Below are 70,494 nucleotides of genomic sequence, written 5' to 3'. Positions count from 1 at the left end.
TAGCCAGTCTTCATACCTGATTTACTGACCCCTGTCCATCTCTTAGACCCATATTATTCCACCCCTAGAAGGGACATGAGAGTCCAGAGGTTCACCTGAAAGATAGTTTCCTACCCCCCCTTTTTTTTCTGAATTCCTAAGTCCAGGTTTGGGGCTGGTGGGAATTGTGTATCCCAGGTTAGTAAACTATAGTCAGTCTTTAAGGGGTTCCAGGTCACTTGATGGGATCTGTCATCATCCTCAGTGGCCTTTTTTCATGAGTTGACCCCAGCAGCTTTGACAGCAGTTGGGGTTATAAGGATAACAGGGTGGTGTCACTTTTAGACAGATTCCAGGGTCCAGGTAGAAATCCTCCTTATATAACTTCCTCCCAATAAGGAATATGTCCGGCCCTGAAAGAGGAGGAGGTTGACCTAATTTTTGCCCATTTCCAGGACCAATTTGGTCAGAGTCTCCTGAAGAACTCTATTTATCCTTTCTACTTGACCTGAGCTCTGTGGTCTATAAACACCATGTAATGTCCAATTAATGTTTAATGCCGCTGTCAGAATTTGAGACGCTTTGGCTGTGAAGGCTGGGCCACTGTCTGACCCCAAACCTAGGGATTATTTTCTAAAGTAACTGCTGGAGCACTGTTTAAGTGAGGTGGGTCTCCATCCGTCCTGAGGGGTTATCTGAAAACACCAGCAAATGTTTATAGCTAAAAGCAATAGGCCTGAGTTCAGCTAAGTCCAACTCCCAATGTCCCGGGTCCATTTCCTCAAGCCTGGCTCCCTTGTAGATCTTCCTCCCTTCTTTGGGGTTTACCCGATCACAGATGGCACATCTAAAAGTGGTGTCCTTAATCGGGCTCTCCAAATTTGGAACATAATACTCAACTCTGAGGAGATCTGGAGTTTCTGTGGCTTCAGGTGGGTGGCTTGTTGGAGGCCCATAACCTGTCACTTTCCTCAACTTACAGGAAGGGATGATGGGTCTACGGTGTATCCTCTCTGCATCCATCATCCTTGTTTATCCTGAAGACAGTTCAGAACCTGTGACCCTCCCTGCCCTGGGGGATCATTGGAAGTGGAGCAGAGACAGCGGCTGGGGGTGGCTGGGGGGAATGGGAGAGTTTGGAAGCCCTATGAGTGTGTACAGTAATGACAACATACTGGTACCAGCCTAGCTGCAGGGAGACAGGCCAACTTTACTAGGGGTGATTCAAGGGTTATTCAGTTTTGGGGTCTGTAGACCACACTGGCCTCAAACTTACAGAGAGCCAGCTGCCTCTGCCGCCCAAGTGCTGGGCTTAAAGGTGTGTGCAACAGCCACCTGGCTGTCCCCTCTCCCTCAGCCCCTTTTAAGACAGGATCTCACTGTGCAGCTCTGGTTAGCCTGAAACTCACTAAGTAGACCAGGCTAACCTCAAACTCACAGAGACAGGCTTGCCTCTGCTGGGAATAAAGGTGTGTGCTACCTGCCTGGCTCTTTACTGGCTTTGTAAGGATGTTATTAAGCAGGATACAGATAGGTAGGTGTGTGGAACAGCATGGTGGGAAAGGGTGCAGAGCTTCCATGCCTCTTGAGCGCCTGGACTCCAGGGACTTGAATATGCTTAGCTGTTGGGATGGTCTGTGAACCCCGACTTTGGAGTTTCGAGGGGCATTTACTTGTATAATAACAGCATAAGCATAGACAGCCATGTTGAGATGTGACTGCACAGAATAGGACATGATAGGTCGTGAAAGAGTCAATGAGCAAAGGGCTGTTTCTGAAGGTATATTATCTAACTGGGTGGGCAGATCCAGCCAGGCCTGTCCCAGTTAACATTTGGCCTCTCTAGGCTGTGAAGTTCCCTCCTGGGTTTGGGGCAAGATTCCTCTGGTATGAAATAAGTTACATGTATGACCTTTTGTCTTACCAGACAGGTGGGCAGATGGTTCTTTATAGTTAGCCCCAAGGCAGAAAGGCAGGAGGGAGTGTTAGAGTTTCTGTGATCTGCTGTAGGGAATTTGTAACATTTTAGTTCTTATGGTCTGTTCTGAGGAGGGAGTTGTAAGCTAGGAACCATGAATGAAGACCCATATATGATGCATATGTATGTGATGTATATGTATATGACATATAGTATATGATGTATATATGATATATATGCATATGATGTATATGCACATGATGTGTATGCATATGTATATGATGTATATGTATGATGTATATATATCTTTATGTATATGATGTTTATTATATGTATATAAATACACGTACATATCTATACACACATACATAAATGTCATATATATCAATCATAATTTCATAGCATCTGAGTAACTTCACTTAGAAAATGTAGGAATCATACCGGTGTCGAGTATGTTTAAAAATGCCCTGAAGAAAATGATTGACTGGTTCTAGGTACTGAACGGAAATGTGGAAAACTTGAGGATGGCCGTTATAATACGGGTCGGGGAGGTGGGAGAGACCCAGGGAGGCGCCTCATCTGTTGATATCCAAGGGCAGTTCTGGCCTTTCTGTTTACCTTCAACATCAAATCCCTCTTTCCTCCCCAGTCTGTCAGAGTGAACAGATCTGAGCCGTCAGCGTGTTTAGGCCAGCTCTCACTGGTAAGCTCTGACTGTCTGCCATCATTTCTTCCAAGCTCCGTGTGGGGTGAATTTCATCATGGTGTCACGGTGTCTTACTGGCAAATGCTCTAAGTCACGCCTTGTGTTTGCTCTTGAGAGCCAGTGCAACGTAGCCATGCATTCCAGCACACTGTTGGAGGGACGTTTCCTTACTGGAATACTACAAATTAAAAACAGGAAGTATGTCCTAGACAGTGTTTCATGGGGGTCAAAGGTTATGGAGGAAGAGGAAGGACGTGTAGAGAAAATGGACAGACATCTTGGAATGTAGTTCCGGGTAGTTTAACTTAGCTGAGACTTTTGACAGACAGGAAAAAACTCTGACTCTCCCCTTACCCCCCCTCTTCTTATTTTAAATTTATTTATTTTTATTTTATGTATATGGGTGTTCTGCCTGAATGTGTCTGTGTACCACAGACAAGCAGTGTCCTCGGAGTTTGGAAGAGATGTTGTGAGCCCCGACCTGGGTGCAGGGAGCCTAACCCGGGGTCCTCTGCAAGAGCAGCCAGGGCTCTTAAATACTGAAACGTCTCTCTGGTTTCATCCAGTTTTGAATTTTAGTTAAATTAAATATCAACCTACATAAAAGACACTGCAAAAATCAACTCCGGTGTGAAAATTGAGCAAATTACTAGTAAATAGTAATTTAGTATTTAGTAGTTCATAATTAGGTATCCATAATAAAGAATATCCATTTAAGATTTAGTTATTGGAATTCAAGGATAGTTCAATATCAGAACTATCAATATTAATAGAATTTTTTTTCTTTTCTTTTTTTTTTCGGAGCTGGGGACCGAACCCAGGGCCTTGTGCTTGCTAGGCAAGTGCTCTACCACTGAGCTAAATCCCCAACCCCCACTAATAGAGTTTTAAATAGTCAGCTCTTTTGAAGAAATAATTGATAGGTTATTGTAATCATTTCCAATAAAACACTGGAAAAATTGAGATTTTTGATTCTATTAGAATTAATTCCTCTTCATCAAGATGCCACATATTAATTAGACATATAATCCAGGGACAGAGAAGAATTTTGCAATGTGAAAAATATTTTTTTCATACTTAGAATTTAAAGCACACACACAAATCAGTACATATATATTAAAAAAAGGGGCTGGGGGATTTAGCTCAGTGGTAGAGCGCTTACCTAGGAAGCGCAAGGCCCTGGGTTCGGTCCCCAGCTCCGAAAAAAAGAACCCCCCCCCCCAAAAAAAAGGAAAATGTTGTAACAGGTCGTAGGGGGTGACAGCCAGCCCTAACCTGATGGCACTGCGTTATATTGCTTGCGCTAGTGACAGAGTGCTCAGACCCTTGTAATAATTTATAATTAATCCTGTTGTGATAGCTAAAGAAACTTAACTTGGTACCAGGCATCCCGGAGGGCCGCTGACCTTTGCCCCGGAATTCCTGTGAAGCCTCAGGCCTGCAGGTGAGATTAGAAAAGGATGTGTTGTTCCTGCTGGGAGGCATTTAACTGCTTGCTTTCTGCTTTTGTAAACTCACTGTGGGAATGCGGCGAAGTGGTCTTTTTGATTTCTGTTCAATGGGAAAGAAAGACAACTGAGGGCAGTGATATTTTTTAACCAAATCTCAATCGCTCGATTTTTTTTTACTGATGAAGACTTGGGAGCCAGATGCTGTGGTGAAAGCCTGCTAGCTCAGAGAGGCAGAGAATGCACCCAGCAGACCTTCCTCCTCCGCAGGCGTCCCACCGGAAATGCCTCCTCCCATCCGGTCTCAAGCAACCTCCTTCGAACTGAACTTCCCTCCTTTCTACTTCCTGTGTGTCTCTGTATCCGTCCTCCCGACTCCCTCTTACTCTCCATGTTTTTTTCTTTTAATCCTATGTTCGCCTCCTGTCATCTGGTTGTTTGATTCACCTCCTGACCTCTGGTTGATTTATCTAATCCTGCTTACAGTATTTAAGCAGAAAGCTCTTGGATTAAGGTGTGCGCTAGGGTTGAGGCACACCACAACTAGAAAGAAGTTTTTCCAGTAAATAACATAATCTCGGGGTTCACAGCGTCATCAAGCATTCTGCCATAGAGTAAAACAATTTTCTTGCTAAGCTATGCATTCAGTAGATAATTGTAACGTTCGCCCTTGTTATTCACCTTTATGTGACCTTTAGCCACGGTGGTACCACCTGCTGTCTGGCTCTAAGGCTGTAGTAGTCCCGGTAGCAGTAAGAATGAATTCATTTACTCTATATTTAAATTGAGTCTAAGTCGTTGGTCGTTCCCTATAGATTCTAACACAACAAGGTAATTGATTGAGCAATGGGAAAAACACAGTTTCATTGACAATGAATTAAATAATGCCAATTAAAATAAAAATTTAAAAAGGTTTATTTATTTAATGTGTATAGTGTTCCTCCTGCACGCATGCCTGCAGGCTAGAAGAGAGCACCGGATCTCACTACAGATGGTTATGAGGCACCAGGTGGTTGCTGGGAATTGGAACTCAAGACCTCTGGGAGAGCAGCCAGTGCTCTTAACCTCTGAGCCATCTCCCCAGGTCCCAACTAAAATCGTTTTAACGCCACCACACAGCAAGTCAATTAGTTAAATTTACGCAACAGGATAGATACCACGTGTTGGCAAAAATATGGAGCAGTGACTGGACAGATGGCTCAGTGGTTAAGAGCATCGGCTGCTCTTGCAGAGGACCTGGGTTCAATTCCCAGCATCCACAGGGCAACTTACAACCACCTATAACTCTGTAAGACTCCGCCCCTCGGTCAGTGATACTAACTTTGATACACCCCACCCCACCGACCCTGCCCAAGTGAGACACCAACATGCATATTGATGCAAAAGCAAGAGGTTTATTTTCCAAAGTGTCAGGGTCGACCCTCCATCAGTCCCTTGTAGTGAGTGACAAGAAGGCTATCCTGAATGGCTACTACAAGCAGTTTTCATACGTTTTAGAGGCACAGGCTACCTCAGCAAGGTTACAGTTCAAACTTACTGGCTAAGCGTATTGACCTTTAAATCTATTGGCAAGCAAGCATGGGCAGATCATGACCTGGCACTTTCCAGAGGGTCAGGTGACTACCAATCAGTACATTCTGAGGAAGTTTTACTCCAGAATGTTCCTGTGGGTGGAGGATGGAAATTGGCCTAGCCTTAACCCGAGGCAGGTGGGTGAAAGGCTGGCGAGAGCCTTTTGGGTCCTTCAACTCTGGTACTAGGGTGTCAACCTTTGTCACTGTAAGACACACGTGTGGTGCACACTGGTGCATGCAGGCAAAATTCTTATACACAGTAAACGAACAAAAGCAGCTCCCCACCCAAGGAAACAAAGACCGGAGGAAACAGTTAGAATTTAGCTGTAGGGTGGAATTGTGATTGTGTTGGAGAACAGTTCGTTAGCACCAAGTACAGCTAGGAACATGCATATGGTTTATTCAGCACACACTGGTTCCTCAGATCCTGTAACTACTTCTTCCTGCCTCTATCCTGGTTTCAGTGGTCGACCACGCAGTCTTTACTGGCATCCTTCCTGAACTTCCTGGGCTGGTGGGAATCTAAACGTGAGGCCCAGACTTTCGGGAAGTTTATTTAGCATAAATTCTGTTTATAGAAAAGGAAGGCTTGGAAACAATGTTATACAGGGGATAATGGGATTTGACTGCCTACGTGTCTGGCAAGAAGCCAGATGGTACAACAGACGGGGGAACTCAAGTTTATGGGGTGAAAAGGGAGAGGGGAAGGGAGGTAGGCAGATAAGAACCCTTCTCCAGTTCCTTGGGTTCTGCTAGGGCATCGTTTCCTCTTCAAACACTTGTTCAAGAGTTGCCTGCTGTCACCCATCTTTTTGTGATTTATGATTCAGGAGCCAGCATGTTGCAGTGTGGCGTTGTGTGTGCCTTATATCTTCTTACCCGAGCTGCATGTTTCCTTCTGCTGGCTGCCCCAGGCTTGTGCCTCTTCAACCACACATCAATAACTTAATCTTCACTTCGCGTGCTGGTTTTTTTGTTTTTGTTTTTGTTTGTTTTTGTTTGTTTTGTTTTAGAGGATTCAGACCAAGATAGTTATGATTTTGCCATAGAGAGAACCTTACACATTTCAGAAAGGAGAAATCTATGAAAACCTTCACTGTAGCCTTTGTGTAAAAAGTGAAGAATTATAAACCGTTAGGTGTTACTGTATTGGTTTTTATAAACAAATAACATAGCTCATGAAAACAGAAAACAAAGGCCTAGAGCCAAATATATAATGAAAATTGTTTAAAAAAAGTAAACATTGAAATGGCAGAAAAAACATTACTGAATAATCTTTTAGTAAAGCTTTAATTTCATTATTCTTGTAAGATAAAAATTTTTAAAAAGATTTGCTTTTTGTGGGTTCATGTCTCTGTGTAACTTTGCAACCCTGAGCAGGTGGAGGCCAGAATCCTCCTGGAGCTGGGGCTTCAGGTATCTGGGAGCTGCCTTCTAGTTGCAGGGAAAGAACTCCCATCTCTGAAAGAGCAGCAGGCACTCTTGACTGTCGAGCTATCTCTCCATCTCCAGCCCCATTTATAGAACGCTTATAAACATAAAGGGAACATCAGGTAATTCCCCAAATTTTTGAGGTCTGAGTCTGTTTGGTAGAAAGGTGTGAGTTTTCAGGAGGAAGAAGCACATGTTTCAAGACAGTCGATGTCAGGTGGCAGAGGCAGAAGGAATTGCAAACTGGAGGTTTTTTGTGAGTTACAGGGTGAGTTCAAAGCCAGTCTGCTCCATAACTTAGCAAGACTTTGTTTCAAAATCAAAATAAAAAGGGTTAGGGATGAGCATTAGTGCCAGAGTGATTCATGTGGGACAAGTGGAAGGGTCTTGGCTTCTGGTAAGATTGAGTGATTTCTGTCTGTCCATCCATCTGTCCATCCCTCCCTCCCTCCCTTCCTCCCTCTTTCCAGTGTCTCCAGTGGCCCAGGCTGATCTCCAAGTTGCTATGTACTAGAAAATGATCTTGAATTTCTGATCTCCCTGCCTCTACTTCCCCAGTGCTGGGAGAACAGGTGTGCCACCATGCCCAGTGTATGTGGTGCTGGGGATTGAACCCTTGTACAGGCTGGACAGGCACTGTAGCAGCTGAGATAAACTCACAGACCAATAGTCACCTTTAGGGAGACAGGAGAGGAGGGGAGGGGCTTTGAGAACATCAGTAATCCTTTGCTTTTTTGTTGTTTGTCTTTCCAGACAGGGGTTCTCTGTGTAGCCCTGGCTAATCCTGGAACTTGTTCTGTACAACACAGTCAGCCCTCTGTAATGCCCAAAGTTAACCTGTAAGCCCTACCTGCCAAGACACCAGGTCACTTCCATGAATGCTGGGAATTTGTAGTTCTCGGGAAATAACAAAGCCTCATGGGAAAAGTACAGTGGCCTATTGGTTTGTCCATATGAGCCCCTGCAACATCAGGCTGGAGGCCATTCTCAGGTGGGAAAATCTGAGTAACAGACCTAACCAAAGTCTATCCCTTGGTCAGTATTTAATATTTAATAAAGTTTGCTTCAAATTTGACCCAAAATGCTGGAGTTGATTTTTTTCTGGCGAATCTCAGGATCAACATCTCCAACTCAAGAGATCCACCTGCCTCTGCCTCCGAGTGCTGGGGATTAAAGGAATGTGCCACCACTGCCTGGGTACTACTTTACTTCTCTACCTCAGCTGCACAGTGTTCTGTGCTGAACAGTGCAGAGAACAATCTGTGGCAGATGCATTTTTTATTTCGTATGAGTGAGTTTGATGAGTCTACAGCAAGCCAAAGAAAAAGTCAAAACAGTAAGTGTTGGATAGATGGACAGTAAACCATCATCAAATCAGGTGCTCAAATTATCCAGGAGAAATTGACCGGGAAGACCCCGTTAAGGTAGCCCGCTGGAGTTCTTGATAGCTACAGGTTTGTCAGAGTAGGGTGTTTCCCTCCACCGGGCTTCCAAGCAAATAATTTCGGGAAGGTGACATCATCACACAAGGTGCTCACAACATCCAAAAGAACCTGGGGTGGTTGAGGCATCAGCTGGAGTCCCAGGTTGAGCTTTCTGTCTGTGGGCAAACGGTGTGTGTCCCCGCCCCCCGCCCCCGCATCTTTATATAACGGGAGAAAAGACAGTGGCCTCTGTAGGAAACGGTTCATCTTCCAGCTGTTCTCAAGGACACAGTGTTTTCACTTTGGGGCTGTTTGCTGCTCTCTGTCGCCATGCCACATTTTTTTTTTTTTTTTTTTTTTTGGTTCTTTTTTCGGAGCTGGGGACCGAACCCAGGGCCTTGTGCTTCTTAGGCAAGCGCTCTACCACTGCGCTAAATCCCCAGCCCCGCCATGCCACATTTAATGGAACCATCTCACACTCAGACAAGGGGCCTTGAAGAACACTTTGAGACAAATATACTCTGAAAACCCGATTTCAGGAGTCGGGATTGCAGCGAGCTTGAACAACGCATGACGATTTTCCACGAAGTATCTCACAGGTACAGAGGTTGGGAAGGGGATTTACGGATTTCTCTCCTTGTCCAGACTCAAGTCCCTCTCTTCTTGCATAGGTTGGGTCTTGGGTAGGCTGAGGCTGGACTATTTCAATGCACTAGTGAGCTTGTTTCTTGCTAGATTCTGATTGGATCCAGCTAGTGGGGAGCAGCCAAAGACCGTGGGGTGAGGTGGGGTGGACTGGAGGAGAAGAAAGCTGGGAGAGCATTCTTAAGTTTCTGTTTTGCAATATTTCCTTAGTCCACACAAGTATGCAGGAAATACCTCAGATACACATGGTGGTTGGCCTGGAATGTGGTGTGTGGCTGTGGTGCTGACTTGGCAGGAGAGAGCAGGAAGGAGAGAGAGTCAGACACAGAGGGGAAGACAGAGCCTTTTCCAAAGGGATAAAGGAAGTGATTTCCAAACCTTGCCTTCTCCTCTCACCCTCTTTTTGTTTCTTTAAAAACTAAACATTTATTTTTTAATTGGAGTGTGTGTGTGTGTATGTGTGTGTGTGAGTGTATGTGAGTGCGTGTGTGTGTGTGTGTGTGAGTGTGTGTGTGTGTGTGTGTGTGTGTGTGTGTGTGTGTGTGTAGGTGTCCAAGGAGGCCAGATGAAGGCATCAGATCCTCTAGAACTGGAGTTATAGGCATTTGTGAACCACCAGTGCTGGGATTTGAACTCAGGTCCTATGCAAGAGCAGTACTTGCTCTCGACTGATGAGTCATCTCTCCAGTCCTGTTGCTTGTTGTTTTTGTTTGTTTGTTTGGGTTTTTTTTTTTTTTTTTTTGTGAGACAGGGTTTCATGTAGCCCAGGCTAGCCTCAAACATCTAATTCTCCAGCCTCCACTTACAGGAGTATGTCATCTTGGTGAGTTTATGTTGTGCTGGAGATCACACTGAGTTCTGTACACGCTAAACAAGCACTCTAAAGTATATCCCAAGTGCCCCTCCCCAAAACTCCCCTCCCCCCGCCCCTGCCCCACAATCTTTTTTTTTTTTTTTTAAGGAGTTAGCATCTAAAGGGCTAAGGAGTGGATCAGTTCCGACCCTGTCTTGGGTACAGAGGGCTAGAGTGAAATTTCAAAGACAAAACTAGAGGAACAGGTCACACTGGGCTGCCAGTCTAGTAGGGCAAGTGTAAGAACTGCAGCTGAAGTCTGGTATTCATAAAGAAGGAGGCTGGGCCCGAGTGAGCAGAAGCTGTGGTGAGCGGAGTGGGGGGGAGGGAGGGAGGGAGTCAAGAACAGAGGTACAGCTGGGGTTTCACTTAATCCTCACCTGGACTCTTGAAGCCATTAGATCACACAGGTTCTCAACCCGTGGGTTGTGACACCTTTGGGGGACTGAATGCCTCTTTCACAGGGGTCACATATCAGATATGCTGTATATCACATATTTACATTATGATTCATAACAGTAGCAAAATTACAGTTATGAAGTAGCATCAAAAATAATTTTATGGCTGGGTCACCACAGCGTGCTGAACTGTATTACAGGGTCACTATTGGGGTGACCTTCCTCAAATTGTATGAAGGTGTGCCCTTGTCTTTTCAATTATTAATTCTGTGCCAGCAGGGAGCTGAGTGCCTGCAGGATTTTGGTAGTGTCATTTCTCTGGCCCATGGCGGGGGGGGGGGGGGGGGGGGGGGGGTGTGGTTCTTTTGTGTCTTTCTCACCTGCCTAAAGGCAAGCTAAGAGATGTATCAGGCAGATGTATCAAGCACTGTCTTACCGCTGATTGGTTACAATAAAGATCTGACAGGGAATAGCTGGGCCAGAAAGTACAAGGGCGGAATTTTTGGATAGAGAGTGTGGCGGGGAGAGGCAAACTGAAGCAAGAGATTTGGAAGCCGACCCAGAAGGGAGCAGGGAGGTATAGAGCAAGTCACCATGAAACAGGTCGCAGGCTAGAATAGTCAGGTTAAGTTTAAACTGTAGGTGGGTGACTGCCCCAGCAAAAGGCCTAAGCTTTAACTCTATAAAAGTCTCGGAGTCATTCTTTACACTGCCGGTGGTCTGAGAAGGTCAGGGAGTAGTTGCAGTGTTAGGAAGGTGAGAACTACTGCTTTAGACAGTCAGCTACCGCACTTTCAATCTTGAAATCCAATTTCCCCTCAAAACATTCTCTGTGATTAAAACAAAAACAAAACAAAACAAACCCAAGTGAATTGTTACAACGTTTCTTTCTCAACCCAGACATCTCTAACCCATTCTTGTCCTGTAGCCATTTTTCTCTGTTGTGCAAACATGATCAAGTTCAGCTCTCTCACATCTGGAAGGAAATCTCAACTCTTCCTTTTGAGATGAGGCATCTTTAATTTGTTCCTTCTGTTTTTGGGACTCTACACTCTCCCTGGGCCCCTAACCTTGTCAATCTAAGGTTATAGTTTCCTTAGAGCAGTTTCTCACCCTGGCCCTGTTCCGGTCAGACCATTTATTTGCTGAGGGAGGCTTTCTGTGTGTTGAGGGTGTTTCCTGTCTCGCTGGCTTCAACCTCTAGCCCCGGCTATTAACATTGCAGCAGCTGTGACAACCAAATCGTTTTCTGGTCACCCTAAAATCTTTTTAGGGTCGAAATTGTCTTTGATTAACCACAACTTGGGGGCGGGTAGAGTGTGCTATTCCCCAACTTTCCTTTCCTCTTCCTCCCAACTCCCCACCCCTTGCATGTTCATGGGTTTACCACAACCTGCACTTGACTCCCTCCCCTCCCCTCTGTAGGTTGGACAACCTTGAATGTAGGTCCTTGCCTTCTAGCTTGTTTGAGATGGATCCACTATTTTTATGCCAAGCTGACTACAAAGCTTCCAGGAATTTGCTCTATCTTTTTAGAACAATGGGTACTGGGCTAAAGAGATGGCTGCTCTTCCAGAGGTCCTGAGTTCAAATCCCAGCAACCACATGGTGGCTCACAACCATCTGTAATGAGATCTGATGCCCTCTTCTGGTGTGTCTGAAGACAGCTACAGTGTACTCATGTATAATAAATAAATAAATCTTTGGAAAAAAATGGATACTATTGCAATTGCTTTACCTGAACTCAGATCCTCCATTTATTTGCTGAGCCGTCTCTATAGCCCATCTGTTTTTCTTCTTCACAGGGTGATGTTTTCACTGTGGCCAGCTCCACAAACATGGCCTCCACTCAGCCCTCTGTGACTCCGTGGAGGAGGCAAGCTTGGCTGCAGGAACACAGCACGGTACCTTCTTGGCTGCATATTCAACCATATTCTAATATATTACTTGTCTCCAAGTTAGACTGAGGGATCAGGCCTTCACAATGTCATGGTTTGGTGTTCCCATTTTAAGTGCTATCCTGTGTCCTTAGCTAAAGCTGGCCTAGAGTGCTGGCAGTGTTGGCTTTTCATCTAGGCTCCGCCCCACAGTTACCTGGCAACAGCCAAGTGTGCCTGACTCACTATAAAAGGGGCTGCTTGCCCCCCTCCTCTCTCTCCTGCTCTCTCCTCTTGCTCCCACTCCCCTTCTCTCCCTCCCTCCTCTCTATGGCTGGCCTCTACAGCTCTTCTCTCTCTCTCTCTCTCTCTCTCTCTCTCTCTCTCTCTCTCTCTCTCTCTCTCTCTCCCTCCCTCCCATCCTCCCTCCCTCCTCTCCCTTTCTCTGTCTCTACCACCCCTTCAACTCTCCTCCCCATTCCCTGAATAAACTATATTCTATATTATACCATTCCATGATGGCTGGTCCCTCAGGGGAAGGTATGCCTGGGCATGGGCCCGCAGAGGCACCCCCTTCCTCCACACCTGACGACACATCCACCAAACACACTCCTTCTCTCTATATGTATTTTTATAAAATACAACAGACAGTAACCATACATGATTTTAAAATGTCTCAATTTTGAATATTAGTAAAACAGTTTTTAAAAATGACATTTAAGGGTTAGCAAGATGGCTCAGCAGGTAAGGTGTTTGCTGCTAACCCTGCCAGCCTGAGTTGTATTCCAGGATTCTACACAGTGGAAGGAGAGAACCTGCAGGTTGTCCTCTGACCTCAAATGCACACGTGCATACATGCACTGTAAAAAAAAAAAAGTAAAAATGACATTTAAAAGCCAATCGATATTTTCTTTTTCCATAGCTGATGTGATGTCTGTGACGGCCAGATTTGATTTACTGCATCTACAGTGGGTGTGTGCATGTGCGTATGCACCTCTGTGTGCAGGGCTGGCCCCTAGATCTGCCTGTCCTCATTATTGCTGGCCTCATAAGCAAGCACCGACACACTCAGCTCTTTGATGTGGGTTCTGAGTCTAACTCAGGTCCTCCTGCCTGCGGGGCAAGCTTTCTTCTGAGTTATCCCCCCAGTTCCCAAAACATCATGTTTTATATGCGGTTTGTGCACGGTTGTTTCTAGTTCTCCAACCTGGTGTTCCTCTTATTACACTGGTTATCATGGAGCCCAGGCTGGCTTCAAACTCATGTGACTAAGGCTGGAAATGAGCTCCTGACATTCCTGCCTCCCCTTTCCCGTTACTGGGATTTCAAGTGTTTGCCGGCACACGTTGCTTCAGTGTTCGAATGCAGTTTATAGATTACTTGTCCATATCTACAGTGGAAGACTTTATAGCTTTATAACATATAGCCGTTTAATATCACAGTATTTATAGAGTACGTATCATTTGCCTCTGATGATATCATCAGGCAGCACAGGACATGTGCATGCTTTAAAACACACAGAGCTGTATAATTACTCAACAGTGAGCTCAGTACTTCATCGAGTTACTTAGGACCATCCACGACTTAAAATGTATTCTGGCGGCTGGAGAGATAGCTCAGTGCTGAAGAGGACTCGTTGCTCTTCCAGAGGACCCAGATTCAGTTCCCAGCTCCCAAGTCCGGCAACTCGCAGCCTTCTGAGCTCCACCTCCAGAGGCTCCAAGGTCTTCAGTGTCTGCAGGCGCCTGTGCTCACGTATGCCTACCTGCGCACAGCCAGAGAAGCACATATGGAGTTAAAAGATAATAAAACAAGCGAAACCTCTCAAAGTCATTCTGTTCAGGAAGCTTATTGTCTATCGATGATAATTGTGAAAAATATTTTTGTAGGTTGGAGTTCTTAAGTGGTGGCTGGCTTGCCAATGCTGCCATCTTCTGGATGGTGCTGCGCACTGCACCATGCAGGGAAGAATCAAGTTCTTCCTGAAGAGTGAGAAATTTCACTCTTTTTGTTTTGGAAAAGCGTGGTCACTCTTTTTCCTATTTCCCCTATTAAATTCTTGGCTATTTGTCACGGTTCCAGCCACCTTCTGGAACCGTCAGAGTGTGAACTGGGTGGACTGCCTTCATTTTGTCCTTCAGGACTTGTGTTCCCCCTTCTCTACCCTTGTAGCATAGGCTAGCCTATAGGAGGCACATCCATAAGCCTCCTGTGTCCTTAGCGTCCAGGTAGATCAGAGCAATGGAAAGCATTAGGGCAAGATCAAAGGGAGAGGAAGGATCCGACCTGGAGCATCTCCCCCATTAGCGCCATTCCTGTGAGGATGCTGGCTCTGTCCATCTAAGGCCATTACCCAAACAGCTTGTTCTCTAGAAACGTGGTAATTACTTCCTATTCATGTCATTAGGAGCCAGAGCCAAATGTGGAGACAGCCCCATTTGAATGAGAAATGCCCCATAAGCTCCTGTATCTGAACATGTGCTCCCTAGCTGCTGGTGCCGTTGGGGACAGTTATGGAACCTTTAGGATTTGGACCTCGCTGGGGGAGGTGCCACTGGGGGTGGGCTTTGAGGGTTTATAGCCTCTCTCTACTCCCTGCTCCGTCTCCCTGTCTCCTGGATGTGTGGATGAAATGTCATGCCTCTGTCATGCCTCCTTTGCCACATGGACTTTATCCCCTTGGGACTGAAGCCAAAATTACACTTCCTTCCTTAACTTGCTGTTGGTCATGAGACTTTTATCACAACAACAGAAAGGTAACTGACACAAGTACCCGATTATTCACATGGCTAGAGGGGGTCCCCTCTGCGGTCACCTTTTATACTGACCCGTCTGTTCAATATCCCTAAGGCCCGCTGAGAAAAAGGGCCCAGAAGAAGTACCTGAAGGGAAGAAGGGCTTATCTTGGTTTGCAGATCTACGGGATGAAGCCCATATGGTGAAGAAGGTATGGATTCTGGATGGCTCTACCCATGAGACCGTGAGGCAGCTGGTTTATATCTTGGTCAAACGAGAAGCAGACTCCCAAGGCCAGAATGGGGGGGGGGGGCGGGTATGGATGAAGGGCTGCCCCTGGTGGCCTCCAATCAAAAGGTTTTATAACTCCTCCAAGCACTACCGCTAAGCAGCTGGGGACCAACTGTTCAAACGCACGTCTGTGGAGGACACCATACATTCGAATCCTCACAGTCATTGAGCACAGCAATGGGAAAGAACTGTTACCTCATAGTGCTGTAGTCTGGATAGAGAGTATCCCCTAAATGCCCAGGTGTTGGAGGTTCGGGCCCCAGCATGGGAGGAAATCGAACCTTCAAGAGAAGGGACCTCGTGGGCACAAGTCCCAGGAGCTATTCTTGAAAGGAATTTTCTGGCTTTAGGTTCGCTCTACTCAAGCTAGAGTCATCAGAGAGGAGGAGATCCTGATTGAGAAAATGCCTTCATAAGCTCTGGCTATAAGCAAGCCTGTGATTTTCTTAATTAGTGATAAATGGGGGAGGACCCAGCCTGTTGTGGGTGGTGCCCTCCCTAGGCTGATGGTCCTGGGTTCTATAAGAGAGCAGGTTGAGCAGGCCAGTAAGCAGCACCCCTCCATGGCCTCTGCATCAGCTCCTGTCACCAGGTTCCAGCCCTGTTTGAGTTCTGGACCTCACTGTTTTTGATAAAAAAAAGTTTTTATTTACTTTATGTATATGAGTACACTGAAGCTGTCTTCAGACACAGCATCAGAGGGTATGGGACCCCATTACAGATGGTTGCGAGCCACCACGTGGTTGCTGGGGCTGGGGTTGAACTCAGAACCTCTGGAAGAGCAGCCAGTGCTCATAACCACTGAGCCATCTCTCCAGCTCCTGAAACTCCTTTTTAAATCATTATTTTATGTGTGAATGTTTCCCCCTTGCCTGAGGAGGTTGGAGGAAGGTGCCGGATTTCCAGGAAGTGAAGATACAGATGGTTGCCGACTGCCAAGCGGATGCTAGGAACTGAGCGTAGGTCCTCCAGGAGAGCAGCCAGCGCTGGTCACTGCTGAGCCATCTCTCCGAAAAGTTTTATCACTGTACGACTGAAGAGGACTTCATGGGACCTGCACGTCTCATTTTATCCTGTTATTGTCACGTTAACAGCGAGCAGTGAACAAGGGTGTGAGTCCTGACAACTGGTTTCATTTCTTCTGGAGACAGTGGTGGGGTTGCTGTTCCTATGGTCACCCTATTTTTAATTCTTGAGAGTCCCCATAGTGCTTTCTAAGATAGGTCTGAGCGACCTCTCCCACAGTGTTTGAGAATTTGACTGTGCACCCTCGCCAGCACCTACTGTAATCATTTCGATCATAGTTGTCCTTCCTGGGGTCACGACAGGGACACGGGCTGTACTTCCTAGAGATGCTGACCTTGCCCTGGGCCTGCAGATGTCTAATGGGTAACTAGAAGAAGAGAAAACTTGGCACCTCTGCCTCCATTTTGTATCTGCTTCTTCTGCTTTTAACTTTGGAACAGATTCTTGCCCAACTCTACACGTTAATCATTGAGGTAGTGTTTGCCCTACGGTCTCCTCTGCTTCAAGGTTCAACGCACGGAGATCAATATCCAAGGGCTTTTGAAGATTTTTCTGGAATGTCCTGAATTCCTGGAGGGACATCCCTAGAAGTCTATATCCGTGGCCCTGCACCTTCCAGGAACAGGATTTTTGCAGGCCGATCATCCCCACGTGGATATTGTCCCACTGAAGCAGGAACCATCTTCTCGTGTGAACGGAGTTGTGTCTCCTTCCTAGGATGACGAGTCAGATGGAGAGACAACATGCAAGGCAAATGGCGTTTCCTCAGCACCAACAGGAGGTTGCCCTGATGCCAGCTGTAGCCACTGCTCACTCTGGCAAGACCGAGTGTGCAAACTTGCCTTTGCTCTTTTTGCTCCGAACAAACCCAGGCCACTCCCGCTGCTCAGGAGACAACCCTTGGACCTGTTTTCCTCCTATGGTGACACTGACTTTCTTGTCTGTTTTTGAGGTATGTCCTCACATAGCCTTTCCTGGCCTCAAACTCATTTGTCAAACTAAACTACTATGACTACAACTACTACTCCTCCTTCTCCTTCTCAAGATTTATTTATTTATTTATTTATTTATTTATTTATTTATTTATTTATTTATTTATTTATTAGTACACTGTATCAGTCCTCAGACACACCAGAAGAGGGCATCAGATCCCATTACAGATGGTTGTGAGCCAACATGTGGTTGCGGGGGTTTGAACTCAGGACCTCTGGAAGAGCAGTCAGTGCCCTTAACCACTGAGGCATCTCTCCAGCCCCAAACTAAACCTCTGACACCCCAGCCTACACCCCCATGCCCTGACAATGCTGGGCTTACAGGAATATACCACCTGCCCTATTTATACAGCACTGAGAATGGAACCCTGGACTTGTGCCTGCTATGCAAGGTCCTGTGCCAACTGAACTACATCCCCAGCTGAGGGAGTAGGAGTTAGATCCCTCATAGGCAGATAGATAAGAGGGGCCATGAATAGATTTTAAAAAAATGGGCATTTTCCACTTTCTTCTCATACTCCTGACTCGAGACAACGATCTAAATGTCTGGTGGACTTTTTCTCCTACCACTAGGGCTCCCCTGCCCCTGGGATTAGAGTTGAAATGAACCTTTATCATGAGGGGGAGGCCCGGGTGGATTTCTGTGTAGTGGAGCATCAAATGCATGCATTCTAAAAGCTTGGTTCCTGGGGGGTGGTACTGGAAGATGGCGGAACCTTTAAGAGAAAGGTCATTATTAGGTCACCGAGGTCATGCTCTAGGTCAAGGCAAGGCTGAAGAGGAGGGCTTTAGTGTAGATCTGAGGGACAGATATGAGGGAGAACAGCCAGAGGCATCTGGAAGAGTCCAGACTGAACCAGATCATGAGAGGAGAGAGAGAAGGGAAAGCGAGAGGGGAAGAGAAGAGAAGAGAAGAGAAGAGAAGCGAGGAGAGAAGAGAAGAAGAGAGAGAGAGAGAGAGAGAGAGAGAGAGAGAGAGAGAGAGAGAGAGAGAGAGAGCGCGCTTGAGCAAGTGGACCAAAGGAGGAGCCCAGGACCAAGAGCGCACAGGGCGGAAGTGGCAGGCTGATGGTAGGAGGAGCAGAGGAAGGGTAGGGGGCGGGGTGAGAAGTGCTGGGCGGAGCTACAGAGAGCTCACAGGAAGGAGCCTCACGTAGGGGTTTTTGGGTCCTGACAGTTGGCGACCCCAAACAATAGGGCACTCAGTTCTGTACTGACCACACAAAGCTATGACTCAAAAGTAAACTTGCTTTCTTTTAATTTACTTTAAAGACATTCATTATTATTTTTTTATGTGTATGTATGTTTAAAGCAGAAGAAGCAGATACGAAACGGAGGCAGAGGAGCCAAGTTTTCTCTTCTTCTAGTTACCCATTAGACATCTGCAGGCCCAGGGCAAGGTCAGCATTTCTGGCAAGTACAGCCCGTGTCCCTGTCGTGGTAAGGACAACTATTGTTGAAGTGTTTGTATGTGTCAATAATGTCTAAAATAAATAAATCTTCACTTGACAGACAGTCCAGGAATGCTGTGTTCAGCCACAGTGTATGAGAGGAGAGGCTGTGTCATGCGCGATACATGAAGCAATGCACATAAATACTCTCTACTGGTACTGATACCGAAAGACCTAGACCCTTCGACTTCATAGAAGCCAGTTCGCCTTCCTTGTTAACCCTTTCCTAACCCGCATCTTCCAGTTCTCTAACCTTCTACATTTTGAGGCCATACTCCACTCTCGGGTGATTTTTTATTGCCTGTTGGCCTATCGTTTTTGAAGCCAAAAGCGAGCTAGCTTCCTCAGATGTGCATGTCGGCCATCTTTCCTCCTTTTGGTTGGTGTTCACGGTGAGAATGGTAGTAAACATTGCCCAAGGGAAATACTCAGGGAGAGACATGTGTGTCTGCTAGCTGTGACCTTAGACACGAGTTTTCTGACTTGAGAAAAGTTGCACTCCCTCCCGCAACATCCGGGATTTTGTGGGGAGAAAGGAAAGGAATGCTGGGATGAGCTTAGGATTCCTTGGGCTCAGTTAGACTCTAGGAACGAGTGTGTGACCTTCGGTCACGTCATCTTGCTTCAGTGTCCTGGCTAGTTTTATGTCTGCTTCATACAAGCTAGGGTCCTTAGAGAACACGCCTCCATAAGATCAGACTAGAGGCATACCCGCAAGGCATTTTCTTTTCTTTTTTCTTCCATTTTTATTAAATTAAATATTTCTTATTTATATTTCAAATGTTATTCCCTTTCCCGGTTTCCTGTCCATCAGCCCCTTAACCCCTCCCCTCCCCATCCACCCCCATTACCGCCCCCCTCAACAATCCCCTACACTGGGGGTCCAACCTTGGTGGGACCAAGGGCTTCACCTTCCACTGGTGCTCCAACAAGGCTATTCACTGCTACAAATGAAGTTGGAGCCCAGGGTCAGTCCATGTGTACTCTTTGGGTAGTGGTTTAGTCCCTGGAAGCTCTGGTTGGTTGGTATTGTTGTTCTTATGGGGTCTTGAGCCCCTTTGGCTCACAAGGCATTTTCTTAATTAGTCATTGAAGTGGGAAGTCTTAGCCCATTGTAGGTAGGGCCATCCTAGGTCTGGTGGTCCTGGGTTCTATAGGAAAGCAGGCTGGGCAAGCCATGGAGAGCAAGCCAGTGAGAGCAGCATCCCTTCATGGCCACCACATCAATTTCTGCCTCCAAGTTCCTGCCTGTCAGCCCCAGCACTGACACGGTACCGAGAATCGGGCGAAAGCCTGCAGGATGAAAGAAACACACACACACACACACACACACACACACACACACACACACACACAGGTTATCGTGTCAAGCCAGGAGAGGGAGGGAGAGAGAGAGAGAGAGAGAGCAGAAGAGAGGTAGAGTGGAAGAAGGAGTGAGAGAGAGAGATAGGAAGGAGGAGAGATTCCTGTAGCTTTATTCACCACTTATATACCCAAGTTCTCCAGGTAGAAAATATCTGGGAAGCACAGTGGGAAACCCTGGCTAGTGACTTCGGTAACAAAAGACCGAGACCTGAATTAATTCAGGAGAAATCCGAGAAGACCAGCCTAAATCTCAAGGATAAAGGCTGCGGAAGCAAAAGGCAGAAGTAAATTGACCACCACCCAGGTGTGGTCCAGGTGTGTCGGTTCCACGTGCATCAGCCGGGCTCAGTAGAGGTCATGCAGTGGAGACACCGGGTGTTTACTACTTGGTCTTTTCTTCCTGTGCCGTAAATACATGGGAGAGGCCTCTGTCCAACAATCCCATGACTTTCCAGGCCCAAATCCAATATGGCTTACTACACCTGCCCTGTTTTGAGTTTCTGTCCTGCCTTCCTTTGGTGATGAACAGTGATGTGGAAGCGTGGGACAAATGAGCCCTTTCCTCTTCAACCCTTTGGTCATGTTTTACCGCAATAGTAGTCCTAACTGAGACATGTTGGTACCAGGAGAGTGGGCATTGCTGTGACAGGACTGGCTACATGTTTTGGGATGATTGTGGAAGAACTTTGGGTTAGGAAGGCTATCGAGTTTTAAGAGCTCAGCGGGCTGCTCTGTAGGAGCTTTCAAGATAAGAATGCTGAGAGCAGTGCAGAAGATGGAGGCTTGTAAGATGGGGCATTTGCAAGAAGAATCTGTGGTATTTGGTCAGCTGGAACTGAAGAATCAGCTGTGATTAATAAAGAGACCAGAATCACTAAAGTAAAATGTTTGCTCTGCTGGGACAATGGGTGCTGGTCAGCTAGGGCTGAAGAATCAGTCATGATTAAGAAGAGACCAGCATCATGGAGGTGAAATTTTTCTGGGAAGCATTACCTTAGGGCCAGCACACAGAAGCTGTGTTCTAGAAGTGGCCACGTTTGTGCTGCCTTGTGTGATAGCAGCTGAACTTGGCAGTTTAAGCCACACAGGTGGTACTGGTTTTGAAGGCAGAAAGGGGTCATGGAGAACAGCTGAGGTTTGGCACTGGGAGAGGCCAGGAGGAAGGCACGGCCCAGAAACAATAAAAGCCCCAGGATGCACGAGGTCATGCAGAGAAGTTGAGGCTCGGCACCTTGAAGAATGCCTGTGTAGCCCAGTTTTAGCAGGCGACTTCAACATTTTGGAGATTCCAGTACCATGCATGGCATGACCACCACCAACAGCAGTAGCTGGCACTAGAAGACACAAGCTGTGTGTATTGCAGAGAGCAGAGCAAGGGAAGGAGCCCCGATGGTGAGTAACTCTCAGATATTAGACCCTGAGTTATTTATACTATTGGAGTTTTGATTTTTTGTTCAGACTGTGACTGTGCCCTGGTTTTTCTTGAAGTACCAAAGCACTTATTTTCGATTTTTACAAGAGCCCGCACTTGAGAGACTTTAAACTCTCTAAAAAAGAGAATTTTTCTTTTTCTTTCTTTCTTTTTTTTTTTTTAAGAATTTGGATTTTAAAAGAGACTGGATTTTTTTTTCCTAAAAAAGAGACAGCCTTTAAAGTGGTGAATTTGTAAGGCTGCAGGACTTTTCAAGTTTGTTAAAATGTTTTTGTCTTAAGAGTTTCTATCGTGGGGCTGGGGATTTAGCTCAGTGGTAGAGCGCTTACCTAGGAAGCGCAAGGCCCTGGGTTCGGTCCCCAGCTCCGAAAAAAAAGAAAAAAAAAAAAAAAGAAAAAAAAAGAAAGAAAAGAGTTTCTATCGCTATGAAGAGACACCATGACCACAGCAACTCGTAAAGGAAAACGTTGAATTGGGGCTGGCTCACAGATTCAGAGGTTTAGTCCATTACTGTCATGGTGGGAAGCATAGTGGTGTCCAGGTGACACAGTGCTGGAGGAGCCCAGAGTTCTACACTGGGGTGTGTGGGCAGCAGGAAGACAGAGATACTGGGTCTGGCTTGAGCAGAGGAAATCTCAAAGCCCATCCTCAGTGATACACTTCTCCAACAAGGCCACGCCCTCTCCAACAAAACCGTACCTCCTAATACTGCCTAAGAGCCTTGGGAGCCATTTTCATTCAAACCACCATGGTTTTCTCTTAATGTGTTCATCTTGGGAATGAACAAGAAGGAAAAGGTTGTGGCTTCACAGTGATGTGCTTGTGTATGAAATTGGCAAGAGTTCAGCCATCCTGGTTAGTTTATGTCAGCTGAACACGAACCAGAGTCATCAGAGAGGAGGGAGCCTCAACTGAGAAAATGCCTCCATAGGGTCAGTCTGTATGCAGGCCTGTAAAGCAACTTCTTAGTTAGTGATTGATGTGGGAGGGCTCAGCCATTGTGGCCATTGTCTTGGTTAGGGTTTTATTGCTGTGAACAGACACCATGACCAATGCAAGTCTTATAAAGGACAACATTTATTTGGGGCTGGCTTACAGGTTCAGAGGTTCAGTCCATTATCATCAAGGCAGGAGCGTGGCAGCATCAGGCAGGCATGGTGCAGGAGGAGCTGAGAGTTCTGCATCTTCATCTGAAGGAAGCCAGGAAGAGATTGAGCATCCTCAGGCAGCTAGGAGTCTCCAAGCCCACCCACAGCAACACTTCCTCCAACAAGGCCACACCTTATAATAGTGCCACTCCCTGGGCCCTGCATATGCAAACTCTCACCTTCCACCCCTTGGCCTCCTTGGGCTTGTATAAACACATGAGTCTATGGAGACCACACCTAAACTTAGCATAATAAAGTACATTCAATCCAACTTTCAAAGTCTCCGTAGTCTATAGCGGTATCAACAATGTTAAAAGTCCAAAGTTCAAAGTCTCTTCTGAGATCCATCCAGTCACTTAACTGTAATCCCCAAATTAAGACCGGCAACCAGCTGGGCAAACTTCACACTGCCATCTCCATGTCTGATGCCAAAGCGGTCTTCAGATCTTCAACTCCTTTTTCATTTCTGTTGACTGCAACAAACTTCTTTCTCCTGAGCTGTTTGCACTCCCTGTTAGCAGCTTGTTTCAGTGTCTGGGATCCACACACAATCCTCCAAAGAGCTGGCTTCACTTCTCCAGTTCTGTCCCCTGTAGTACTCAGGTTGATCCACTCGACTGCCTCAGCTGTTCTTGGTGATCATCCCATGGTACTGGTGAAAGATCACAAGGGTGGGGATGACGCAACCCCCAAGAACTCACGAGAAACCGGTCTTGATGTAATAAACAAGAGGTATATTAGAGGAACCAGAGCTCTGGGGATGAAACATATCTCACACAAGAGACAGAGGAGTCGACCCCGAGCCCAATTAGAGGAAGGTATTTATAGGGAAAATTACATAGGCAGTTGGCAACAGTCACACAAAGCAATTTCATTGGTTTGTAACTTAGGTTCAGTTCAACTCTAGGCTGCCCCGCTTCTGGGGCAAGCTGACCCTAGTTCTTGTTTTCCTCAGGACTGTTGAGTCAGGCCTTATCAAGGCCAGATGGTTTGTGGTAGCTATGGCCAGGCTACCTTCCCATAACATGTTATGTTATTCTTTGCTGTGAGGTGCACTTGTCCTCTCAGCAGGGTCAGTGGGGGCTAGTTTAAAATCTTTATTCTTTCACTGGCATCTCCAATACACTGGGGTTTTCTGTTGCAACTAGGCTTCACCAATAGCCTCTCAAGGCTCTCTTCATGGTGTCAAGCCTCAACTCCTTTGCATGACCCCTTCAGTCCTGGGCTGTGAACTGTAACTGAGGCCTTTCATGGCCTCCCACAGTGCCAAGCCTCAGCTGTTCTTCATGGCCCCTTCATGCCTTCAAAACCAGTACCACCTGGGTGACTCTTACACATTACCAAGTACAGCTGCAGCACGAGGTACAACCTTGGCTATCTCTGGAACACAGCTTCTTTGTGCTCTCAGAAAACACTTCCCAGAAGATTTCACCTCAGGGCTGCTGGTCTCTTTTTAATCACCACTAATTTCTTAGCTCCAGCTAGCCAGCATCAATTGTCCCAGCAGTCCCTTCCATTATGGACTTTAAGTCCAGAGTTAAGTGGCCAAAGCTGCCATGTTCTGCTGCTTGCAGGAGCTGGAACACGGTCCCCTCGTTCTGTTATATTATCATTAGCTTCCTCTTTTCCAACTCCTTCACTGCCTAAGTTTGGCTGTCCTGGGTCTTGCTCTGTAGATTGTCCTTGAATTTAGAGATCTGCATGCCTGTCTCCTGGGATTAAAGGTGTGTACTCCTATACCCGGATTTAAGCTTTTCTTTACCTAGAACTTGCTCTGTTCTAGGCTGGCCTTGAACTCAGATCAGCTTGTCTTTGTCTCCTGGGAATAAAGGTTTGTACTAAGTTGCTTGGAGCTAACTTAGTTGGGTGGAATCTTGCCCCTGAAAGACTCCCGAAGTGGGGAGACCCTCACTCAAGTCTCGGGATGATGCAACCCCCCCAAGAACTCACCTAAGACCGTTCTTGCTGTAATAATATGAGGTTTATTAATAGGAACCAGTGCACTGGGGTCAAGACTCGTATCCCACTCAGGAGCAGAGGAGTTTGACCCCCAGTAGCTGAGAGAAGGGATATTTAAAGGAAAAAGCCACAACCCAAGGGGGTAGGGATGGCGTCATTAGAAAATGTCAAGAATACCAGAGAAAAATCACAAGGAGAAGCTTCCTGTCTCTCAAGATTGCTTTTAAGATTGTAATCTACCTTTACGCTCAGCTAGTTCCTGGAAGACGCTTCCTGTTATCTTTACTAGGTCGGGATCATGTACTAAAGGGCCTTATCCTTAGCCCTTTTATCTAGTTCCTGGGAGAGCAGGCTCAAGAAATGTGACCTTTTACCTACTTACAGGCAGAGAGCAGGGTCTGGAATTTGAGGTTTCTTAGGGGTGAGATAGCATTTCTAAAGTTCTGACTTCTTGGCTGCATTTTTTATTCTTTCACCCCAAGGTTATTTCTCCCTTCATTCAATTTAATATCCTCGAACACAGGATTCGGCTCTATTTCACTTCCTGGTGTCCCTTTAATACTCGAACCATATGTTTTGTACTTTTCCTTTCTCAACTTCCTTTTTTCCATTAAAATGCTCTTCCTAAGCGTGAACTTTAGCAACCACACAACAGAGGTTACACTAGGCCATTTTGAGATTTCCTTTTTCAAAGCAATTAGTCTAAATCTCTTCACCTTACCCTCAGGCACACTCTTTGGGCAATGGCAAGAAGCAGCCACATTTTTTCCCCAAAATACCACAAAAACAGTCTCTAGGCTACATTCTGAAATTCTTCTTCACTGAACCATCATGGGCCAGTTCTGAACAGTTCAAATTACTCTCAGTGATAAGTCTTCCCCATTCCTACTAATATAGCTAGTGACTGGTCCCCTAACAGGGCTGTCAGCTAGGGACCTAACTTGCCTCTTGCTAATAACTCTGTTCTGTTTGGTTTCTGACCCCAGGACAAGGGACTGAGGTGCATATTTCACATACCAAAGCCCACCTGCCTTCCAGCTTCTCCCAGAATCCCTTAGTCCTATCTGGCACACCCTGTTTCCCACCCAGAACTTTCTAGCCGAGGAGCTGGGCTGCCCTTCCCCCAGAGACTCTTCCCTATATAATCCAGACATTTTGCTCTCTCTTCTCTCTCACCTTTTCTCTCCTCTCATCCTCCGTTCACTCTTTTCTTTCTCTCTTCCCCCTCTCCTTTCTCACCCTTCCCATGTTGACTTCTGTAGTCTCCTTCCTTGGAGCCAGTAAGCTATCCTGCTGGAGAGAAACCTGCGTGTATATAAATTCACCGGTGAATTGGCTCATTTCACCGGTGGAATCACTTATCGTTGTTGTTGATATTCTGGGTGACACCTTCACCCCATCTTTTCCAATCCCCATTTTCTCAGAGAATAAGCCTCATGTTGTCAAGACTGTGTCTCATTTGACTCTAGCTCAGGCCAGTAACTGTCAGGAACTGGGCCTGTGAGAAGTTGGTCTATAGACAATCTGGGTAGGGATACTGATCTTTGGGGACTGTAGTGATGGGTATAAACTTGAAACAGAAAGAAAGGAGACCCTGTCATCCTGACCTCTTATGTTTAGCCATTAAGTGTTTTTATAAGTTCATGATGTAAGATTGAGATAATGATTGCGATTTCGTAGTACATGGAGTGTGTAATTTGATTGAGCCAACTCTGAATACTAAATCTTGAAAGACCTCCGGAGAGGACCTTTCCCTCAGGAGGAGACCCCAAGCGCCCAATGACCGAGCCGAGGCCACTCGGATGCAATCAGCAAGAGGGTTTATTGGAAAACACAGGTACCTGCGGGCACACAGTCCCTTCGGAGGACTTGTGCACCCAGCAGCTCCAGCATGGGGCTTTTATAGGGTTTGGGGAAGCAGAAGCGGGCGTACAGAAGCAGATGCATAGTTACGGGGATTGGTGGATTCAAACGAGGCACATAGACATGTTCACATATGATTGGCTATTTCACATGATGAGGTAATAAGGTATAGCTACACACATTGGCAGGTTTGGGGCGTCCTGAATGTCGGGGGCTGGGAGCTTATCTCTTCCTGCCAGGTGGCCTGTGAGTCAGATCCGGTACTCCTGATCTGTTCTGCATTCCTTTCCTTTTATGGTCTGTTAGTTCTAGCGGCAGGGCGGGGCTGCCTGGACTTGCTTTTCACAGTGTTTAGTCCTGAGGTTGTGAATTTTGAAACATACTCTTTTAACTTCATATTTTTAAACCTTAAATCTGTATAATTTTCCTTTCAATCTAACTTCATAATCCTGGTTCCTTTCATTCTAACGTACGCTTAGTGTCAGCGACCAGTGGTACAGCCTTTGGGGGAGTAAAGTTATTTATTGCTGCAGATTTGGGGGAAACAGAACCGACTGTGTTTGGAGTGCAGAAAATCTCCATCAGAGCTGGCCACCCATGTGACAATGATGTTATCAGAGTTATCTGGTGTCCAGTCCTACAGCTTCAGAATGGAGACTGGTGCAAGGGACAGTGGGGGATAGAACGTGGGTCATACATTTTCACCATTAATTCTCTCCTTTCCCCTCTCCAGTGCCTCAAAAAAATCCTCTACCACCTACTTCTGCTCTTCCCTTCCTCCCTCTTCCCCTCTCTATCCTCTTCCCTCTACCTTCCTTGATCCTCTTTTCCTTCCCCTCCTTTGTGAGACAGGACCTGTAACTAGGTTGGCCTCAAACTGACCCCCCTTCTCTCTCTGTCTTTCCACTGTCTTTCTGTCTCTGTCTCGTGGATGTGAAATAAGATACCTCATTCAATATTTTGCTTATAGGAATACTTTTTGAAATAAAGGGACCCAAGAAAGAAATAGATGAGAATGCTACTGTTGGAAACATCAGCATGGGGATGTGCTGCCCAGGTGTCCCTGTGGCTGAGGGGACAAAGTTCTAGGATAGCATGGGAAGCTACCAGCAAATGCTCCGGGAGGCAGCAGGGGCTCAGCCCTGTTTGAGGCCGAGGTGGAAATGTGGGCTTTTCTGTACCTTCTGGGACAATCCTGGGCAGTGTACCTTCCTTTCAGGAACTGAGCTGCAATTTCTCTAATATGTCTTTTATAAATGACATGCATGTTTATTAACACATTATGAATCATTATGACTTGATCTAGAAATATTTTCGGCCCATTACCTCATTTAAACAAATTAAGAAACACTCCTTTAAGAACATCTAGAATACCATCTCTCTCCCATTCTCTTCCCCTTTCTCTCCCTGCCCTCTTCTTATTCCTTTTCTCCTCCTTCTTTGTTTTTAAAAAAATATTTATTTTTATTTAAAATTGTGTATATGTGTGCCTTCGTGCATGAGGAGGCATTTCCAAGATAATATTTTGTGTTTTCTCCAGTTAAGAATTCTAAAATATAGCTCCTACCTTGTCTGTCTATCCATCCATCTAATTCATCCATCTACTATCCATCCATCCATCATCTACCTATGTATCTATGTATCTACCTATGTATGTATGTATGTATGTATGTCTGTCTATCTATCTATCTATCTATCTATCTATCTATCTATCTATATGTAAGACAGGGTTTTACGATATGGTTCTGGGTGGCCTGGAAATTGCTGTGTAGACTGGATTGGCCTTGAACTCAGATATTAGCCTGGCCTGCTCTTCAGAGTGGTAGGATTACAGACATGTGCTCCTACATTTGGCTCAAATTTATCTTTTTTAAAATTATTTTTAATTTTCTATGCATTGGTGTTTTTCTTGCATGTATGTCTATGTGAGGGTGTTGGATCAGCTGGAACTGGAGTTAGACAGTTTTGAGCTGCCATGTGGGTGCTAGGACTTGGACTCAAGTCCTCTTAAAGAGCATCAAGGGCTCTTAACTGCTGAACCATCTTTCCGGCTCCTCAAATTGTCTCTTAAAATGAAAATCTGATTAGTCAACTGTGGTGGTTTGAATAAGAATGGCTCCCACAGATTCATATATTTGAATGCTTTGTCATCAGGGACTGGCACTATTTGAGAAAGATTAGGACATGTGGCCTAGTAGGTGTGACCTTGTTGGAGGAAATGTGTCACTTGGAGGCAGGCTTTGATTTTTCTTCTTCCTATGCAAATGTTTTATTTTATGTTGGCCAGGGCCTCTTCCTGACCTGCTTCATAGGTTCTCTCTTGATGGGCTAGTGGGGCCATCTTCTTCTTGTCTAGCTTAGTTTCTGGGAAGATCTCATCAGTGATCATCTGGTCAGAGGGAATTATGTTCTTCATTTTCTCGAGCTGCTTCTCATTCTTCTGGATCCTGGCCTGAGATCCAGACAGAAACTCAGCACAGTTGTTCACATCCTTCTCCTCATCCACCAGGGCTGTGTGTTTATCCTCAGGCACAGGGATCTTCGGGGCATTAAACTGCTTTTCACAATCATCCGCCAAGCCAGCCTTGGCCACACTGGCCTTGTGGTAAGCCCAGTCAATTGCTGGTGGCTTCTCAGATTACCCAACCTGGTGTGGAGGGTCTCATTCCAGACATTAGAGAGTTTGCAACCGTCGTCTGGTCTTGGGGTATGATCTTCACAAAAGCTATCCAATCAATGGTTTTTAGAGCAAGTTCACGTCCAGCCATCTTAGGATGCGTCACTCTGACCCCTGGCGGAGTGCTGTCTCCAGCAGCAAGGAAGAGCGGCTTTGATTTTTCAAAAGGGGCTACCAAGCCAGTCTCTCTTCCCCACTTTCATCTTCCCTCCTCCTTTTCTCTTCCTCTCTTCACTTAAGATTCAGATGAAAAACTCTTGAGCTCCTTCTCCAGCACCATGTCTGCCCCCATGCTGCTGTGTTCCCCGCCACAACAAAATGAAAGGAAAATTATACAGATTTAAGGTTTAAAAATATGAAGTTAAAAGAGTAAGTTTCAAAATTCACAAACTCAGGGCTAAACACTGTGAAAAGCAAGTCCAGGCAGCCCCGCCCTGCCGCTAGGACCAACAGACCATAAAGATAAAGAAAAGGAATGCAGGAACCAGCCCGAGTTATCAGGACTGACCCAAACCATCTGGCAGAAGGGCACCTCCCCCAGCTTACTCAGAGTCACACCTTAACCAGACGTCCTTCAAACCCTGATACTCGCTTAGCTTCTAAAATCCTGTACGCTCCAGTCAATACATACTCTCCTGCTGTGCTGTAATCTCACTGCCATGTTTAAATGAGCCAATCACTTATAGCCGCGCCAGAAATTAGCCAATTGTGTGTAACCGTGCCAAACCCCCTAGCCTTCCCTATATAAACCCCTGACTTTTGAGCTTCGGGGTCGACACCTCTGTCTCCTGCACAGGATACGTGTCGACCCGGAGATCCCCGTAATAGATCTCCGTAATAAACCTCGCCTTTGCTTATTACATCCAAAATGGTCTCTCTGTGTCTGGGGTCTGCGATTTCCCGCGACTTTAGAAAGGGTCTCTCTTCGGGGATCTTTCAAATAATGTAATAACCCCTGAAACTGTAAGTCAGCCCCAATCAAGGGCTTTATTTTATTTTAAAATTTTTATATAAAGAGCTGCCTTGGTTATGATATCTTCTCCCATCAATAGAACAGAGACGGAGATGTTCACTCATCTTCTAAACCCCCAAGACTTTCTTTCTGTTACTCTTAAGATGAAGACCAGACTTCTAAGGCAGAGGTAGCAGGATTGTAGAGGGTTTTGTTGTTTGCTTTTGTTTTCTGAGATAGTGTCTCATGTCTCTCATGAGACTGGCCTCACATTTGCTGTTCAACTGATCCTTCTGCTTTTACTTCCTGAGCCCTGAGATTATGGTGTGCACCCTTGTCCTGGCTAGATTTCTGTCAGCTTGACGAAAGCTGCAGTCTTCTTAGATGAGGGAGCCTCGACAGAGAAAATATCCCCTTTAGACTATCCTGCAGGCCAGCCTGTGAGGCACTGTTCTGACTGCTGATTGATGTGGAAGGGCCCAGCTCACTATGGGCAGTGCTAGTCCTGCATGAGTGGTCCTGGGTTCTATAAGAAAGCAGGCTGAGCAAGCCACATGGGGCAAGCCCAGTAAGCAGCAACCTTCCATGGCCTCTGCTTCAGTTCCTGCTTGAATGCTCATCTTGACTTCCTTCAGTGATGGGCTGTGATCAGGATGTGTAAGCCCAATAAATCCTTCCTTCCCAAAGTTGTTTTCTTACCCGGTTTGTTTAACTATGGGAGCTAGAGTCAAGCACCATGTCCAACACATTCTAATTTAAAATTTTCTTTTAAGGCTAATGACCGTGAATGATCAGTTACATAATTACACACAGACATGCACACAGGTATATGTCCCCGCCAGCGGGGACCCAGTTATTTAGGGTCCCGAAGAGGCTTTCTACCTGTGGGCAAAATGGGGGTGAAGAGGAGACCAAGCAAGATTCTGTTGTCAAGGTCTCATTTATTGGGATGAACGTTACAGCTTTTAAGGCTTTCAGATAGGGGGAGTGTCCTTTGTGAAACACAGAGGAGGGGGAGATGAGGATATAGGCAGTGATAGCTGGAGGTAAAGAGGTCAGGCGGTAGACGATGAGGTCAGGCAGTGGAGACACCGGGTGTTGACTCAGGAGATAACTGGTATCTACTCGAGCTGAGGCATCCCTTGAATGTTATCTTCTTGTGCCGTAAATTCATGGGAGAGGCCTCTGTCCAACAATCTTAAGACTTATGGCAGCCATCTTAGGGGTAAATATCTGTGGCCAAACAGCCCAGAGTCACCTAGCCACTTTGAGCCATGCAGTCAAAAAGCGGCTAGGCCCAAATCCAATATGGCTCCCTACAGGTATACACATACACAGACACATCCAGATACACACACAGACACACACAGACATACATGGATGCACAGACATACACATGCACGCACACATTTTTACTTTGGGATAACTTCTTTCATTTTAGCCAGGCTGAACAGGAAGTACTACGAGGGAATCTTTGGGTGAAGGAAGCATCCCATTGACATGTTGCCATTTGGAGAACAGCTAGGCCCCGGGGCTTTCCCGGCTATCCCCGTGCAGGCATCAGGCATACAGTGCGGCTGCACTTGGGGAAGGCAGTTCTGCTTTGGTTAGTGGCAGAGGAAGTTGGAACTCATCCCTCGTACCTTCCTTTCCTTTGTTCCTATTAGTGCTACTTCGCAGGCCGAGCAGTGCGGGGCTTTGGCTTCCTTGAGGTGATATTGAAAGGTAGGGGTGGGGTTCTTCAGCAAGGGAAGCTGAAGAAAGGAGTTCTTCACGACATCAGGGGCTGGGAGGGAAGACAAAGCTTTCAACAGGCTCTGCTGCGCCCACTGGGAATCCTTAGAGCAACCTGCGTCAATGACACGTCTACAGGCTGAGTTTCCCAATCACAGCGTCTTTCTGTTTAGAGACAAAAGGCAGCTCAAGCTGGCCTAGAACTCATGATGTAGCAAAGATGACCTTAGAGTTCTGATCCCTTTTCTTCAGCTTCATAACTGTCATCATCAGGTTGTGGGGTCTTGGGGATCGAACCCAGGTCTTCATGCATGCTAGGGAATAACTCGGCTGGCTGAGTTACATCCTCCTCTGCCTTTTTCAGAGACAGCTTTTCACTACAGTACCCTGGCTGGTTTGGGACTCAGAGGTCCATCTGACTCTTCTACCAGGTACTAGGGTTAAAGCTGTGTGCCAATCACACCTGGTCCAGCCTTTTCTTCCCCTCCCCTCTCTCTCCCCTTTCTCTCCCCTTTCTCTCCCCTTTCTCTCCCCTTTCTCTCCCCTTTCTCTCCCCTTTCTCTCCCCTCTCCTTCCCCTCTCCTTCCCCTCTCCTTCCCCTCTCCTTCCCCTCTCCTTCCCCTCTCCTTCCCCTCTCCTTCCCCTCTCCTTCCCCTCTCCTTCCCCTCTCCTTCCCCTCTCCTTCCCCTCTCCTTCCCCTCTCCTTCCCCTCTCCTTCCCCTCTCCTTCCCCTCTCCTTCCCCTCTCCTTCCCCTCTCCTTCCCCTCTCCTTCCCCTCTCCTTCCCCTCTCCTTCCCCTCTCCTTCCCCTCTCCTTCCCCTCTCCTTCCCTACCCGGACCTGCGGGGTTTCAGAGGAGACCTGGGAGTGGGGGAAAGAATGGGGGACAGGAGGCGCAAAGAAGGAGAGCAAGTCTATGTTCTGATCAAGCTCTCAAACTTTAATTAAAAAACAGCGGCTTATAAAGACAAGCAGGCGGGAAGGTTACCCAGGACTCAGGACCAACTTCTCTACCGTCATCACCCTCCCTATAGCCCTAAAGCGTAAGTTGCAGGTATAGACTGATAAGAACAGATGGCTGGAGACGGAAAAGTGATAAGAACAGACAACTGGCTGGGTGTCCCAGAGTGTGTAAGTGGGCTTGACATTCCTGAAACATTCCTGAGACAAGGTGTGTAAGTGGGCTTGGCTCCAGGCATCTCCTCCCTTTTTAACTCTTTATGAGGCCGATAAGCAGCCAGGGAGGATTGCACTGTGAGGATGGGGATTAACCAGAAGGGGGGAAGCGTTGACCTGATCCTCTCAGCACTTTGTGCAGCATTGGTGTCTTTCTTGGGAGGAGAGGAATTTTTGTCTTGGTGATCTCCACAGAAGTGTTATCTGTGAAATCCGACCAAGGGAGAGACTAACACCAACCTGTATGCAATCAGGGGACTCAGGACAGTAGGGTCCTCCCCTTGCAGTACCTCATCTCACACCCCTTGCAGGTACCCACGCCAATAAAGGCGAGCATAAATCTGAGTTTATGCTGCTCCTAAAGGACGCAGATCGTCCTAGGGCTCGGTCAGGCCTCTGTCAGCCAAATCAAGTCTCTGATAATGAATTTGTAGAGGTTTGGATGCCAGCGAGTCAATCTGCTGTCTAATAAAAGCTCTTAAGTTTGTAATGGCACCAACGGAAGGACTGGCTCTAAACCTTGTACTTTTAAACTTTTCTAGCCAATAAATTCTATACCAAAGTAAAGATATGATTTTAGCTTAGTTTATGCTAATGAGATTATGACCGTACAACACGATCTAACTAATTCCTCCTTGTTAAATTACAACCATTTCTAAATTCCTCATAAAAACAACCTTAAAATACCACTTTCAGTGCACCCCCCCCCAAAAAATACAGGGAATTGGGGCAACGACTCCTCTATAATTTTTTCAAGCTGTACATGGGCATTGAGATATCCTTGGGGGGTAGGAGGTAGGAAGAATGAAGCAAATGCTGTAGCCGGGTGCCTCCTTACTGGACCCAGCTGAAAGTCCTTGAGACTAGGAATCTAAGTAGGTACATTCTGCAAGATATAATTCTCAAGACAAAAGTTTAGAATAGGGATATCTTTTTGTTTGATTCTCTTGAATCTAGTTTTTCAGGTGGTTTTCCTCTCTCAAGTCTGGTCAGTATGATTCTGAGGTTTCCAGAGCCTAATCACACCTTTTTTTTTTTTTTTTAAAAAAAAACAAAACACAAAAACAAAACCTTTCTCCCAGAATACTGTGTTCCCTTAGTCTGTAACCAGAAGCTTGTCTCTTGCACTCTCTCCCAGAGTAATAATAGAACCATAAAACTCAAAGTCACACCCATATTGAAGATTAAACAATTTTAAAAAGTGAAGCAAGCTAAATAATAGTGTTTAACAATGAGCCTGAGAGGCCTTTGTACTCTGTACTATAAGGAAATTAACCCAAAATTCCTGTGGAGCCCACGTTAAGAGAATCTGAGCTTCCTGTTGTGGAAAATATAAAAAATAACCACAAACCCTCGCCAGCCGGTGTCAACCAACCATATGGCCTTTAGCGGGGTAATTCATAAAGCAAATTCAATACCTTTTATCAATTCCAATACCAATAAGCAATTTATCAAATTATTTGGACCTTAGCCCAAAATGTATCAATCAGTCAAGCTCTCTACCCAGAGTTCCCAAGGCAGGTTCCAGAAATATACATCCCGGGGTTGGGGATTTAGCTCAGTGGTAGAGTGCTTGCCTAGCAAGCGCAAGGCCCTGGGTTCGGTCCCCAGCTCTGGGGAAAAAAAAAAAAAGACAAAATAACAGAAATATACATCCCAAATCCATGGCGGCTTAGTGTCTCTGGACACCACAAGCCAGTTATCCTGTGATAACTTTTCTGACACCTCCTGCTTAAAACCCAAAAGTCAGAAGGATCTCAAGGCCCTGCTTTCACGGTCTGTATTGGTACTGAAAATCAAGAACAAGCGAGCTTTTGCTCTTCCACTCCATGGGAGGTTTCTGCCCTCCCCGAGCTCACATTAGGACACTGCATTACCATTTTACAAGTATACCATCCCAGTCAAACTCCCCACCTGTCCTTGTCCCCAGAGCAGGTCGAGTCCACACATGCATGCAGACAGGCACTTGGCGCCAGAAGCGAGAGCCTCTTTGGACTCACACCTCCCCCCAGAGTCAGTGAAAAGTTGATGGGAGTAATGGTATTTCACCAGTGGCCCTAGAGGCGGGCAGACCCCGCCCTGACCCCTCTCAGGGAACTGGGGTACACTGGGTCTGGCACGATGATGGAGACAGAATCACAGACTAAAGGAGCTCTAGACAGGCACTGTAGGACCTTTTCTCCCTTTGTAACTACCTCTTGAATATCTTGTAAACCCTAAGTATTTCACTAATGAAGTTCCAGTAGGAAAAGGCTTGAACAAGGATTTTTTTCTGGGCCAAATATCTTATAAAAATCTGAAACGTTCCTGAGACAGAGGGTATGTAAGCAGGCTTGGCTCCCCACACTCCCCATCCCCTCCCCTCCCCTTCCTTCCCTTCCTTTCAGCTCCCCTCCCCTTCCCCTCCCTCCCTCCCCTCTCCTCTCCTCCCTCCTCTTCTAGTCTCACCTACTCCATATGTGGTATTTGAGTATTTCCTTCTGCATACCACATGCATGTCTGGTGCCCATTGAGGTCAGAAAACAATATCAGATCTCCTGGAATTAGAATTTTCAGACAGTTGTAAGTTTCTGTGTTGGTGCTGGGAATTGAACCCTGGTCCTCCGAAAAAGCAGTCAGTACTCATAACTGTTTAACCTTCTTTCCAGCCCTGTCTTTTTTTTTTTTTTTTCTTTCAGAGTCACTCTTATTCTATAGTCCAGGCATATCCATGATGTAGCCTGCATGGGTGGGTCTTGAACTCATAGCAATCCTCCTGCTTCAGCTTTGCAAGTGCTGGGATTATAAGTGTGTACTGCTCACGGAGCTCAGCCTCCACTCACATCTAACTTCACGGTTCGCTGAGTATGGTAGAACACATCTCCAATTTCAAAACTTGGGAGGCAAAGGCAGAAGGATGAGGGGTCCAAGGTCAGCCTGGGTTATATCATTACCGTAGCATTGGAGAACCATTAAATGAGAAAATTATTTCCTTCTCATGAGGAAAATGAAATCTCTCGCCTGGGTGGAGAAGACCCCACATCCATTTGGGCTGACCCATTGCCTAGCTAGAGAAACCTCTCAGGAAGATGGATTTGCCATGCTAAAGGGATGGCAAGAATATTTATCCCTTCATAAGATGATACATTTTTCCTTCCCAGAATTCCTGCTCTTGTGCAGTTGCTGCAGCATCACCTGTTAGGCCTGCCCATCCTTTCAAATCCTGACTCAGACAGGTACAACTTCATCTACCCACCTTCCCCTAGGTTACAGCTCACACAGGGGATGACTTCCTTTCTTCCTTACCTCTTTCCTCCTCCTCTCAGAAGCTCCTGGGTTGATTTTGTTGAATCTGTTCTCAAACTCCTCTACCAGTGAATCTGAGACCACCCAGAGGAGACCCCAGTCTCCCTAGTAACTGTTACCTTAGAGTTTCATTGCTGTGAAGGGACAATGTCCATAAGAGTAACATTTATAAAGGAAAGCATTTAATTGGGGCTAGCTCACAGTTTCGGGGGTTCAGTCCATTATCGTTACACTGGGAAGCCTGACAGCGTCCAGGCAGACATGGTGGTGGAGGAGCTGAGGGTTCTACATCTTGATCCACAGGCAGCAGGAAGAGCGACTGGGTTCCATGCTGGGTGTAGCTTAAGGATAGGAGACCTCAAAGCTCATTCCCACAGTGACACACTTCCTCCAACAAGACCACACCTCCTAATAGTGCCATTCCCTATGGGCCAAGGATTCAAACACACGAGTCTATCGGGACCATACCTACTAAGATCATCACAACAATTGAAGACCCTGTGTCCAAAGAGCAAAACAAACCAGAACCCCCACATTTGTATTGATTACCTGGGCTCCCCACATAAAAGACGGTGAATTGAGGGGTTTGCAGATTCATGCCTACAGTTGACTCCCCTCCCACACCTACCCTACCAGTAAAAAAAAATACAAAATACATGTTTTATTGTCACACACCTTCAGAAGAGAAGAAAGCCCACTGGTATGCTTTGAACCAGAAGTGGTGGGGAATGTCTGTCTTTAGCCACAGGGAGACATTTTCCTAGTCTGTAGACCTGGGGTTATTGCCCAGAAAGGAAAGGCAAGCCTCTAACTTCAGTGTTGTCTGGGATGGGTGCAGCATGAGCAGACTGCAGTTGGCGTGTGTTGATTTTCTCAGGCACACAGGAAGGGAGACTCAGGTTGAAGCAGAGCAGGGACGTGTCTGAGACCTGGGTTACCTGCAGCTGGTGTGTCTTGGCACAGGGTAGCCTCTGTCTCCTTCCCTCATCCCTCCTGGGATGCGCTTTCTGGGGTTCTTTTGCTTGCTGCTTCACAGAGCGTCTGGGGTCAGTTTTGTCTGTTCCGACTTCTAACCTTAAAGAGAAAATAGAAAAGACTGACGGACACCCACACGTGCAGTTCCAGAGTCTCAGAAGGGAACATCGGGTCGGTGCTGCTGAGGCCAAGAGAATGGGAGGCAGGAAGAAGCTGGACACTCAGGGTCCCGCTCAGGCCCTGCTGACACAGACACACGGCTCTCACCCAAAAGGGCATGAGAGCTGGCTTACTCGGGAGCTGAATGTGAATGAGCTGGGAACAGGGGCTCAGGTTGACCCAAATACCATGTTCCAGCACAATAGTTTCATGAAGGGTTTTTTTTTTTTTTTAATAGTAACAGAACAAAGTCATAAATCAATGTGCTTCAGAGTGTATTAGTAGAAACACCAGGTAGGTATGTTAATTCCAATTGGGGAAAATTTGTCTCCAGGCCTCATATACTTCTGATGTTCTTACCCTTCATGTTGCTAGAAGGTTAGGAGTCTGTTTGGATGTTCCAAGAGGATTTAATGTGATGTCCCCAAGCTGCCAGGTTGAACACAGAGGAGAGCAATGAATGGCTGGCTATTAAGGACTAAAGAGAGCCCAAGATAATTTGGCTCCAGACAGGCCACTTTCCAGAATGTCTCCAAAATGACGACAGTTCTAGTCAGTCAACCAACCTTGGAGCATCCTTAACGCAGATGGAGCTTTGTTCTGTGAACTGCTATTTCAGGAATGGGCACAGGGACGGGGGCATCTCTTTGGTAGGAGACACGGGGTTTTAATTCAGACATTTTGTCGATCACCGTGTTACTGGAACCTATCACAGAGATGATGAATGAAATAGAATTGAATTAAATAAAGATAGGCAGTGGGAGGGGTACAGAACAAACACTGATGTGACTTTTTTTTTGTTTTGTTTTGTTCTAAGTTTCTGGCTTATATAGTCAAGTCTGGTCTAGAACCCAATCATCCGGTTCTTTTAAAAACCTTCTTCCCCGGGCCCAGAGAGATGGCTCAGTGGTTAAAACCACTTGCTGTTCTTGCAGAGGACCTGGTTCAGGTCCTAACACCACGTGATGCCTCCCAACCTCCTGGAACTCCAGTTCCAGGGAGATCCCAGTTATTCACATGCCCATCCCCCAATACATAATTAAAAATGAAGGGGGGAAAAAAGCTGGAGTTGGCCCATGTCTTTGATTCCAGCATCTGGGAGGCAGAGGCCAGCAGATTTCTGAGTTCAAGGACAGCCTGATCTACAAGGTGAGTTCCTGGGACAGTCAGGGCTTCAGTGAGAAACCCTGCCTTGAATTCCCCAAAAACTAACCTAAACCAACTGAAACGCATTTTCCCATAAGGCCTGCCTGTTTCTTAATGGTTGTTCTGTTACGGTGCACCCTGCAGGCTCATCCGCCACTACTATGGCTCCCCCTGAAGGCTCCTTAGCGCTGTTCTGTAGTTCTCAAATACCAGCAGCTGCCGCCATCTTGGTTCTCCTGATTGTTTAAAAAACTGAGGCAGGGGGGCTGGGGATTTAGCTCAGTGGTAGAGTGCTTACCTAGGAAGCACCAGGCCCTGGGTTCGGTCCCCAGCTCCGAAAAAAAAAGAACCAAAAAAAAAAAAAAAAAAAAAAAAAAAAAAAAAAAAAAACTGAGGCAGGAACTCTTGTCTTTTTGTGTCTCTGTCTCTCCTCTCTCCTCTCTCTCTCTCTCTCGCCTCTCTCTCTCTCTCTCGCCTCTCTCTCTCTCTCTCGCCTCTCTCTCTCTCTCGCCTCTCTCTCTCTCTCGCCTCTCTCTCTCGCCTCTCGCCTCTCGCCTCTCGCTCTCTCGCCTCTCTCTCTCTCTCTCGCCTCTCTCTCTCTCTCTCGCCTCTCTCTCTCGCCTCTCGCCTCTCGCCTCTCGCCTCTCTCTCTCTCGCCTCTCTCTCTCTCGCCTCTCTCTCCCTCGCCTCTCTCTCCCTCGCCTCTCTCTCCCTCGCCTCTCTCTCCCTCGCCTCTCTCTCCCTCGCCTCTCTCTCCCTCGCCTCTCTCTCTCTCTCTCTCGCCTCTCTCTCTCTCTCTCTCGCCTCTCTCTCTCTCTCTCTCGCCTCTCTCTCTCTCTCTCTCGCCTCTCTCTCTCTCTCTCGCCTCTCTCTCTCTCTCTCGCCTCTCTCTCTCTCTCTCTCGCCTCTCTCTCTCTCTCTCTCGCCTCTCTCTCTCTCTCTCTCTCGCCTCTCTCTCTCTCTCTCTCTCGCCTCTCTCTCTCTCTCTCTCGCCTCTCTCTCTCTCGCCTCTCTCGCCTCTCTCTCTCTCGCCTCTCTCGCCTCTCTCTCTCTCTCTCTCTCTCGCCTCTCTCTCTCTCGCCTCTCTCTCTCTCTCTCGCCTCTCCCCCTCCCTCCCCCCTCTCTCTGTACACGTTTGCTGTTTGTGTGCCCCTGGAGGCCAGGAGAGGGTGTCAGATCCCCTGGAACTGGAGTTAAACATGGCTGCCATGTAGGTGCTGGGGATCGAACCCTGGTCCTTTGGAAAAACAGTGTCCTTAACCACTGAGCCAGGATCTCACTGAGCAGCCCAGGTTAGCCTAACTCTAGACCTTCTGCTTCAGACTGACTGCTGAGTTTATGGATGTATGGCAGATCATAGATATATGGGTTTTGAGGAGGGAGGTCCAAAGCCGGGTGTTGGAATTGTAGGCTAGGTGATTTTAGTTTATATGGTACTACAAGAAAGAACTGTGCACAGAAAAACAATCAGGCTGTTCAAAAGAAGAGCTGAAAATGAAGAGAGAATTCAGAGCCATATTGAAAAGTACTGTCACTCTGTCTTTGTTAGGGTTTTACTGCTGTGAAGAGACACCATGACCAAGGTAACTCTTATAAAGGCAAACATTTCATTGTTGCTGACTTACAGTTTCCGAGGTTCAGTCCATTATCATCATGGCAGGAAGCATGGCAGCCTTCAGGCAGACATGGTGCTGGGGAAGGAGCGGAGGGTTTTATATTTTGATCCACAGGCAGCAGAAGGAGACTGCCTATCTCACTGAGCATAGCTTGAGGACAGGAGACCTCAAAGCCCACCTGCACAGTGACACACTTTCACCAAGAGGGCCACGCCTACTCCAGCTAGGACACACCACCTCATAGTGCCGTTCCCTATGGCCAAGCTTCAGGACAAAGAACATATCAGTGATGTAGCTACTGGATAGTTAGTTAAAACCTCTGGATTAAGGAACCATGGCAATGCCTTGAGCGGAAACAGTTTCTAGAAAGGAAAACCAGTGTAGGCCCTATTGATGTCTAGAAAGGACCTATAATTAGGTAAACAAACAAACATTCCTTGGGAGACCTCTAGCAAGTATTTTTCAGGTTACCATCATCCAAGAAATCACTCAGAAATAAGGAATTGGAAGGTTCAGTACTATATCACCAGTGCTGCACACACACAAAGTGTGTGTGTGTGTGTGTGTGTGTGTGTGTGTGTGTGTGTGTGTGTGCGCGCGCGCGCGCGCGTGTGCGCCTGCTCTTAAGGTAATCTACAAGATGGACAAACGTATTCACATGAATTGTTCCCGGTACAGATCTGACTCCCTCCAAATGACAAACGACTAGAACCCCCAGTAAAGTGATAATTATGCAGCTTCACACTTAGGGTGCATTCCAGGAAATCCCGAGTCTGAGGGCAAGAGCCCATTGGTGACCAGACGCTGAACAAGACCATGGTCCACAGAACCTCCTCTTTGTCAAGTTCTCCTATTGCAAAGGATGTGCTGTTTGTGCTTCTGAGTAATTAGAGACATCTGGACTAGGAGCCACTGCAGGCAAGCTTGGTGGCTGTGGAAATCCAGAGTGGTAGAAAAACCTAGAACTATAGTGTCTGTCTTAGTTGGCTTTTCTATCGCTGCGATAAAATATTCAGATTGCAAAGCAGCTTAGGGGAAGAAAGGATTTCTTTGGCTTACACTTCCCATTCATAGTCTGTTGTTGAGGGGAGTCCGGGTGGGAACTCAGGACCTAGCGACAGGAACCAAAGCAGAGAGCACAGGAAGAGTGCTGCTTTCTGACTTGCTGTCCTGGCTCACTGGGGCCCGCTTTCTTGCACAGTCCAGGATCCCTTGCCTAGTGATGGCTCCATCCACAATGGGCTGGGCCCTCCCACATCAATCATCAATCAAGAAAATGCCCTCTCCACGCCCCCAGACTTGACCACAGAACAGTCTAGTGGAGGCCGTACCCCAGTTAAGAGTCCCCCTTCCAAATACATCTAGCTTTGTGTCAAGTTGAGAAAACCCAACCATCGCCGTGTCTGTGGCAAAGAGCAGAAGCAAGGAGAGCCAGGCAGGCAGAGAGAGTAAGTGAAGGGCACCTGCAGGCGAGGTTTCCGATACCGAGGCCACCTTATTTTTTTCTCTTTTTGTCTTTCCTCAAAAGGAACAAAACTAAGGATAAAATTCCATGCCATTGAATCAGGTCTAGTTGTGAGCTCGGGAGAGTTGGGAACTCTCCCCATTCTATCACCTGTGTTTTCCTCCTCCTTTCATACTCGAGGCCAGAAAACCTACATACTCCCAGGAATAAAGCAACACGAGCCAGTCTTTGCTGTACCCATGGCCAACTGACTGCTTGTGAGCTTGCTGTTTAGAAGCTGGTGGGGGATCATACAGTCTTGCAGAGTGATTTAGTGAGGCTGTAGCGTTTCACAGCTCCTGCCAATGTGAAATACAGTTCTTCTCTCCTCGGGGAGGTTATCTGTCCTTGTTTTTCCTTCTCCCAGGAATCAGTCTTAGCCCCGCCTATTGTTCTCAAAAACACCATTTGATGATGACAGAGACTGCCTACCTTGACTGGTCACAGTGTCTGGACACTAGAAAGCCACCCATGGAGGACAGGCACCCCATAGGGCCTCTCTGCTTTGTAAAATTTGTCCGTGAAAGGCCTGGATCTATTGCTCAGGGTAGAGTATTTGCACAGCATGCATTCCTGGTGGCCAGTGCCTGGGGAAGGCAGCAGAGTTAAAGGTAGTTCTGAGCCACCATGTGGGTACTGGGTACTGAACCACAGTCCATTGGAAGAGCAGTCAGTGCTTGCGCGCTCTCTCTCTCTCTCCCCCCCCCCCCCTCTCTCTCTCTCTTAATGTATTTATTTATTCTCTCATATATTACACCCTGACCACAGTCCCCATCCCTCTTCTCCTTCAGGGTAAACGCCCGCCCTCCTTCAATCCCTGACCCCACTCCTCCTCCATTTCCCTTGAGAGAAGGACAGGCTACCGGTGGATATCACTCAAACATGACAGCCAGTGCTCTTAACCAGGGATTCATCTCGCTGCTTCCTGTGTAGTGCTACAATGTTTCTTTCTTTTTTTTTCTTTTTTCTTTTTTCCGGAGCCGGGACCGAACCCAGGGCTCTACCACTGAGCTAAATCCCCAACCCCGGCTATAATGTTTCTTAATGATAAAGGAGCCAGTTGCAAGTTGGTAGGAAAATGTAGCTATTGCTTAGTATAGGTATCTCCTTATTGTATACAAGATAAAAGGCTATAGAATTTGTGGGAGAAATAGAAGAAACTATAAACACATCTGAGATTTAAATGCTGCTCATTTAGGGAAAGTAGACACCAAGGTCAACTCTATTGACCAATCAGACTTAACTGACTTCTGTAGACCCACAGACAACAGAGGACACAGCCTTTTCAAAATCTACGAAATGCTCACTAAAATGATCCATATTTTTTGGCTGTTAAAAATGTCAGTACATTTTGGAGATCTTGACCAGTATGCAGTGTGTTTTTAGATCACACTGACTTAAAAACAAAACAAAAACAAAAAATCAGTAACGGGAAAATAACTGGCAAGTCTCTAAAAATAAATTGGAATAAATTTAAAGACCAGGGAATTAAATCCCTAAAGAAACTTAAATATTTTGAATAAAAAAAATGAAGTGTCATTTCAAAATCCTGAGATATGTAGCTAAACCGGGAGGGAGGCGCGGAGGGCAGGCAGTGGCTTGCACATCAGCTCAAAGAGGCCTAATCATCCACTGTAAGTAACCCGAGGGGGGGAAGCAAATAAAAGCCAAAGCAACAGTAGAAATGAAATAATATACAAGTGTATAGAAATCAATGAAACAGAAAAGAGAAAACTTAGTACAGAAAACCAATAAAAGCAAAAGCCGTTTCTTTCAAATTTAATAAAATCAATAGCGCCTCCAGCCAGACTTAAAGCCAGGAAGACAATTGCAAAAATTTATAACTAGCAGCCATGAGAGGGGATATAACTGTAGATCCCAGAGACGCGAGGGGGAAACGTTAAACACGATTTCATGCTGATAAACTTAATAAGTTACAGGAAATGGACACTCAACACTGCCAGAGCTCGCTCCCGGACTTGATGGCCCAGTGGCCCTAAACCCATTGCTAACATTGTTGTTACAAATCTTCCTTCCTACCCTCTACCTTCTCTTCCTTTTTTCCTTCTCTCTCTCTCTCTCTCTCTCTCCCCCTCTCCTTCCTTCCTTCCTTTCCTTCCTCTCTTTTCTTTCCTTTTCTCCTTCTTTCCTTCCTTCCTTCCCTCCTTTTTTTCTTTTTCCTTTATGAGACAGGGTTTCTCTGTGTAGTCCTGGCTTTCCTGGAATTGGCTGTGTAGACCAGGCTGGTCTTGAACTCAAGAGATTCTCCTGCTTCTGCCTCCTGAGTGCGGGGATCAAAGTTGTGTGTCACTACATCCTTTTAAAATAAAAACCATTTTAAAGTGTGCTTGTGTGTAAACAAAGCAAACAAACCTGGACATTTTTGTGTTCTCCTCAGCTAAGTCATATATATTTTATTCTAAAATCCAAGGTTAGTTTGCAAATTGCAATTTTCATGGGAAAATAAAAGCAAATGGCTTTCTTGATGGTTGGAGACCTCCTCCTCCACCACATTTTTTTTTTTTTTGACAAAATCATTTATTTATAACAAGAATGTTTTAAAAATCTTAACAAGAGTTGCACAGAGTTTTCCTCAGTTTGGTCAAAAGAACTTAAAAAACACAGTCAAGATGGTTTGCAGGTGGAGGCTGGTCCTCTTCTCCACAGTTGGGAAGGAAGGCCAACCTTTGTATTTCATCTCCCACCAGGCTGTCAGGTGAGAAAGTGAAGCAAAAGGAATGCGATGTTGGAAAGGAAGGAAAACTGTCTTCTTCTTCTTCCTTTTTTTTTTGTTTGTTTGTATCTTTTTTTTTTTCAATTTTATTTATTTTTCTTGGATATTTAAAAATTTTTAAAGATTTATTTATTTAATGTGAGTATACTGTTGCTCTCTTAGGGTATACCAAAAGAGGGCATGAGATCCTGTTACAGATGGTTGTGAGCCACCATGTGGTTGCTGGGATTTGAACTCAGGACCTCTGGAAGAGCAGCCAGTGCTCTTAACCGCTGAGCCACTTCAGCCCCTTCTTGGATATTTTATGCATTTACATTTCAAATGTTATCCCCTTTGCCCCTTCTCCCATAGCCTTCCCCCTCCCCCTGCTTCTCTTTTTTTTTTTTTTCGGAGCTGGGGATCGAACCCAGGGCCTTGTGCTTGCTAGGCAAGCGCTCTACCACTGAGCTAAATCCCCATCCCCCCTCCCCCTGCTTCTATGAGGATGTTTCCACTCTTACCCACCCACTTACACCTCAACGCCCTGGCATTCCCCTACATTGAGGAAACAAGCCTTCACAGGAAAATGCATCTACTGCTACATATGCAGCTGGAGTCATGGGTCCCTCCATGTGTATTCATTGGTTGTTGGTTTAGTCCCTGGGTCTAGTTGGTTGATATTGTTGTTCTTCCTATAATGTTGCAAACCCCTTCAGCTCCTTCAGTCTTTTCTCTAACTCCTCCATTGGGGTTCCCGTGCTCAGTCTGATGGTGATCAGTAAGCATCCTCATCTGTATCAGTAGGGCTCTGGCAGAGCCTTTCGGGGGACACCCATATCAGACAAGTACTTCCTGGCATCAGCAATAGTGACTGGGTTTGGTGTCCGCAAATGGGATGGATCCCCAGGTGAAGCAGTCTCTGGATGGCCTTTCCTTCATTCTCTGCTCCAAACTTTGTCTCCATATCTCCTCCCATGAATATTTTTGTTCCCCCTTCTAAGAAGGACTGAAGCCTCCACATTTTGGTCTTCCTTCTTCTTGAGCTTCGTATGATCTTTGAAGTTTTTCTTAGCTATTCTGAGCTTTTGGGCTAATAATATCCACTTATCAGTGAGTGCATGCCATGTATGTTCTTTTGTAACTGGGTTACCTCACTCAGGATGATATTTTCTAGTTCCAACCATTTGCCTAAGAATTTCATGTAGTCATTATTTTTGATAGCTGAGTAATATTCCATTGTGTAGATGTACCACATTTTCTGTATCCATTCCTCTGTTGAAGGACATCTGGGTTATTTCCAGCTTCTGGCTATTATAAATAAGGCTCATATGGACATAGTGGAACATGTGTCCTTATTATATGTTGGGGCATCTTTTGGGTGTATGCTCAGGAGTGGTATAGCTGGGTCCTAGGGGTAGTACCTATGTCTAATTTTCTGAGAAACCAACAGACTGATTTCCAGAGTGGTTGTATCAGCTTGCAAATCCACCAACAATGGAGGAGTGTTCTTCTTTCTCCACATCCTCGCCAGCATCTACTGTCACCCGTGTTTTTGGTCTTAGCCATTCTGACTGTCGTGAGGTGGAATCTCAAGGTTGTTTTGATTTGCATTTCTCTGAGTAAGGATGTTGAACATTTCTTTAGGTGTTTCTTAGCCGTTTGATATTCCTCAGCTGAGAATTCTTTTTAGCTCTAGCCCATTTTTAATAGGATTATTTGATTCTCTGGAGTCTAACTTTTTGAGTTCTTTGTATATATTAGATATTAGCCCTCTGTCAGATGTAGGATTGGTAAAGACCTTTTCTCAATCTGTTGGTTGCCATTTTGTCCTGTTGACAGTGTCCTTTGCCTTACAGAAGCTTTGCAATTTTATGAGATCCCATTTGTCGATTCTTGATCTAAGAGCATAAACCATTGGTGATCGGTTCAGGAAATTTTCCCCTGTGCCTATGTGTTTGAGACTTTCCCCCCATTTTCTCTTCTATTAGTTTCAGTGTATCTGGTTTTATGTGGGGGTCTTTGATCCACTTGGACTTGAGCTTTGTACAAGGAGATAAGAATGGGTCAATTTACATTCTTTTACATGCTGACCGCCAGTTGAATCAGTACCATTTGTTGAAGATGCTGTTTTCCATTGGATAGTTTTAGCTCCTTTGTCAAAGATTAAGTGACCATAGGTGTTGTGGGTTTATTTCTGGGTTTTCAATTTTATTCCATTGATTTTTACCTGCCTATCTCTGTACCAATACCATAAAGTTTTTATCACTATTGCTCTGTAATACAGCTTGAGGTCAGGGATGGTGATTCCCCCACAAGTTTTTATTGTTAAGAATAGTTTTCACTATCCTGGGTATTTTGCTTTTCCAAATGAATTTGCAAATTGCTCTTCTAATTCTATGAAGAATTGAGTTGGAATTTTGATGGGATTGCATTGAATCTGTAGATTGCTTTTGGTAAGATGGCCATTTTTACTATATTAATCCTGCCAATCCATGAACATGGGAGATCTTTCCATCATTTGATATCTTATTCGATTTCTTTCTTCAGCAACTTGAAGCTCTTATCATACAGATCTTTCTCTTGCTTGGTTAGAGTCACACCAAGGTATTTTATATCATTTATGGCTACTGTGAAGGGTGTCATTTCCCTAATTTCTTTCTCAGCCTGTTTATCTTTTGAGTAGAGGAAGGCTACTGATTTGTTTGTGTTAATTTTATACCCAACCACTTTGCTGAAGTTGTTTATCAGCTGTAGGAGTTCTCTAGTGGAATTTTTGGGCCATTTAAGTATACTATCATATCATCTGCAAATAGTGATATTTTGATTTCTTCCTTTCCAATTTATATCTCTTTGACCCATTTTTTGTTGTCTAATTGCTCTATCGAGGGCTTCAAGTACTATATTGAATAGTAAGGGAGAGAGCGTGTGCAGTCTTGTGTAGTCCCTGATTTTAGTGGGACTGCTTCAAGTTTCTCTCCATATAGTTTGATGTTGGCTACTGGTTTGCTGTATATTGCTTTTACTATGTTCAGGTATGGGCGTTGAATTCCTAAACTTTCCAAGACTTTTACCATGAAGGGGTGTTGAATTTTGTCAAATGCTTTCTCAGCATCTAATGAGATGATCATGTGTTTTTTTTTTCTTTCAGTTTGTTTATATAGTAAATTATGTTGATGGATTTCTGTATATTGAACCATCCCTGCATCCCTGGGATGAAGCCTACTTGATTATTTTGATGCATTCTTGGATTCATTTTGTGAGAATTTTATTGAGTATTTTCGCATCGATATTCATGAGGGAGATTGGTCTGAAGTTCTCTTCCTTTGTAGGGTCTTTGTGTAGTTTAGGTATAAGTGTAATTGTGGCTTCAAAGAATGAATTAGGTAGTGTTCCTTCTGTCTCTATTTTGTGGAATAGTTTGGACAGTGTTGGTATTAGGTCTTCTTTGAAGGTCTAATAGAATTCTCCACTAAACCCATCTGGCCCTGGACTTTTTTGGTTGGGAGACTTTTAATGACTGCTTCTATTTCTTTAAGGGGTCATGGGACTGTTTAGATGGTTTACCTGATCCTGATTTAACTTTGATGCCTGGTATCTGTTTAGAAAATTGTCTATTTCACCCAGAGTTTCCAGTTTTGTTGAGTATAGGCTTTTGTAGCAGAATCTGATGATTTTTTTTTTTTTAATTTCCTCAGTTTCTGTTATGTCTCCCTTTTCATTTCTGATTGTGTTAATTCGGATAGTGTCTCTCTGCCCTCTGGTTAGTCTGGCTAAGGGTTTATCTATCTTGCTGATTTTCTCAAAGTGCCAGATCCTGGTTTTGTTGATACTTTGTATAGTTCTTTTTGTTTCTATTTGGTTGATTTCAGCTCTGAGTTTGATTATTTCCTGTTGTCTATTCCTCTTGAGTGAATTTGCTTTTTGTTCTAGAGCTTTTAGGTGTGCTGTCAAGCTGTTAGTGAATGCTCTCTCCAGTTTCTTTTTGGAAGCACTCAGAGCTATGAATTTTCCTCTTAGCACTGCTTTCATTGTGTCCCACAAGTTTCTGAATGTTGTGCCTTCATTTTCATTAAATTTTAAAAAGTCTTTAATTTAAAATTAATCATTGAGTATAGAGCATTGCTCAGCTTCCAGGAGTATATGGGCTTTCTGTTTTTGTTGTTATTGAATACCAGCCTTAGACAATGGTGATCTGATAGGATGCATGGGATTATTTTAATCTCCTTGTATCTTTTGAGGCCTGTTTTGTGATCAATTATATGGTCAATTTTGGAGAAGGTACCATGAGGTTCTGAGAAGGTATATTCTTTTGTTTTAGGATGAAATGTTCTATAGATGTCTGTTAAATCCATTTGGTTCACAACTTGTTAGTTTCACTGTGTCTCTGTTTAGTTTCTGTTTCCATGATCTGTCCATGGAGAGTACGGCGTTGAAGTCTCGTACTGTTATTGTGTGTGGTGCAATGTATGTTTCTTTTATGAATGTGGGTGCTCTTACATTTGGAGCACAGATGTTTAGAATTGAGAGTTCATCTTGTAGATTTTTCCTTTGAATATGAAATATGCTTCCTTGTGTTTTTGATAACTTTTGGTTGAAAGTTGATTTTATTTGATATTAGAATGGATACTCCAGCTTGTTTTTTGAGACCATTTGCTTGGATTTTTTTCCCCACTGTTTTACTGAGGTAGTGTCTGTCTTTGTCACTGAGGTGTGTTTCCTGTATGCAGTAAAATGCTGGGTCCTGTTTATGTATCCTGTCTGTTAGTCTGTCCCCGCCAGTGGGGACCCAGTTATTCAGGGTCCCGAAGAGGCTTTCTACCTGTGGGCCAAAATGGGGGTGAAGAGAAGAAGGAGACCAAGCAAAAGTTCTGTTGTCAAGGTCTCGTTTATTGGGATGAACGTTACAGCTTTTAAGGCTTTCAGGTAGGGGGAGTGACCTTTGTGAAATATGAAGGAGGGGGAGATGAGGGTATAGGCAGTGATAGCTGGAGGCAAAGAAGTCAGGCGATGAGGTCAGGTGGTGGAGACACTGGGTGTTGACTGAGGAGATAACTGGTATCTGCTCGAGCTGAGGCATCCCTTGAATGTTATACTCCTGTGCCGTAAATTCATGGGAGAGGCTTTATCCAACAATCTTAAGATTTATGGCAGTCATCTTCGGGGTGAGTCTCTGTGGCCAAACAGCCCAGAGTCACTTTGAACCACGCAGTCAAAAAGCGGCTAGGCCCAAATCCAATAAGGCTCCGTGCATTAGTCTATATCTTTTTATTGGGGAATTGAGTCCATTGATATTAAGAGCTATTAAGGAGTGGTGATTGTTGCTTCCTGTTATTTTTATTGTTAGAAGTGAGTTATGTTTGTGTGACTATCTTCTTTTGGGTTTATTGCAGGAAGAATATTTTCTTGCTTTTTCTAGGGTGTAGTTTCCCTCCTTGTGTTGGAGTTTTCCATCTATTATCCTTTGTAGGGCTGGATTTTTTTTTTTTTTTTTTTGGTTCTTTTTTTCGGAGCTGAGGACCGAACCCAGGGCCTTGCGCTTCCTAGGTAAGCGCTCTACCACTGAGCTAAATCCTCAGCCCTGTAGGGTTGGATTTATGGAAAGATATTGTGTAAATTTGGTTTTGTCATAGAATATCTTGGTTTCTCCATCCATGGTAATTGAGAGTTTTGCTGGATATAGTAGCCTGGGCTGGCATTTGTGTTGTCTTAGGGTCTGTATGACATCTGTCCAAGATCTTCTGGCTTTCACAGTCTCTGTTGAGAAGTCTGGTGTAATTCTGATAAGTCTGCCTTCATATGTTACTTGACATTTTCACCTTACTGCTTTTAATATTCTTTCTTTGTTATGTGTATTTGGTGTTTGACTATTATGTGACAGGAGGAATTTTTCTGGTCCAATCTGTTTGGAGTTCTGTAGGCTTATTGTGTGTTCATGGGACATCTCTTTAGGTTAGGGAAGTTTTCTATAATTTTGTTGGAGATATATACTGGCCCTTTAAGTTTGGAATCTTTGTTCTCTTCTATATCTATTATCCTTAGGTTTGGTTTTCTCAATTGTGTCCTGGATTTCCTGGATGTTTTGGGTTAGGAGCTTTTTGCTTTGTTGCATTTTCTTTGACAGTTGTGTCAATGTTTTCTATGGTATCTTCTGCCCCTGAGATTATCTCTTCAATCTCTTGTATTCTGTTGGTGATGATTGTATCTATGACTCCTCATCTCTTCCCCAGGTTTTCTATCTCCAGGGTTGTCTCCCTTTGTGATTTCTTTATTGTTTCTATTTCCATTTTTAGATCCTGGATGGTTTTGTTCAATTCCTTCACCTGTTTGGTTGTGTTTTCCCATTATTCTTTAAGGAATTTCTGTGTTTCCTCTTTAAGGGCTTCTACTTGTTTACTTGTTTTGTCTAGTATTTCTTTAAGGGAATTATTTATGCCATTCTTAAAGTCCTCTATCATCTTCATGAGATGTGATTTTTAAATCCACATCTTGCTTTTCCAATGTGTTGGGATATCCAGTATTTGCTGTGGTGGGAGAACTGGATTCTGATGATGCCAAGTAGTCTTGGTTTCTGTTGCTTAGGTTCTTGTGCTTGCCTCTGACCATCTGGTTATCTCTGATGTTAGTTGGTCTTGCTGTCTCTGACTGGAGCTTGTCCCGCCAGTGAGCCTGTGGGCTTAGGGAGAGTGCTTCTGGCAGACGAGCTCTCTCAGGGCAGGTTTTAGGTCCTAGAGCTGTGGGACAGCCCAGCTCTGGGCGCAGATTGGAAAACTGTTTTCTTGGCAGGCAACATGACTATCTCTGCGAAAATTACTCTGAAGTCTTTAAAACAGCTGAGACAGAAGCGAGGCTAACGAAATCTCAGAAAAGAAGGCCAATGCACACCGCCAGAATGGAAGCATACTGCGAAGGCGCCATTTTTTTATGGTTCCTTTATGTGTGGGTGTCTTCTTGAATGCATTTCTGTGTATGCAGAGTCTCTGAGGATCAGAGGGGAGGGCATTGGGGAGCAAACCTGGGTCCTCTGGTGCGGCAGCCAGTTCTTTCAATTACTGAGTCATCTTTCTGGCCCTTAAAAACACCAGTTCTGGGGCTGGGGATTTAGCTCAGTGGTAGAGCGCTTACCTAGGAAGCGCAAGGCCCTGGGTTCGGTCCCCAGCTCCGAAAAAAAGAACCAAAAAAAAAAAAAAAAAAAAACAAAACCCAAAAAAAACCAAAAAACAAAAAACACCAGCCCCCCCCCCCGCCCCCGTCTCCCTCCCTCAGTCTAGTTAAGAGGAAGGGACTGGGGAGATGGCTCAGCAGTAAAGACTACACACTACTCTTGCAGAAGACCTGAACTTGATTTGGATGAACCATGTTGGATGGCTCAAAACAGCCTTTAATTCCTTCTCTATTTCAATTTCCTGGCAGAACTTCCTTGGAGACTTGCAAAGAGCGGCAATGGCTAGTTCAAGGACCATGCATATGGCCTCGGCTTGAATGTACCTGCTGTAGTTCTTCCCAATGGCTGAGAACAGGGGTCCACAGGAACATCTACACTTATTGCCCGTGAGTTCTCTGACATATCGTGAAAAAGCCCAGTGGCAGAAGCCCTTCCCACAGTGCTCATGCGCACAGAACCTCTTTGTCAAGTGCAGCCTCTGGTGGATGCTGAAGCCCTTTGGCCACCTGAAGACCTTTCTGCACTCACCACACGTGTCGGGCTTCTCTCCTCTGCTACTCTGCTGGGGGCGCTTGCCGTTCTCTTTGGTACGAAAGGCCTCGCCACCGTTTTCCACAGTATAAAGGCTTCTCATCGATATGAACAAGCTTGTGCCACAGGAGGTTGGCTTTCTGTTTGAAGGCCTTCCCACAGTTGCTGCACACCTAGGGCCGGTGATGAGTGGATTTTATGATGCTGTGCAGGGTGGCCCTTTAAGCTGAAGGCCTGTCCACATGCCTCGAGGCAGAAGGGCTTTTCACTTGTGTGATTTCTGTGGTGGCACAGAAGGTTTGAAACTCCGTGGAAAAGTCTGGCCACACTCGGAGCACTCAAAGGCCACAGATAAACGGATGCCCCTTTGTACCACGCTTACACTGCCTGGTTGCTTCCTGCGGGATTCTCCACACATCTGGTTCTGGGAAGCTTCGTGTTCGTCCATTTTCCTCCCAGAGGTAGCTCTGGGGAAGCGCACTTTACCGGATATTTTACACTTTACAGGGCATTTTCCCTCAAGGCAGCCCCTTTCTTGGGTCCTGTCCGTGAATGGGTCCTCTCAGGAGCTGAAGCCACCGTATGATTTATAGACTTTCTGCCTCCTAGGCGGAAACCTTTGTGTCCTTCCAAAAACTCAGATCTGTCCCTGTCTTCAGCCCAAGGTTTATCCCACTGTTCCAGATAAGAAATAAGGCCTGGTCTCTGGCCACAGCACATTCAAGTTCCTGAAGTTCTCCAGAATCACAGGCCAGTAGAGAGTCCTCTGACTAGGACTGAGACACTCCCATTCTTCCCTGCAGAAGTACTTGGCCAGACCTCTGAAGATCACGGCACCTGACACGCAGATGGTTCCAAGACTGCCTGCCCTGTTGGAAACATCGCTCTTGTCTAGCCTCAGGCAGCCCAGAGCAGCATACCCTTCCAGCTCCTTTATTGTTTTAATGAGAAAAATCATGTTTTTAGCTTTTGAATATAGGATCTACATAGCCAAGGCTGGTCCTGAACTTCCAAAAATTGGATATTTTTATTTACATTTCAAATGTTTTCCCCTTTCCCAGTTTCTCATCCATAACCCCCTTATCCCATCCCCTACTCCTTCTATGAGGATGTTCCCCCACCCATCCTTCCCACTTTCCCCGCCCTGACATTCCCCTACACTGGGGGCAGGGTGGAACCTTGGTAGGACCAAGGACTTCTCCTCCCATTGGTGCCCAACAAGGTCATCCTCTGCTACATATGCAGCTGGAGCCATGGGTCTGTCCATGTGTACTCTTTGGATGGTGGTTTAGTCCCTGGGAGCTCTGGTTGGCTGGTATTGTTGTTCTGTGGGGTTATATGTCCCTTCAGCTCTTTCAATCCTTTAATTCCTCCAATGAGGACCCTGTTCTCAGTTCAATGGTTGGCTCCAAGTGTCTGCCTCTGTATTTGTCATGTTCTGGCAGAACCTCTCAGGAGACAGCTATATCAGGCTCCTGTCAGCATGCACTTCTTGGCATCAACAATATTGACTGGGTTTGGTGGCTGTACATATATGGGCTGGATCCCCAGGTGGGACAGTCTCTGGACGGCCTTTCCTTCAGTCTCTGCTCCAGACTTTGTCTTCATATCCTATGAATATTTTTGTTCTCCCTCTAAGAAGGACTGAAGCATCCACACTTTGCTCTTTTTCTTGAGCTTCATGTGGTTTGTGGATTGTATCTTGGGTAATCCGAGCTTTTGGGCCACCTATCAATGAGTGCACACCGTGTGAGGGTTTTTTTGTGATTGGCTTGCCTCTAGTTCCATCCATTTGCCTATGAATTTCATGAAGTCATTGTTTTTGATAGCTGAGTAGTACTCCATTGTGTAGATGTACCACATTTTCTGTATCTATTCCTCTGTTGAGGGATATCTGGGTTCTTTCCAGCTTCTGTCTGCCTCCTAAGTGCTGGGATTTCAAGTCCTCTGACCTCCTATTGGGCTCTTCTGGTATTTCCAAACACCACAGGGTGGAGTGATCCCCTTAGCCGTCCATCTCTCTTTAGCTACTTCCCTTCTCCCTGACAACCCCAGCTCCCATTGCTGCTTTCATTTCATTTCTTTCTTGTATGTGTATGTACAGGTGTACACACACGTGTGTGTGGAGGCCACAGGTCGACTTCCTGTGTCATTCCTCAGGCACTACATGTTGGCACTTAGTTTTGGCTCCTCCCTACAGTTACCTGGCCATCAGCCAGGTGTGCCTGACTCACTTATAAGAGGGGCTGCTTGCCCCCTCCTCACTCTTCTCCTGCTCTCTCGCTCCTGCTCCTTTCTCCCTCTCTTCCCATTTCCCTCCCCCTCTCTCTCCAGTCGCTCTCGACCGGCCTCTACCCCTCTTCTCTCTTTGTCTCTCTCTCTGACCTGCTGATTTGCTTAGGCTGGCTGTCCAGTGAGCCCCTCAGCACTGGGATAACAGAACAGCAAGCTTTTCACACGGATTCTGAAGACCAAGTCCAGGCCCTCGGCAAGCTGTGTAAGGACTAATCCCTCTCCTCAGCCCGAGCTGCTCTTATGAAATCTGACCATGTCAGGCTAAAACCATCCCACCCACTTCCTGAGGAGTGAGTTGTAGTACCCCTTCCCCTTGTTAGGGTTTAAATCTCCGTCTGTGCCTGGAGAGAGAACACCAAGCCAACATGTTTCCACGTGGGGAAATTTATTGAGAGAGGAAGAGGAGAGAGGAAAGGCCGGTTATGGGCACATGGGGGGGGGGGGATGGGGAAGGGGGCAAGAGCAGTGAAGAAAGAGTAAGAGGGGGTAAGAGGAGGAGGAGGAGGGGTCAAGCAGCCCCTTTAAAAGTGTCAGGCACAGCTGGCTGTTGCCAGGCAACTGTGGGGCGGAGCATACCTGGCTGTTCCCAGGTAGTTGTGGGGGCGGAGCTTAGACAGAATGCCAACGTCCCTCTGTTTTGGTTTAATTAAAAAGAAACATTAGAGGCTATGGTGGAGCAGGAATAGGGTCGTCATGATCTCTGACTACTTCCTGCTTGTTTGGGGGCGACATGTCTCGAGGGAACCTTGAAAAGTGGGTATGGGATGTTTGTCCAGTCTTAGAGTTTGCTGTTTCCTTGCTGTCCAGGGTCTGTGGAACCATCTGAGGACAGGTCAGAAGGAACAGGTCCAATAGAAGCGTCTGTGTCTGTGAGAGGAGATTGGAACATTTGGAGGTCACTTCTCTGGAGCTGTCCTGGGTGTAGTAAGCGCCTGGACTTGACAAGAATGCTGGAGCACACATATATTTATTATAGGCAGAGAATAAGATTAAGTGTATTTGGGAGCAAAGAAAACTTTTTCTTAGATGTAAATTTGAAACCCAGAGGAATCCCACCCTTTGGAATAGGTGGGAACTTTAGGCAGGGGTACTTATCTCGGTGGATTCTTTGGTCCATGAGAGGTAGGTCTGAGTGGGTTTCCTGTAGCTTCTAAGTTTACAGAAGAGATAACAACCTGGGTCAACAACATGAACATCTTTTAAGATCTGCAGAGCAAGGGAGAGGCTGGAGCACGTGGGCGCAGGCGCATGCAGCTGGGACACTGGTGTGCACAAAGAAAGCTCTCTTGTATGAGGGTCTTAGGGGTTGCACATGCGTGGGAAAGCAGGCCTCTCAGGCAGGGTTCCTGCAGAATGGGGTCAGACCTGCTTTTCATGGGCACAAGGGGGGGGGGGAGGCCTGGGGATGGGGCTGGACAGAGATACTGTTTTCTGCTTAGTGTAAATTAGACCAAAACATCCCAGGAAATGGGGACAGGCAGCGAAGACCTATAAACCAGTGGATGAGAATAGGGATTAATTGCCCTGACCAGTGCTGAGACCAGATTTAGAGCCGGTGCTCCTGGGCCAGAGAGCAGTCTATCTTGGCCCAGCCTGGCATCAACACCGTCTCAAAAAGAAAGAAAGTCTCACCCAAGGGAAAGGGTCCTAGAATGAGGCTCAGTGAAAGGATTCATCCCCAGAGGCAGCACAGGTAGCTCCGAGCTCACCTGAAACCATGTGTACACCATGGAAAGTCAAGCTCTGAGGTAAAGAAAGCACACCGAGGTTGAGTAGGTACATGCTTGAAGAAGGCGCTCTCTTTGGCAGGCAGCTGTTAGCAGGGCTTCATGCCGATGGAGAGGCCCACTGGAGTTGTGGAAGTCTTGAGTCCTACAGCAGCCAGCAGATGGTGGTGGCGGTGATCCGATAGCCTAGGTGGTGTGGCAGAGGCAGCAGCTGGGATCAAATTGTGCTTGTCGGTGAATGCACCCGCGACGGTGATCTCCAGTCCTCCTCACCACAGCCAGCACGAGTGTGCAGCCCATGGCCAGCGACTATGACTGCGCCCCAGGCCCAGGGCGAACTGAAAGTGAGATGGGACAGGAGTGCAAGGCTCCTCCATCCCTACCCACCTCAGCTTTGTGGGAGTGAGAGGCCCATAGCAAGCGACTGAGACCCTGCCCGCAGGAGCAGACGATGCCGGTAGCCACTACTGTGGCTTTTGGTTTGGAACACAACAGCGTAGCAGCGGGCCAGGTGGTCACAGGGAGATCATAAACCACTTCCGTGCCTCCAATGTTAGGGTTTAAATCTCAGCCTGTGCCTGGACAGGAAACACCAAGCCAACATGTTCCTACGTGAAGATATTTAAAGAGAGAGGGAGAGGAGAGGATCGGAAAGGCCAGCCATGGGCACATGGAGTCGGGGGTGGGGGGATGGGGAAGGGTGCAAGAGCAGCGAAGAACAAAGAGTAAGAGGGGAGTAGTAGTGGGGGGGTGTCAAGCAGCCCCTTTTATAGTGTCAAGCACAGCTGGCTGTTGCCAGGCAACTGTGGGGCGGAGCATACCTGGCAGTTCCCGGGTAGCTGTGGGGGTGGAGCTTAGACAGAATACTAACATCCCTCCCTGGATTCTAGATTTCCCAAACACACAGAGGTAAGGGCTAGAGTGGCAACCTAGCCTTAGCCTCAGCTCTTATTGACTGGGAGGGATTTGTCACCTCACGATCCATAAAATGCGATAAAGGTTTACTTAGCAAAGGTTTTAAAACATGGGTCACAGGGCTGTGTTTATGTGCTCAGCATTGGACATGCCATTATTGAATCCAGTCAACAGATCTGCTGGCCTTTCGGACCTTACGTTTTTATAGGGAAAACAGCAAGTAAACAAATACAGATACCGCTGTGATGACACTGTGGGTGAGCTTAGCAGCCCAGGGGACAGATGTTAACTAGAAGAGTTCACACACATCAAGAAGGATGTGTCTGAGAAGTGGCATTTGGGCCCAGAATAAGCCTTATCCCATGTGAGGAGATGTGATTGCTGGTTTTAGGGAGGGAGAGGAAAGTTCTAGAATATGCTGAGTCTTAGGATACTCCATCAGTACAGAGGTTTATGAACACTTACAGCATGCAATAGCCCCTTGGGAGATGAAGCCAGGCACTTTCTCTTTAAGATTTTATGGAAAGAGGAGGAATTATATCATGGGGAAGCAGGCCTAGTTAACTGTGTGGCTTATGCTACATGACAGACATACGGGGGTGTGAGTTAGGTTATATGACAGGGGTCCTTCTCTCTGGGTAGGGAGAAGTAGGACTTGTTTAACATATGACCCACATCAACAATGTGATTGTTTATATATACTTGGCCTAGTGGAATTGCACTATTAGGAGGTGTGACCTTGTTGGAATAGGCGTGTCACTGTGGGTGTGGGCTCTAAGACCCTCATCCTAGCTGCCTGGAAGCCAGCATTCTGCTAGCAGCCTTCAGATGAAGTTGTAGAACTCTCAGCTCCTCCTGCACCATGCCTGCCTGGACACTGCCATGTTCCTGTCTTGATGATAATGGACTGAACCTCTGAAGCTGTAAGCCATCCCCATTAAATGTTGTCCTTATAAGAGATGACTTGGTCACGGTGTCTGTTCACAGCAGTAAAACCCTAAGACCAAAATTGGTACCAGCGTAGTGGGGCATTCCTGTCCATGTTTTTGGGGAGGACTGTGAGCTAGAAGAGCCATTGGGTGTTGAGCTCTGTGGGATGTTTTGTAGAGCTTGGAAGATAACATTAAGAACAGAGCAAAGGATGAAGGCCTGGCTTGTGAAACTTCAGAGGGAAGATTAAAGACTTATCAGGGTATTGTTGTTTTGATTGTGAAGATTCTGGTTAGCTGGGGCTGAAGAATCAGCTGTGATCAACAAGATACCAGAACTCCTAAACAAAAGTTTTGTGCTACTGATACTGGTCAGCTGGAGCTAAGAAATTAGCAGCGATTAAGAGACCAGCATCACTAAGGTGAAGTCGTCTGGGAAGTGTTTCCCGAGAGCACAGAGAAGCTGTGTTCCAGAGGCAGCCACGTTTGTACCTTGTGTTAGCAGCTAGACTTGGTAATGAGGAAGACTCACCCAGGTGGTACTGGTTTTGAAACGTGAAGGGGTAGCAGCTGATGCTTGGCCCTGAGAGGCTAGGAGAGGCCATTGGTGAAGGTGCAGCCTTAGTGGCAGTTCTGAAGGGGGTCACGTGTTGTTGTAAAAATATAAAAATAATAAAAAGTATCGGTTGTCTTTTACCTCGCTGGGTGTACACCTCGGGTGCCCCAAGATATCTGCTAGATATCTTGGCGGAAACACAGCCCAGCCACACACTTTCTTACACTCAAACCCTCACATAAAAGAACACACAACACAATAATCTTAGATCCAATTGGTAAGATATAATTGCCCACTTAAACATACAAAGCCCGGTACCATCCATCCCTTGAGAACATTAATAACAACCTGTAAATACACAGAGCAGAATCTTAACATCACCTGTCATGGCTTCTCCCCTCTCTCCCTCAGTTTCCTCCTCCTTCAAACTTCTCTCCAGCCCATCCTTCCTTCTCCTCCAATGACAGGCCTCCTTCTCTCCTGTACCTGCCCCTCACCTGTACTTTACAAATTCAATGGAGAGGTGGTTCAGGTGAAGTCAAGTCACCTGAGTCCTGACTAGACAACTGTCCTTGGGGCAGTGGAATTAGCATCAAAATACAGTAACTTCAGGGCAAACCACAACAGTCATGCAGAGAAGTTGAGGCTTAGTGCCATGAAAAGAGCCTATGAGAGGCTACTTGTGAAAGTGCAGTCCAGGTGCAGCAGAAGACAGCAGTGTTTTGGAGATGTCAGTACCAAGAGATGACCACCAAGAACAGCAGGAACAATGACGTACAGGCATCTGGAGCCTAGAAGACAAGGTGTGTGCTTGGGTAAAGCTGGAGAAGTGACCCAAGCCCTTGGAGGATCCCAGAAGAAGATTGTGAGTGAATCCCAGACGTTGGACAGTTAGAGTTTGATTTTGCTTTTGATTGTGACTGTGTCCTGACATTTTTCCCTCTTGAAGAAAGAAAGTATTTTAGTGGAACCCACAGTTAAGAGCCTTTGAATTATAAAAAGACTGAATTTTTAAAAGATATTAGATATTTTAAAGGGACTGAAAATTTAATATGTAAAGACTGTAGGACTTTTAAAGTTAGATCTTGGGGATCAATAAGAAAGTAAGGGTTAATATTGATGTGCTTGTGTGTCAGGTTGACAAGGGGTCAGTTGTACTGGCTGGTTTTGTGGGTCAACTTGACACAAGCTGGAGTTATCACAGAAAGGAGTCTCCATTGAGGAAATGCCTCCATGAGATCCAGCTTTAAGGCATTTTCTCAATTAGTGATCAAGTGGGGAGGACTCAGCCCATTGTGGGTGGTACCATCGCTGGACTGGTAGTCTTGGGTTCTATAAGACAGCAAGCTGAGCAAGCCAGGGGCAGCAAGCCAGAAAGTAACATCCCTCCATGGCCTCTGCATTAACTCCTGCCTCCCAAGTTCCTGCCCTGTCTTGACTTCCTTTGGTGATGAACAGCAATGTGGAAGTGTAAGCTGAATAAACCCTTTCCTCCCCAACTTGCTTCTTGGTCATAATTTATTTACTTATTTTTGTACAGGAATACAAACCCTGACTAAGACACAGTCTCAACAATGATTAAATGTCCGAAGTTCAAAGTCTTTTCTGAGATTCATGCAATCTTTTAACTGTAGTTGCCTATAAATCAAAATCTAAAAGCAGATCACATACTTCTAACGCATCATGACTCAGGATATACATCGCCATTCCAAATTGTTAGGGAGGGAGCGCAGTGAGGAAACACTGGACCAAAGCCTTGCTGGGAAAACTCGGAACCCTACATCTCCATGTCTGATGTCAAAATGCTCTTCAGACCTCCAAGTCCTTTCAGCTTTTTGGCTGCAACAGACTCTTTCTCTTGGGCTGGTTCCATTTTCTGTTACCAGCTTTCCTCAGCAGGCATCCCATGGCTCTGACATCTCTAACATCTTGGGTCACGAAGGCAATTCAGGTGTCAACCTTCATAGCTTCACATAATGGCCTCTCTGGGCCTCCACGCAGGGACACCTCTGTCACATAGCTAGTCTTAGCAACTTTGCTTAGTCACAGAGGAAGATTCCATAACCCCTTTCACACAATGGTCTCTCTGGGCCTCCATGCAGAGACACCCCTTGTCGGCGCCAGCACCGACACAGTACCGAGAATCCGGCGAAAGCCTACGGGATGAAAGAAACACACACACAGGTTATCCTGTCAAGCCGGAAGAGGAAGAGAGAGAGAGAGGGGAGAGTGGAAGGAAGAGTGAGAGTGAGGAAGAAGAGTGAGAGACTCCTGTAGCTTTATTCACCACTTATATACCCAAGTCTCCAGGTAGAAAATAACTGGGAAGCACAGTGGGAAACCCTGGCTCTGGCTCGTGACTTCGGTAACAAAAGACCAACTACGAGACCTGAATTAATTAGGGAGAAAGACCAGCCTAAATCTCAAGGATAAAGGCTGAGGAAGCAAAAGGCAGAAGTAAATTGACCACCACCCAGGTGTGGCCCAGGTGTGGCCCAGGTGTGGCCCAGGTGTGGCCCAGGTGTGGCCCAGGTGTGGCCCAGGTGTGGCCCAGGTGTGGCCCAGGTGTGGCCCAGGTGTGGCCCAGGTGTGGCCCAGGTGTGTCAGTTCCACATGCATCAGCCGGGCTCCGCAGAGGTCATGCAGTGGAGACACCCGGTGTTTACTACTTGATATTTTCTTCCTGTGCCGTAAATACATGGGAGAGGCCTCTGTCCAACAATCCCATGACTTCTTAACTGTGGCCATGCAGTTACAAAGCAGCCAGGCCCAAATCCAATATGGCTCACTACAACCCCTGACCTACTGGCCTTAGTGACTTTTCTTAGTCACAGATAGAAGTTCTACAACACTTTTGAGTCTAAAGCCAGAACCACGTGAACCTGCCTAGTTCTGCTGCTTGCTGGGGCTGGAACATGGCCCCTTCATACAATTACAGCTTCACCAGCTTTCTGTTTCCCATGGTGTCCTTTACTGCCTAAGCTTGGCCGTCCTGGACCAGGCTGACCTTGTCAGAGCCTCTGTCTCCTGAGTGCTGACATTAAAGGCATACATCATGCTTGGACCTAAGTTTTTCTTTAATTCCCTGTCACAAGATGGAAATTTAACTGGGTGGGATCTTGCCCCAAGGTCACCACTCCCTTAATTTCATTTACTATCCTTACACATAGGATTCAGCTCCATGCCACTTCCTGGTTCCCCTTTAATCCTTGAACCATACATTTTGCATTTTTCCTTTCTAAGCTTGTTCCATTTCATCAATATGCTCTTCGTAGGCATGAACCACAGGACAGAATCTATGCTAGGCCGTTTTGAGATCTCCTTAGCCAATTCAACTAATCTAAATCTCTTCACCTTAGATTCAGGCAGACTAGGGCAAAAAGCAGCCACATTCTTCACCAAGATATCGCATGAATGATCTTTAAGCAGTTTATAAAATAATTCTCCTCTGGTACCTCTTGAGCCAGGCCCCCACAGTTCAAATCACCCTCAGCACCACTGCCTTCCTTGCTTCTACTAGTATGGTCCAGTAAGCCCCACCTAACGCATTCCATTCCTTTCCTAATCCAAAGTTTCAGACCCCACATTCCTCCAGACAGAAGCACAGACAGCCTACCTCAGCAACACCCCAGTCCCTGGTACCAACGTTCTTAGGGTTTCTCTTGCTATGAAGAGACACCACGACCAAGGCCACTCTCACAAGGGCAAACATTTAATTGGGGCTGGCTTATAGTTTCAGAGATCCAGTCCATTCTCACCATGGCAGGAAGCATGGCAGCATGCAGATATGGTGCTTGAGAAGGAGCTGGAAGTTCTACACCTTGATCCAAAGGCAGCAGTAGGGGCCTAAGTTCCATATTGGGCAAAGTGTGAGCAAAGGAGGCCTCAGAGCTTCCCCACACAGTGACACACCCACTTTAACAAGGCCACACCCACTTCAAGGCCACACCTCCTAATAGTACTGTTCTCCATGGGCCAAGCATTCAAACATGAGTCCGTGGGGACCATTCCTATTCCAACCACCACAGGTACAATTACACTTTTCTGTTTTCAAAACACAATAGCCTCCCAAAAGTGTCCTGGGAGAGAGAAATGAGGGGTTGGAGACAGATGTGGTGCTGCGTGCCTGTAATATTCCAGCATGTGGGGGAAGCTGGAAGATGAGGAATTAGGAGTTTAAGATCATCTTTAACTACTGATGGAGTAAGAGGCCAGCCAGTGCTATATGAGATCCTTGGAAGGGACAGAATTGGGAGGTGTAGGAGAGGGAAAAGGATGAGGGAGAATCTGTAGGGAGGGAAGGGAGAGAAAAAAAGATTAATTTTGAATTGGGTTGTCCAGCAAGAATGTTTAAAAAGCAAGGATTTTATTCACAAAACTTCCATAGCATAACAATAGATTAGAGAGCAGGCAGGGTTGGTAAAAGCCCTTTGTAACTTAAATTTTTTGAAAACCTATTTTTAATGATGATGGTTCTTAAATGCTTTAATCTCCCCTTTAGTCCTCCACCCACCAGAGGTAGTGGGAAAGGAAGGATATGGGAAGTGGACCTGTTTAGAAAGGTTCTTTAGAGCAACTCTGGTCTGTGTTGTTTGGAAATCAGCAATTTAGTTCATAGGAGTCAGCAGCTCGATCCACTCACAAACACTTCACAGATACACCAGCAGTCCAGTTCAGTAGAGTTCTGATAGGAAACACAAATCAGCAGTGGTGGCACAACCTAGAAGAGACAGTCAGGCCTCAGCCTGGGCACAAGACAGCAGGAAGGACCAGGAGGGACTCCAGGAGTTCACTGTGCCTCTCTCAGGGAAGTGAGGATCAGCAAAGACTTGAGACCCACAAGCGTTGCACAGCCAGCTCTATAAGAAAGCCAAGCTCAGCTTCTGTCACTGTCCATCGAGTCCTATTTATACCTTCCACACATCACGCATCCTCCACGGGTCTTGTCTCAGCACGTGTGGCAAGAAACGGAGGTACATCACCAGAAGTTTTCTGGTGCGTCTCTCTTTGTGGAGTCCCGACAAATGCAGCTCAACTAAACGATGTAAGGCAGACCAATAAATGCATGTCGCTAGCAAAGAATCCCTCATCATGTGTCCTTTCACATGCTTGCTTTAGCAGAACATCCTTTCTCCTGTGTCTGCTTCAGCTAAATGTTCCTTCACGTGTTTGCGCCTGCAAAACACCATCCAACCGACTTTCCAAAGAACCCAAGTTTCCACGTCAGCCCATTTAAGTTTTTAGCTCCCATCAAAGGCCAAATCTGGTGAACTGTATTTCAGTTAGATGGAATGGAGTTCAGCCTGCGATGACCTTTCCTGACCCCAGAGATCGTGGAACAGGAAGAGGACCTGAGGGTGCGACACCCACTTCTGTGTGCATCCAATTCCCAGAACACGTTGGATAAGCTGGGGGTGGGTGGGGTGGGGGTGGGGCATGCATGAACGTTGCTCCCCTCTTCAAGTGGGACACGGGAGGTGGAGCAGCCCTGAGCCCACACCCTGGGAGAGGCTGAGCACCCATGTGACTTGAAGTGTTGGTTCTCCCAGGCCTGTGTCTTTTTACCATTACATATTTTTTTTTCAGTTCTGGCATTTTAATGAAATATCTCCCCTTTAAAGCGAACGGGCAATAAGTGAAGGCAGGCAATAGCAGTCCAACTCTCTGTTGGATTCAAAGGACAGAATTATTACCGAGTTTCAACATGATTCAGTGCAGCCCTGTTGGAAGGCACAGCAACAAGCTGGCCGCAGGCTTGACTGTTCTTGTTGGTTTTATTTTGGAAACAGTTCAGCTAGCTTAGTCTTCATCTCATTAGGTGCATAGGCGTGTAACACCATGCCCCAGTGGAAACTAAGCTTGTTAGTTTGGGGAAGTTTATGGTGTGTGTGTGTGTGTGTGTGTGTGTGTGTGTGTAAGTGTATGTGGTATATTGTATATGCAGGCGCACACATTTGTGCATTTGTAGAGCACAGAGTAGTTCTCATTTTTTTTTAAAGATTTATTTATTTATTCTTTGTAAGTACACTGTGGCTGTCTTCAGACACACCAGAAGAGGGCATCAGATCCCATTAGGGATGGTTGTGAGCCATGTGGTTGCTGGGAATTGAACTCATGACCTCTGGAAGAGCAGTCAGTGCTCTTAAGCACTGAGCCATCTCTCCAGCACCTCCTTACTCTTTCTATCTATTGATAGAGTCAGGGTCTCCCATTGGACCCAAAACTCATGTTTTTAGGGTAGGCTGGCAGCCAGCAAGCCCTACTGTTACAGGAGTAGATCTAGGTCTCGGGTTTTCTGGAGAAATATCCAGTGTCTTGTGTCCTGGGCCTAGAGATGTGTGGTCTGATGTGGAAACAGAGATAGTTATTAAAGAGAAAGCACTCCCGAGAGGGAGGAGTGACCCATAAGCAGAAAAAGCCTTTGTGGCAAGAAGGCTGGGCCACAGGCTGCAGGGTTAGAGTTCAGCCTTGTAGGCAACTGTGACACCAGCTTTCCTTGAGCATGCATTGTTGATTGTTTGAAGCCTTGGGGTGGAAGGGCTGCCAGTCTTTGGCTGCTGGTTTCTGGTAGGTTAATCTTGATGCAGCAGTGTTAAAATCTCTACTTTCCTGCTGCAACAGAGAACTTCTGTCTCCATCCCTCTCAGTGCGAGGGCTACAGGCTTTTTACGTGAGTGCTGGGATTCCTATGCTTAACCGATGAGCCCCCTCTCCGGCCCTTTTTGGGGAGATTTTGCTTGGGTGCATGGACCCACAGTTGCTTGTTGTTTTGTAGGAGGTCGTTCTTGAGTTCTTTGATCGTTGTTTTTGAGACAAGGTCTCCCGTAGTCCAGGCTGGACCTTGAAATTGATATGTAGCCAGAGATGGCCTTGAACTCCTGATTCTTCTGACTCTTTTTTTTTTTTTTTTTGGTTCTTTTTTTCCCGGAGCTGGGGACGGAGGACGGAACCCAGGGCCTTGCGCTTCCTAGGTAAGCGCTCTACCACTGAGCTAAATCCCCAGCCCCGATTCTTCTGACTCTTAACTCCTAAGTAGTAGAGTTACAAGTGTATGGCACCATGCCGGATCTGATTATTTCTCGCTTAGGGTCTAAATACATAGCTTAACCCGGCCGCAGGCTTCCTTCCTCAGCCTCCTAAATCCTGAAATTACAACTATATGTCATACTACTCTGGGCTGCAAGCCTATTTTTAAATATTGTATGGTTTCCCATATTCTATGTGACTTCACTGTTTTTGTGTTGTTTTAATAGGACATGACAAGCTGGACAGTTCATAAAGAAATCTCTTTCTCAAGTGCTGGAGGCTGCTTACCACAGATATCCAGTCTCTGCAGACTGAGACGCTCCGTGCAGATGGTGGTTCGAATATGAAATGTCCCCGTGGCTCAGTAGTCACCACGTGGTGGTGCTGCTTTGGAATATTGTGGAACATTTAGGAGGTGGAGCCAGGACAAACCCCTCCCCACTAAAGTTGCTTCTAAATTGGTGATTAGTCATAGCAAAAGGAAGTCGAATTGTCTCAGTTTGTTTCTGTGCTGCTGGGATAAAACACTGACCCAGACTGCCTTTGGGATGGCAGTGGTTATCTCATTTTCTAGTTCAAAACTATGGGGCGCCTAGGCAGGAACTAAACCAGAGACCATGAAACGATGCTGCTTATTGGCTTTCCTAGTCCTTTTCTTTACTTTTTGTTTCTTTAAAAGATCTGTTTATTTGTAGGCGTGTGTCAGTGCATGTGCAGTGCCCATGGACACCAGGAAAGGGCCTGGGATCCCTTGGGAGTGGAGTTTCAGAAGGCAGTGAACAATTATGTGGGTGCTAGGAACTGAACGTGAGTCCTCTACAAGAGCGACCAATGCTCTTAACTGCTCAGCTTTGCTCCAGCCTCATGGATATCTGATGTTATATATGTACATGTATACCTACATTTGTGTGTATATGTATATGCATATACATATGTTTATGTATAAATGTGTATATATGTACATACATATATACATACACACATATACATATACATATACATATATATATGTGTATGTATATGTATGTATGTATATAGGTCTGGACCTTCCTACATCAATTGTCTGCTTAAAAAATGCCTCTCAGACATACCCGGCCATAGGCTAAACTGATCCGAGCAATTCCTCATTTGAGGTTCCCTCCTCCCAGCTGATTCTGAATTGTGTTGAGCTGACACCTGAAGCTATGGCAAGACTACAACCTCCTTGCTTTGTCACCTCAAGGTAGGGATAGAGGATGAGCGAGGGTAAGAGGGAACAAGAGATAAAGTGTGTCCTCATGCCCGCTGATTATCATTATAAATCCCATCACTGTGACTTACACACCTGCCATTGGGCCCTGCCACCCCCCAGAACAGTTGCACTGGGGTGGAATTCTCAACCCTGGATTTTGAGGTGTGGAGGTATATTCAAGGACATCAGTGTGAACACTGTAGCCTGTCCATGTGAGCACTGTAGCATGTTCATGTGAGTACTGCAGCACTTCAGTGTGAGAGCTGCCAGTGTGATGCTACAGCATGCCAGTGTGAACTGTGCAGCATATCAGTGTGAGTGCTGCAGAATTTTAGTGTGAATGCCATACACATAAGTGTGAGCACCACAGCACATCAGTGTGAGCACCATACACATTAGTGTGAATGCTACAGCATGTCAGTGTGAACTCTGCAGCACAGCAGTGTGAACCCTCTAGCACATCAGTGTGAGTGCTGCAGCATGTGGGTGTGAACTCTACACATGTCGGTGTGAACGCCACAGCGCATCAGTGTGAACTTGGCAGCATGTCAGTGTGAGCCCTGCAGCACATTGGTGGGAGCACTGCACCAGATCAGTGTGAGCACCACGGCATGTCAGTGTGAACTCTGTAGCACGTTGGGTCAGTATGAGTGCTGCAGCACATCAATTGAACATTGCAACATTTCAGTGTGGACATCAAAGAATTTTGTTGTGAGCGAAGAAGCACTTCAGTGTGAGCACTGCAGCATGTAGGTATGAATGTCAGAGCACATTGGTGGCAGTGCCACGGCAGGTAGTGTGAGTGCAATTGCATATTGGTGTGAGTGTCAGTGTGATCTCTGCTGCACTGCATTAGGTCAGTATGAGCACTGCATTAGGTCAGTGTGAGCCCTGCAGCAGTCAGTGTGAGCACTGCATTAGGTCAGTGTGAGCCCTGCAGCAGTCAGTGTGAGCACTGCATTAGGTCAGTGTGAGCCCTGCAGCAGTCAGTATGAGCACTGCATTAGGTCAGTATGAGCACTGCAGCAGTCAGTGTGAGCCCTGCAGCAGTCAGTGTGAGCACTGCATTAGGTCAGTGTGAGCCCTGCAGCAGTCAGTATGAGCACTGCATTAGGTCAGTATGAGCACTGCAGCAGTCAGTGTGAGCCCTGCAGCAGTCAGTGTGAGCACTGCATTAGGTCAGTGTGAGCCCTGCAGCAGTCAGTATGAGCACTGCATTAGGTCAGTGTGAGCCCTGCAGCAGTCAGTATGAGCACTGCATTAGGTCAGTATGAGCACTGCATTAGGTCAGTGTGAGCCCTGCATTAGGTCAGTGTGAGCACTGCATTAGGTCAGTGTGAGCCCTGCAGCAGTCAGTGTGAGCCCTGCAGCAGTCAGTGTGAGCCCTGCAGTAGTCAGTGTGAGCACTGCATTAGGTCAGTGTGAGCTCTGCAGCAGTCAGTGTGAGCTCTGCAGCAGTCAGTGTGAGCCCTGCAGCAGTCAGTGTGAGCCCTGCAGCAGTCAGTGTGAGCACTGCATTAGGTCAGTGTGAGCCCTGCAGCAGTCAGTATGAGCACTGCATTAGGTCAGTGTGAGCCCTGCAGCAGTCAGTATGAGCACTGCATTAGGTCAGTATGAGCACTGCATTAGGTCAGTGTGAGCCCTGCATTAGGTCAGTGTGAGCACTGCATTAGGTCAGTGTGAGCCCTGCAGCAGTCAGTGTGAGCCCTGCAGCAGTCAGTGTGAGCCCTGCAGTAGTCAGTGTGAGCACTGCATTAGGTCAGTGTGAGCTCTGCAGCAGTCAGTGTGAGCCCTGCAGCAGTCAGTGTGAACTGCAGTGCTCTTTTGTCATGTTGTCATTGGTTTTATATTTACTTCTGACTGTGCTACAGATGCACAGTGGGCCTTGATAACTACAGTCAGTTTATTGACTGTTAATCAATGTGAAAGGAAACACACAGAAAAGAACCAAATTTAGAGAGCATAATTTGTAAGTCTTGACATAAACACACACCAGTGGGAGCATAGTAATTGTCTTTTCCTCTCCCTGGTGACACAGATATAGGCCAGATTAGACCAGATTTGAAGTAGATAAAGGCTGGTTTATCAGGAGACAGCTCTTGGGTGGGTTCATTGATCTGACAGGTGGAGGTCTGCGAGGCCACACATCCAGGCTAAAGCAAGGGTTTTTATTTTTATAGGGTTTAGGCTAGGAGCTGATGCGCCAGCTAGGAGTTGAGATTGTGTCCATACACGGCCCCAAACTGAGCCCCTGGGTGGATACTTTTGGGTGGGTGGTTGGAAACTCAGAGGCAAGAAGTGATGACGTATTTGCCCCGAGGGAGTTTTCCCTAAGTGGGCAGGGCAGGGGCGGGGTTTCTAAGTGGGATGGGGTGCGGTGGGAAGGGAGGATGAGGTCAGAGAGGGCGGGGTGGGTGGAGTGTGTTTTCTTTGTCTGGGAGGGGTGGGGGGGGGAGGAGGGCAGATGGGGTTTCCCAGCTTGTGCAGGGGACCAGCCGGGATTCCACCCTAACACACAGCACAAAGGTAATGAACGCAACTGCCACTTCCACAGGTTTCCTCATGCCTCTCTGTAATCTTTCCCTCTCGTCTCCCCTTGTCGGGTTTCTTCTAGGACAACCTGCCAATGTGCCGAGTTAGAGCTTTTAATCCGACGTGCAGTTGGGCAGACTCTAGTACTGTGTGGAGTCTTGGAGCCCCTCCCCCATTACTTCAGACCTAACCGGAGTGATATTCTGAACGTCACCACAGCTTTACCACATGCGTCCTGGACAAAACAGTCAAACCCAAGTCAACCCGAACATGGTTTGCAATTTAGGACCTGGGTTGCTAGTGTGAGCCATTGACCAGCTGGGAGCCTGGGCCTGACAGAGGATGCTGTGTGCTCATGGTCAGGGAACCTGTGAAGGATTTTACCTGCCGAGCTGTGTTGCTGGCTAGACACTCGGTCTTCTAGCCCTTTCCTGGGAGTAGTTACTTCACAAGGAGGAACCTATCCCCAGTCAGGGGGCTATTCTGTAGGACCATCTTCAGTGGCGTGCCTTGCTCCCTGGAGAACTCTAGTCACCCTGCCTTCCCTGAATATTCCATGCCCCACCGAGGCAATGTTTTAGGTTCTTCTCTCTGCACCGTCACCTGGATATGGAAGACTGGGTGTGCAGTTAGTTCACAGTGCTCACACTCTGGTTAAGTTGGAAGCACTCTGGCAGAGGACATGTTAGTCCCTAAGAGGTAGGACGGTGGGTGGGGGAAGGTTGTCACCAGTTCAAGCATCAGCGACTGGGGATTGTGAGTATAAACCATAGATGAGGAGGGGAACACGGAGGCTTTGGATTAAGGAAGTTTGAGCAACACGGCTCTGGTATTAAGCAGAGTTCTGGCTGCGGAAGTTGACCCAAGCAGGCTTTAGGCGGCCCAATAATAGTCTATCTGTAGACCTACTTTAAACACATGAGCTGTGTGCCTTCCTTTAGTGGTCCTTTCCTGTAGGAAACAGGGGGCAACTGTTAGAGACCCCTTAAGTATCACCTCACTGTGGCCCAGAAGGGAGATGACTATATACGGCCTACAGGGCCCGATGTTCTCAGGATTACATTTAAGAACCCCAGCAGCTTTGGAACAGGGCAGGCTGCAGTATTTACTCCACATCCTTGGCCTGAGTAGTACACTA

General features: G+C 46.3%; 1 protein-coding gene and 2 long non-coding RNA genes across 7 annotated transcripts; 1 reads left to right on the top strand and 2 right to left on the bottom strand.

The window, feature by feature from the left end:
• Positions 1–12,862: 12,862 nt before the first annotated feature.
• On the bottom strand, positions 12,863–14,766 carry LOC103692246 (uncharacterized). Of its 2 annotated transcripts, XR_015686226.1 has the most exons (3): positions 14,540–14,766; positions 13,789–14,018; positions 12,863–13,113 (listed from the first exon to the last, which is right to left on the bottom strand). It is a non-coding gene; the product is annotated as an uncharacterized LOC103692246 (long non-coding RNA). The 2 variants fall into 2 exon arrangements; XR_015686225.1 differs by lacking the exon at positions 12,863–13,113 and having other exon boundaries at positions 13,658–14,018; positions 14,540–14,755.
• A 38-nt stretch (positions 14,767–14,804) lies between these two features.
• LOC102546865 (uncharacterized) lies at positions 14,805–19,441 on the top strand. Of its 4 annotated transcripts, none has more exons than XR_015686224.1 (5): positions 14,805–15,009; positions 15,104–15,200; positions 16,161–16,392; positions 17,024–17,258; positions 18,614–19,441. It is a non-coding gene; the product is annotated as an uncharacterized LOC102546865 (long non-coding RNA). The 4 variants fall into 4 exon arrangements; XR_015686222.1 differs by having other exon boundaries at positions 18,611–19,441; XR_015686223.1 differs by lacking the exon at positions 14,805–15,009 and having other exon boundaries at positions 15,020–15,200; positions 16,161–17,258.
• LOC134486894 (ATP synthase subunit d, mitochondrial-like) lies at positions 16,772–52,593 on the bottom strand. Its single transcript, XM_087659613.1, has 7 exons — positions 52,415–52,593; positions 52,143–52,318; positions 49,272–49,437; positions 35,877–35,928; positions 31,789–31,899; positions 28,818–29,115; positions 16,772–17,019 (listed from the first exon to the last, which is right to left on the bottom strand). Exons 1-7 carry the CDS (start codon positions 52,591–52,593, stop codon positions 16,772–16,774), a joined length of 1,230 nt encoding a protein of 409 aa, XP_087515739.1.
• Positions 52,594–70,494: the final 17,901 nt, after the last annotated feature.

This window comes from Rattus norvegicus, chromosome 4 (assembly GCF_021556685.1).
Source record: "Rattus norvegicus strain SHRSP/BbbUtx chromosome 4, alternate assembly SHRSP_T2T, whole genome shotgun sequence".
Classification (NCBI taxonomy): Eukaryota; Metazoa; Chordata; class Mammalia; order Rodentia; family Muridae; genus Rattus; species Rattus norvegicus.
The sequence above is the reverse complement of the archived record's forward strand: the minus strand, read 5'-3'. Positions and strand labels throughout refer to the sequence as shown.

What these genes read in the sequence shown, in the direction of transcription:
- LOC134486894 (XM_087659613.1), bottom strand. Translation starts at nt 52,593, where the DNA reads ATGGACGAACACGAAGCTTCCCAGAACCAGATGTGTGGAGAATCCCGC. An exon ending in AGAGAAGCCCGACACGTGTG is followed by an intron (nt 49,438 to 52,142) that starts GTGAGTGCAGAA and finishes CTTTGCCTCCAG; the next exon opens with CTATCACTGCCTATACCCTC. An exon ending in ACCCCCATTTTGGCCCACAG is followed by an intron (nt 35,929 to 49,271) that starts GTAGAAAGCCTC and finishes TTGCCTCCCAAG; the next exon opens with TTTTGAAATTGGAGATGTGT.